This window comes from Mangifera indica, chromosome 6, assembly GCF_011075055.1.
Source record: "Mangifera indica cultivar Alphonso chromosome 6, CATAS_Mindica_2.1, whole genome shotgun sequence".
NCBI classification, from domain to species: Eukaryota; Viridiplantae; Streptophyta; class Magnoliopsida; order Sapindales; family Anacardiaceae; genus Mangifera; species Mangifera indica.
This window is the reverse complement of record NC_058142.1, coordinates 10,630,258-10,702,346: the sequence shown is the minus strand read 5'-3', so window position 1 is coordinate 10,702,346 and position 72,089 is coordinate 10,630,258. Positions and strand designations below refer to the sequence as shown.

The 72,089-nt window shown below is 30.1% G+C and overlaps 3 protein-coding genes across 3 annotated transcripts; all 3 read right to left on the bottom strand.

The window, feature by feature from the left end:
* Positions 1-16,807: 16,807 nt before the first annotated feature.
* LOC123219791 (probable inactive receptor kinase At5g58300) lies at positions 16,808-21,587 on the bottom strand. Its single transcript, XM_044641777.1, has 3 exons — positions 21,237-21,587; positions 18,982-20,356; positions 16,808-17,719 (listed from the first exon to the last, which is right to left on the bottom strand). Exons 2-3 carry the CDS (start codon positions 20,348-20,350, stop codon positions 17,118-17,120), a joined length of 1,971 nt encoding a protein of 656 aa, XP_044497712.1. The 5' UTR covers positions 20,351-20,356; positions 21,237-21,587; the 3' UTR covers positions 16,808-17,117.
* A 6,612-nt stretch (positions 21,588-28,199) lies between these two features.
* On the bottom strand, positions 28,200-31,390 carry LOC123217976 (26S proteasome regulatory subunit 6B homolog). Its single transcript, XM_044639093.1, has 6 exons — positions 30,803-31,390; positions 29,593-29,823; positions 29,200-29,358; positions 28,944-29,096; positions 28,705-28,788; positions 28,200-28,481 (listed from the first exon to the last, which is right to left on the bottom strand). Exons 1-6 carry the CDS (start codon positions 31,298-31,300, stop codon positions 28,347-28,349), a joined length of 1,260 nt encoding a protein of 419 aa, XP_044495028.1. The 5' UTR covers positions 31,301-31,390; the 3' UTR covers positions 28,200-28,346.
* A 12,760-nt stretch (positions 31,391-44,150) lies between these two features.
* On the bottom strand, positions 44,151-58,579 carry LOC123219555 (root phototropism protein 2-like). Its single transcript, XM_044641564.1, has 4 exons — positions 58,429-58,579; positions 58,279-58,348; positions 57,828-58,205; positions 44,151-45,474 (listed from the first exon to the last, which is right to left on the bottom strand). The coding sequence occupies exons 1-4, from the start codon at positions 58,488-58,490 to the stop codon at positions 44,272-44,274; spliced, it is 1,713 nt and encodes a 570-aa protein (XP_044497499.1). The 5' UTR covers positions 58,491-58,579; the 3' UTR covers positions 44,151-44,271.
* Between the last annotated feature and the right edge of the window lie 13,510 nt (positions 58,580-72,089).

Sequence of the window (72,089 nt, the reverse complement as noted above, 5' to 3'; positions counted from 1 at the left end):
TGATGTAAGTAATAAAAAATAAATTACCAGAGTAATATTTAATTCCCTCTAACCAAACGCCCTTAATAATGATAACTAATGACATTTTAGTAAAATAATATTTTTGTATTCTTATATTACATCCAACCAAACACAATGTAACACCCTTTCTAAAACTATTGCCTTCTAAAGGATAGTATTACTAACATTGATCATAAGAGCAAGTAATAAAAGTTATTGAGATAAATTTTGGTAAAAACAATTACTGAAATACCCTTTACTAAAATCAAGTATAAAAGTGTGCAAAAGATGTCACTACTGTTCAAAACCAAAATACTTATAACCCAAAAAAAAAAAAATTAATTACATGGTTCACTGAAACTTGCAAGTACATAAATAAGCAAAATGATGTAAAAGCCTTCCACTTGTTCATACTTATCGCAACCTTGTGTTGTAGACATCACTTGGCTCTATCTTTTGCAAAATAGGAAAATGCAAGTGATAAACACTCGGTAACTAAGAACACAACATAAAACTTTATGAAATTTGTAATTTACCCTTAGACTTACTGGTCATCAAAAGTAAGCTATTTACTCTACTAGGATGACATGAACCCAAAGTTGATCAGTTGTACCTCAGGATCTACTGAGTCTTTAAAACCTACTTCACTAATTTGATTCTTATGTCTCGTATCTAATGATCCCTCGGGATCCTATGTTCACTTGACACACAATGGGTGAAAACTCACTTAACTTTAAATAGAAGTCATTATACCCTATGCATAACTATTCATAACTAATGAAAGGTCATTCGTGATGTCTTTTTCAATGTTGATGAATAATGAGTAACAAGTATGCATGCCCATCCAACCTTGGTCAATAAAAATTACAAGCTATGAATTGGTGTTTGCTATCATGTGAATAGTCATTCATGATGTTCCAAATTTTTATTCCAAGCATGAGGTAACCATTCATGATTGGTGAATGGTCGTTTATAGAATTTGGAATGTCAAAAAACTACTATTTTTTTCATTTACTCTCTTTGTCTAACTATCTATTTGCGGGTGATAAGTTATACAAAATGCTAAGCTTGTACCCAATGTTTTTTTTTTTTTTAAAGACTCTTCTAAAAGGCCAACATGAACCTTGTGTCTTTATTTGAAACTATGGTCTGTACTTTATGAAACCTGGCTATCTTCTATACATAGATACGACTTAACTGATATGTAAAAGTGGTATCCTTCACTAACAAGAAATAGGCTTTCTTAGTCAATCGATCCACTATGGCCCATAAAGTCTTGTACCCTTTGGAGCTTCACAATGAAATCTATGTAATTTGTTCCTATTTTACTCTAGCACACTTAATGTCTATAATAATCCTAATGGTTTCTAGTGCTCGACTTTAATTTGCTAGCATATGAGACATTTGACTATATACTCTCCCACATCTTTTTTCATTCTTAACCACCATAAACTTTTCTTCAAATATTGATACATTTTTACACCCCCAAGATAGGCTATGTAAAAAGAACCATGGGCCTTAACCAATATCCTCTGTCTCAACTCTGAGTCTTGGATACGTATATCCTCTCTTGAAATATTAACACCTCTTCCATAATTTGGAAATTCATCTTAAGTCCATCTTTAAACTTTTGTATCATCTAACTACACCACTTATCAAAAGCTTACTTCCAATAAGGTTAATTTGATCTCTAACTTAACTAATTCCCTAGTGACTCATTATATTTTCCCCTTATCAACCTCTATTTGGACCCACATTTGAGCTGAAATCTATGATAGATGTAACTTTCTACTTAAGGTGTCAACCACCACATTTGCTTTCATAAGATGGTATCTAATGTCACAATTATAGTCTTTTACCAGCTCTAACCATTTATATTGTCTCATATTCAACTCTTTATAGTGAAGAAGTATTTCAAACTTTTTTTATCTATCAAAATATTGCACCGAACTTCATACAAGTAATATCTCTATATCTTGAATGTAAAAACTACTGATGCTAGCTCCAAATCATGATTGGGATACCTTGTCTCAAAATCTTTTAGTTGTCTCATGGTGTAAGTTATCACTCGGCCTTGTTACATCAACATTGCTCTAATCTCACTATGAGAGGGATAAGTATAGCTATCAAACTTCACTCAATCCTCAAGTAAAGTCAAAACTGGTATTAATGTCAATATTTGCTTCAACTCTTGAAAGTTTTCCTCATAGGTATCAATCTACTAAAACAATGTCTCTTTCTTAGTAAGAGTCATGAGAAGCTTAGCTAACTTAGCAAACCCTTCAACAAATCTCCCATAATATACAACTAAACCCAATAAACTCCGAACCTCTTTAATAGTTTTTAGTTTTTGCTAATCAACTAAGACTGTAATTTTACTTGGGTCCACTGGCACCCTTTTGCTAATACCACATGCCCTAAGAACGTCACTTTGTTTAACCAAAACTCATATTTGGAGAACTTCACTTACTACTTTTTCTCCCTCAGCCTTTGTAGCACAAACCTCGAGTGACCCTTATGTTCTTATTTACTTTTTGAATACATTTGGATGTTGTCGATGAAAACTACTATAAACGTATCAAGATGATCCTGGAATAGTCGATTCATTAAATCCATAAAAAAGGCTAGGGCATTTGCTAATCCAAAATGATAAACCCTTTTAAATGGCTAAAATAAACCTAGAAGGGGGTGAATATGTTCTTAAAAATAATTCAATAAACAAGATTCGAACATACATCAATTTAACAAAGTGGATAAAGACAAAGTGAACAAGGATAGTAAATACAAAGAAAACAAAAAACAAGTGTAATAAATACAAATCAAATAGACAGTTAATAAAAGGTAATCAAAAACCACCAAACAAGTCTTAAGGAGTAGAGCTTAGAAAGGCTAAGTTTAGAATGGTTTAAAGGTGCCTCATGCAAGTCTTCTATGTTCACTTCTCCAAGCAATTTGACTTAGAGTTTTGTTATCACTTAGAAAGATTTTTATATGTAGTTTGTTTGGGATTACTCCCAATACAGTAGTTCTTCGAGATTGTGCCTATAAGTTTTTTATTACAAGAGGATGTGAGTATTGAATACCTCTCTAAGGTTGAAAAATATAGGTTGAGTATACTTAGATTCTCAAAGAATAGAGTACAAGCTTAGTGAGAGTTTTATAGAGAGAACAAAGAATACATAATATGTCTTGTTTTTCTTTTTTACATGTAAGTATCTAACATTTTCCTCTTCAAATAGAGCTTAATTTATAAAGCTAGGTTACATGGTTAAGCAGGGTTTTGTTAAGATTGAGTTGCCATTGAAAAACAACTAAAAATTTTGACAAACATTATTTCGATCAAAGTTACAACAAATAATTTTAAATGTTTAATGGATAGCGTTAAATGCATTCAGCATGGGCAACATTTTCTTGGCATATGTGGCTTGCTTCATTTCCTTATTTTTTTATAAAAATTCTAAAAGCTTGAATGGATTGTATGCTGGCTTGTGCATGGTTAAAGTACAGTTTGATTTTACAGAAAATAAAAAGGTGTATGACTAGAAGAGAGAGTGCCACAACTAGATGACTTTGAAGCTTTTACAAATTGCACGATTAGAAAAATACTTCAACAAGACTAGACAAGCTTGTTGTGCCATGACTGGGATGTTTTTGCTACTTACTAAGCACAGATGGACTAGTTTGATACGTCACAGTTGGGACATTTTTGTTACTTGTTAAACACGATTATAAGGAAATGACGTGGAATACAGTTAGACTAGTTTATTATGTCACAGTTGAGACGTTTTTGCTGTTTGCTCAGCACAACTAGGATGAAATGGTGTGGAGTAAGGGTGGACCAATGGCATGGCATGGTTAGACAAGTTGCACATGGGAAAGACACGACTTTATTTTCTTTGCCACAAGATCACTCTGCAAATTTCATCATTTATCTATCAAGTAATGTTTAACATATTCCTCGAACATGTTAGTATTTTTAACTTATTTTTTATCATTATCAAAATACTAGAGATCCAACAATCTCTTCCTTTTTGATTGGTGACAAAAACTAAATTGAAAAATTAATCATCAAAGTGACAAATTTCCTTTTATATCAATGCTCCCTCTCACTTTATGACTTTAAAACTCTCCTTTTTTAACAATTGTGCAAAAAGATTTCATTACCAAGTTTGTTAAAACAAGAAAATTTATAGATTAAGAATTTTTGAAAAAATTTCAGTAGTCTCCTCTATATATTCTCTTTTTTCTTTTTTTGTTATTAATAAAAAATATAATAACACTTCCAATATACATACATACACACACACACACACACACACACACACACACACACACACACACACACATATATATATCAAATTCCCCAGCTTCATCTAAGAAATTTCAAACATTGAATACCAAATATACTAACAAGTAACATCCAAAGCATTATCAATCATCATCATCATCAAAAGGATATCAAAACATATATATAGCCAAAATGTGATATCAAAATCTAAGTAATATCCCAGTTTTGAAATAAGCTTAAGTAATAGATATATCAAATATAGGAATAATATCATGACATGCAAAATGCTCAAAATATGATATGAAATGACATGCATGATCATAGATGACGATTTATCCAATCACAAACTTCTTGTTGAAAGCTCTTGTGATCTTTTCTTAAGTGATGTTGATCCTCTCTCAAACGTTATTGTTCATGCAAGATTTCATCTTGCATTTCATGAAGTCTATCCAAATGGAGTTGTAAGGCTTGAAACCTTTCACTCATGAAGCTCATTATGTAAGCATATTGATCCTCAAATGGGTTCTTAACGTCTTCACTTTTCATTGTGTGTTGTTTTTCAATCCAAGAGCTCAATCCTGGAATATCATTCGATACAGGAGGAACATTCACTTCAAAAAAAGAGGAATCTATTCTTCTTCATCAATAATAATTCTTTGATGTTTTGGACAGTAAGCTCTGAATTTGTGACCTTATTGATCAATCATTTCACTTAATTTCATCTTTATTAAGGATTGAGCAGAGAGAAAGTCAGGATTTGAATTTGATCCGATGCTCTGGATCTTCTACTTTTAAGTTTAATCCAAATTTCTATACAATAAGTGATATAGTCATACCAAATTGAATAATGTGATCATCAGTCTTAACAAGTTACAATTTATGGATGAGTCAACTAACAGTATCAACTTGAATTTTATATTAGGCAACGAACATCAATTTTAAGTCTTGAATTGAAACTGATTGATTCTAATCAATTTGACATTCAGAATGTAGGTGATTATATTATAGAGTACCTTGTAGACCTAGTTATCCAACTTTCTTAACTTAGAAAGATGTGAATGATAAGTTTCTCTTCCTCCTAATTCAATCCAAGCAGTAAAGTGATTGAAATTTTCTGGATCATTCAATATCTTGTCACAATCATATTCTAACCACTGAGTGAGCATTTTTGAAGTAATTGTATGATCCTTACCATGCAGTCTGAATTTCATTGTAAAATTCACAATATTATTTTTGGCATCCATTCCCAATTTTAAAGAATTGTAAAACTCATATACCGTATTCTTATAGACATCAAGTCGCATGAAAAACAAGTTTCTCTATTTCATCTTATTCACTATTTCCATGCTCATTTGCAATATCGATCTCCTCTAAGATAAGCAAAAACACACTCCTACCCATAAGAATATTTTTGTGTCTAATTTTATTCAAGTACTTCTTTTGTTCATCATATTCAACAACAATATTATAGTATGATCGAGAAGTACTTGTATCCTTTGTTGACCTAAGTTGCTTAGTTCTTAGAGCCATGAAATTAAAGCATAACAATAATTTGAAGTCTCGTCGACACAAACCCATGAAAAATGTGAGGAAACAATGCAAGAGCTTAAAGAACTTGTTAGCAAGAATCTTTGGTGAGGATATGTAAGATGGTGCGAATATGATTGAAATGTTGTCCTTTTGAGATTTTTGAGCAAAAATAGAGGAATTTTGGGAGAATAGTTCCCAACAAAAACACAAGTTAAGATCTAAGGGATTTAGTTTGAAAAAGAAAGAGGAACATGCTACAGGGGACACAAAAAGCTTACACACACACAAAAAAATAAATAAATAATGGAATCATATAAACACCTTGAATGCTGGGTGTGAGACTATAAACTAACAAATATGCTAAAAATTATTTTTACTAGATGTGCACTAGTCAATTTGGATGCATTTTTCGTCAATTTGGATGCATTTTTCAAAAATTTGACTGAGTCGATTTATGTCACCCCTGGACCTTGAATAGCACAACCGTGCAAGCCTCACTAAAAAAAATTGCAAATGCTTTCTAGATCAAAGTTTTTCCAGAAATTTACACAATAATCCTTTGCAGCTGATAAAGTTTTTATGAAGACTAAATTTGGTAGAGAAATGTTTAGGTTTGCATTAATCAAAATATCTCAAAAACATGAATCTTAGATATTTTGATCGAATCAAGGACATTTAATATAATTTAAGATTCGATTTGAATTCATATAAAGCATTTATGTTATGTAAATGTAAATGCATTTTCAAATAATCACAAACCTTCATATTTCATCTAAGTGGCATATAACAAGCTCAAATATCACATAATCAATCAAGGAATCAATGAGAGCATTCGACACTTACTTGATTTGTGTTGATCATACCAAACTCTTTTCAAATAAAGAAAAAGCAATTCATATCAAGAGGCTTAGTAAATATGTCAGTAAGTTGATGGTTAGTATCAAAAAACTCAATCTACATATAAACCTTATTAACATGATCATGCAAAAACTAATGTTTAATGTTTATATGCTTTGTCCTAAAATGTAAGATAAGATTTATGAAAAATTGAATGACACTTGTATTGTCATAACAGATTAAGATGCTTTTCTTTTCAAAAGTAACATCCATAAGTTATTGTCTCATCCATAAGATTTGTAAACAACAACTAGCCGCAATTGCCATCGAATTTTGCTTTTTTCAAAACCATAAGACAAGCATTTACCTAAAAATTGACAAGTGTCATTTATGTTGTTCTTATCTATTCAATATCCTCTGAAGTTAGTATCCAAAAATGCTCATACTTTGAATAAGGATCTCTTAAGGTACCATAAACCAATTTTAGGGTTCCCTTAAATTATCTCAAGATTCGCATTACAACATATAGATGTAATTCCTTAGGATTCACTTAAGGAATCCTGCCCCCCCTTCTCGATCGTCATCGATCGAGTCATCCTTTCAATAGAAATTGACATCCTTCATAGGGGGAAAATGTTACATCGAAGATATGAAGTTGTTGTAAGCAACTAGGGCATGTCTGAACCCAATGTAAAAGCCTAACACTGGTTCTGAGCTCTATCCCACAGGGTTCATCCAGGAAAGGTAAAAGATTGAAATCTTGACAACCTTCTGTTTAGTTTTTTTAATTATATGATTTATGTTTTTGTTCAAATGATATGTAATCGATATATTTTAATTAATATTTTAATTGAGTAATTGTGTTCATATGTGATGTAATAAATTTACTGTGAATAATTTCTTAATTTCATATTTGTTAGAATGAACACTATTCTTGTAATTATTAAAATTAACTTTTTTTTTATTTGACTTATGTATGATTTACTTGTGTATAAAGCTTAACTTATAAAAATCAATAAATTATGTTATTGAACTTGAACTATATTTGAAAGATGACTTGTAGCATCATACATTAACTTATAAAATTCATGCAATTTATTTATTTAATATTATTTCTAAACTAATAATATGATCAAGTCCATACAATTAATTAAAAGTATTATTCCAAAATGATATCTTAATTTTTTATTTTATATAATTTATCAATCCACTTGAAAATTCAAATGGAATAATGCTGTATCAATAATTTTCATATGTCATAATTATATTAATATTGAAAATATTTTAGTATTTCACTAATATCATAATTTAAAGTTAATAACATCACATAAGAAAATGAAATCAAATGTATATTTATATATAATGATAGATAATGTATATCATACACATAAGCATATACAATAAATATATACATAACAACTTTTGTATTGGTAAAATAAACAATGATCAAAATAAATATACATTTGTGATTTACTTGATACAGTGAAAATATAACTGCGAGGCTAAATGTCGACTCATAGAAGTGAACGACTTTTGAGGAAAATCCACACTCTATGGCAATGCCAAACACTCTATGAAGTGTAACATGTAAATGCCACAATCACCAGAGCCTTCGCTTTGTTAGGGGACACCCTCTGCTCAATGTAATATCAGGTGATCGCCTCGTGGTGTATACCTAGAAGTTGTCCAGAAATTTGTCGCATCTAATAACGCCAGTATGAATGTTGTGTATGGTCGTATCCATCGTGCGAGACACTCTAAACTTCCTAAGTATGATACCTCAGAGTCATATATCATAATTGACCAATCAAGAAAATATATAACTCTGACTATCCAATATGCACAGTCGAAGTTTATAAGGATGAAAACCTATAAATATTGAGAAATTAGAATGGATACACGTATAGTATATAATTTAATTCAAAGTAAATTAAAATAGAAATACTATTATACTGTACCTTATCGACCTTCCCCTATAGTTTGTAAAACAAACTGAGGGTATAATATGCCTCAACCATCTTCGTGAAAAGTTCAAGAAAATTGATACTCCTTTGTTGGTGTGGTAAGCCAGCTATCGAATGTTATTCCGATATGCCCCACAAAGAAGGTGTGGGTCATCGTCCAACTCTGTGGAACGATGGCTTATTGATCATCTTGGTGTCGATGTAATATGGCCAAAAGAGAATCCACATGTTGAAATAGATATAAAAAACTTGAATTGTGTTAGTTATTAATGAATATATAAAACTTTTCACCAAATTATATAATAAATGCAACTTATATTATCGGGCAACCACTCGCGTAGCTCTATAACAATCCTTTGGAAACTGTCTTTGAACTTTGCTCCGATGAAATATGCAGCATACTCGTCGGATGCCACAGTTTCGGTGTACCAGGTGAGGAAAGATTCCTCATGCTTTGTAGCAGGGGATGAAAGATCCAGAGTTGTCATTTCACCCTCGATTTGATTGGATTTGTATACAAGGTGTAAATAAGCAGACCTTCTGGATGACCCAATCATGTGTAGTACGAACCATCTGAAAAAACATATAACTGTTAATTCAATATTTAATCTTAAGTAACAATTAAAATTTAATCGATTAATGTTACTTTCTCAACATATACAGAAGGTGGTTTGGTAGGGGAATCCTCTATCATAGTCAAGTCAACCGTGTGTACCCCTCAATGGACTACAAAATTAATTTTATATTGTCAATGATCAGCATATATGAATATATACTAATTATAATGGATTTATCTCATCTTAGTTTTCATCGAAAACATCTTCCCGTAAGTCCTCCCCCTGTGAACTAATATCCATTGCCCTTTTGTTGGAGTTCGGGATATCAATAAGTAATCACAACCGCTTATCCTGAAAAGGAGACAAAACATTTTAAATAAACATAATAATTTGAAAAACAACTTGGTCAATGACATTTCATCAAAAAATACACTACCTCTATGGTTAGAAAAGGTATATGGGGAGAACTCTCATAAAAAATGCGTCACGGCCAATATAGTATATGAATGAAAAGAACAAATTAGTTAATGATATTTCATATAAAATATAATAACTATAATAAATTTCATATACAGGTGTAGGATCTGAAGCAACCGAAGGACCAACCGAAACACCTTCATAACCAGGACCCTATACGAATATATATAAGGAATTAATCAATGACAATTAATTAAAAAATATAGTAACAATGACAAATGACAAACCTCAGATTGGAGAGGTGATGAAACAAAAGGGCCAACTGAAACCCTCTTATAACGACTACCTTAGGGAAATAGTAATAATAACTTGATTAATGATATTTCATATAAAATATAATAAAAATATGATAACAACATTTTATATTAAATATTATCAAAAATTAAGTACAGACCTCATGTGGGTGACAGGATGGAATCGACTTGTCAATAAGGGAGGTCATCCTAACACCGGCATGTGTACCCTGCACGAAGTTAATATATATACTAGAGTAACAATGAAATACAATTTATATAAGGAATAAATAAGATGTAGCTTTATAACTTGATCAATTGGAGCTGGGTGTGTATGTGTAACAATTTCCTCTAAATAAGTTAGACGATCTTCTAATCGAGTCATCTGAGAGGACACCTCGTCGTGTAAACAGGAAATCTAAGAGTACCCTAGTATGCCAAAGCAACATCTATTGTGGATAGAATGAGTGATGCGGGAGAGGGACATTCTTGTGTGAGAAGAAAGGTAGCAAAGTCCTAAACCCCAAGAAAGTGTACAGTCTCGATGGCTGGGGTATAAACAACAGGGGGACCAAAAACCCCAGAAAGTTGCTCAATAATAGAGGGCTAAATAGGCTCCTCATATGTCCCATGACTACCAACTAATATATTTACAAGTGATATCGCTAGAGAAACTATATCTCCTATCAGGAGGGGCACCAAAAACGATGAGAAAGAATACAAATTTGACATACCCGTATATAAAAGAATGTCTGCATACCATGGTTTAGCCTCTTCAGTCAATGACAGACAAAATGGAAAACTGACATCATCCTATTCATTTAGATATATAATTCAACATATTTGTTATAATCAATGTATCAGTTAACTCATTAATTAACAATTACATACTTGATTACTAGTGAAAATAGTGTCTATATGACTCCAAGTAGGAACATCGCGTGTATGTCACTGGAAAATCCATGGAGATGCATGGATATCAACCATATCCACCCAATCATATAGGATGTCAATCGTCTCATATATTCAATACTGCAATATAACCATTAATGGTTAAATTCCATCAATTTGTGTTTTTGCCAATTAATACAAATAATCAAAAAATATAAACTTACCTAAAAAGGAAAAAGAAATTCGTAAATGTCATATTTACACATCTCAGACATATGGTTGGAACAAACTCTATCACTTGCCTAGGACATCGATTTGTACCTCATTTGTCACAGTAAAATACCCTAGGGATCAAAATTAAACTCATCCAAATGATCAATCAACTGAAGGTACTCTACAGATACCTTCTTTCGTTAATTAATCCCTAGCAACAACATATGAAGGCAATATAACAAGGCCATCTTGGCAGCATTGATATCACCATCACCCTATGACCTAGTCAAGAAAACATGTTCGATATCTTGATACTGGATTTTTTGACTGCCCTGAAAGTACATATCTATAAAACAATGTCCGAATGAGTAGAAAATATATGATGAAAATGCACTGAGTTGGTTGAATGGTAGCCCAGTCATCAAGCAAACTCGAATAGGCTAAATCTTATGTCTACCCCCCTAAACCAGAACTCATCTCTGTCTAAACCCCGATGTAACTGTCGTAGTAGAAATAAATGTAGCAACACTCCAAAGAACTTGATATTTGGTAGTCTAAAGAGATGCCCGAAACACATCCTCTCAAACAATCGAAGCTGCTCTAGGGTTAGTGTTGACCTAATCTTTGACATGGCAATGCACTGGACATGATATATTACCTCTGCTTGGAAGTGCCCTCACTCATTGGGGATTTGTAACTCACCTTCCACACGTTTCTTTTATGAGAAGTAACTTGAAAAAATTTTGAAAGTTTGTAAGAATTTCATTAAAAATAGATATATAAACAGAGGTAGAAATGACAAATAAAAAAACAGAGATAAAATGCAAAAACTACATGTCGGGATACTATAGAAAGATGAAAACTTAATGAACAAAAAAAAAAAAAACAGAACTGAAATTTGAAATCTACATGTTGAAATATGTTAGAATATCAATAATTAAAAAATCACTCAGAAATCTGAAAGGTATAAGTCGATATATCCTAAAATGACAAAAATTGAAAAAACGAAATTGTAATTTGAATTCTATATGCTAAAATACCATAAAATATCAATAATAAAAAAATCATTTGAAAATCTAAAAAGTACAAGTTGATATATCCTAAAATAATAAAAATAAAAAAAATGAAACTAAAATTTGAATTCTATATATTTAAATACCTTAGAATGTCGACAATTGAAAAATCATTCAAAAATCTAAAAAGTACAAGGCGATATATCCTAAAATGACAAAAATAAAAAAAATAAAACAAAAATTCAAATTCTATCCTTTGAAATAACCTAGAATATCAATAATCGAAAAATCATTCGAAAATCTAAAAAGTACGAGTTAATAATTGAAAAATTACTTAGAAATCTGAAAAATATGAGTCGATATATCCTAAAATGACAAAAATCGAAAAAACGGAATTAAAATTTGAATTTTATACATTGAAATACCCTAGAATATCAACAATTGAAAAATTACTCGAAAATATGAAAAATACGAGTTAATATATCCTAAAATGAAATTTAAAAATGAACGTTAAATTAGCTTAATATGACAAAATACAAAAAATTTATTAGAAATTTCATAATTACATCTAAAATGTCCTACAAAAGCACAAAAATCAAGAAACGATCTCAAATTTGAAAACTATATATTGAAAAGCCCTAAAATAGGAAAAACGAATATGAAATTCGAAAGCTACACATCGAAAAACCTTAGGTGTGAAAATTATCAATTTACCCCCTCATAAATTTTTTACTATCAAATATATCTAATATTTTTTCTTTGCCTCTTATCAATTTTCTAATCTCTTACGGACCCTATAGATTTAAAAAAATCAATTTCCCCCAACCATTCGGATTCCCCACATCTCATGGATCTCCCCGCGATTTAGTGTAAAATTTCCCATAGACCCTTGTGGATTTCCACCTCTTCTCCATGGCCCTAATTTTTTGAAAAAGTTAAATTTCCCCTTATCCCACGGTCGAGCATTCCTGTCGTAGGAGATTTAATTCAATTCGTGGGATCCATCGTTCCCATGGACCCGATCTCTGACCAATCTAACCTATTTTTCGACCAAAAAGTATCATTTCAGCCTCCAATTTCAACACAAATCAAATATACACGTCCTATAACACAAAACCCCTCATGAATTTCAACAAAACAACCAATAATCAAAACATTTTATGCATTATTCAAAATTAAAATCCTAAAAATTCAAACTTTAAAATCTACTTCAAATCTCAATAATCCTAACAATAAATTGATTCAAACAAAAGTAAGGATGATGTACTAACCTTCTTTGCTATTTTTAGTCATCGAAAAACATGAAAAGTCGATGGATTTGATGAAAATTTCTGTGCTCGTTGAAGACCTATGGGAGACTCATGGGAGACCTCTTTTTTCTTTGAATTTTAACAGTAAATCCGCGGGAAATGTGGGGTGGGATATATAAAACTCTTGGTTTATATATAAAGGTAGTTTGATCATTTCACAAAAGGGTGTTTTCACTTAATCCTTAGAGTTTTGAATAATTTCGCTTAACCCTCTTTGGTTTTAGACATTTAATTTAATTTCCCCTTCTTAAAACCCATTTTCAAAACACGTGTTACTTTATCGTAAACTATTATTTTCATCATAAAATGTGTACAATAGATTCTTAAATTAGTGAGTGATTTATGCATATTTTTTTAATTTTTTCCTTTTTTATTAAATGTCATCATACATACATACATACATACATATATATATATATATATATATATATATATATATATATATATATATATATATATTGATTGTCAAATGTAAGTAAGTTATTTATAGTTGATTTTTTTTTTTTTTTGTCTTTTTAAATTACCCAAATTATATTCAAAATAAGAACTAAAATTGTGCGATGATAAGTATAAATAGATTCTAAGGTTATGGTTGTTTGTAATTGATTTAAAATTTTAAACTGTATTTTTATTGTGTGTATGATGCACTTTTTCCATAATTGTTACCTACACTGAAAGTGCTTCACAGGCTACCACACATGACTCACCTAGATAGTGGCTCAAATGATTGGAACTCTATCGCAAAATGTGGCATTAATGGGGAAAGCCATTATCAACATTCAATTTTGGCCAAAAAAACAAATAATGTTGCATGCGGAAATTCAACTCACCAAACTAAAATTTGGCCTTTAAAATATTAGATAATGGATGATCAAACTCTGATTTCAAAGTTTAATTGATCAATTTAAAACCCTAATTTTAAAAGAACCCTAACTTGGAAATTTTAATCTCTAAATTTAAGATTTTGTAACCTAATACATCTAGCTGTAATACTACATGTAAAATTAATTTTGTATAGACAAATAAAATCATTCAATCCTAAAAAGTAGGATTTGCACACATGCTATGAAATATTGAATTGGAAGCTTGTAAGGTTATAGGAGTCCTGATTCGTCATGCTTTGTGAATTCATAGAGTTCTTGAAATTTATCTGCATTAAAGTAACTAATCTTTTACTTTTGAAACATCTATGAATGATGGTTTTCAATAATCAAAATTGCTTTGTTAGGATTTCATCGAGGAACTTAGTCATTATATCTTAGGTTATTAGACCTCATCAAATGTGCAATAAATAATGATTCATCTACCCAGATCAAAATCTACAAAGTATATCAGATTTATTTTTATTGATTACTTTAAACTTATTCATAAATTATCGTTATAATATCCAATTATTTGATAAAACTAAAACTATAATTAATATTACCCAACATTATTAAAAGAGATATTGAAATTTTTACCACCAAAACAATCTGTCTAAACAAAATTATCACTCATTTTATTTACTAAACATTTATATTACAAAATCAATATGATACCAAAATTACTCGTTTTTAACCTTAAAAAGAAAAAATGCAAACATCTTTTAACTACAAATTAATTAGTTATTTTACTAAAATTTTACATAAAACTCATCTTAATTCATATTTATAATGTATTTATATCCACTATAATCTTATCAAATTTTGTTATATAATTGAAAGCTTAAAAATTTTAAAGTACATAAAATTTTATAATTTTGTTGAAAATATAAGATTTTATTAATAAATATTATTTTTTATAAGTTAAATTAGTCAGGAAAAATTTATTAAAATGAACTGCAAAAGGCCAAAAAGTAGGCGGCAAGGCTTAGCTAAGCCAGACTAAGAAGCAATAAATGCTGAGAGAGAAAAAGTAACAATAAATGAGAAGAATTAAATGCAAAGAGAGAGGAAAGAAGTAACAAATTAAGCAAGAAGCAATAAATGCTCAATAAATAGTGCAACTCCAGAGTGCCTCGCCTAGGCAGATATCGCCTGCCATTTCTTCTCTTGCAATCACGTCTTTTGCACCAATTTTATCATAAACATATTATTAATATGCATTCAATTTAATTTAATAAATTTTTCTGATTGAATTATTAATATTTTAACTAATTTAATTTTTAAAAAATAATATTTATTAATAAAATCATAAAATTTACGTATTTAAAATTTTGAAGTTTTCAGTTATATAACAAAAATAAATAAGATTATAGAAGGTTTAGGTCAACACTTATTTGAATTAAAAATGAGTTTTATGTAAAATTTTGATAAAACAATTAGTTAATTACAGTTAAAAACCAGTTAAATCTTCTTTCGACCTTGTAACTTTCCCTGTCGCCTGCGAAAACCCTTCAACATTAGCCTGTCCTAATATTATATGCAGCGAGGGCATCTGAAATTCTAATGATCCATATATATATATGTAGAGGACAATTGATCATTACTGTTGGTAAACTTGAGGGCGAAACTGAAATCATAATTCAATGCTGTTTGGCCTATTGAGATAGGATGATTTGATATGTTGAATTCAGGCGCAAAGCGGAGCGGAGAATGGAAGCAGAAGCTAAACCTAAGATGAGAATAAGATTTGAGAAAGCTAAGCATGTCCATGAACAACATTAGGAGGATTCTTCTATGGATTTTATATTTGTTAAGTTATAACAAAATGGTTTCAGAGAAGGCAACACCAACATGCTAGCTTCTTCAGTCAATCTGTCAATGCCAAAAACTTGGAATAATTGTTATTGGTTTCTGCCATTCCCTTCGACCCGACAAAGCGAATGGACGTGGAAATGCTATTTTTTAATATACGGTTGTCTATTTATTCACCCTGAGGTTCACCCAAACTTGGTTATCATTTTTCTTTCTAAATTTCTTGACAATTTTTTAAACAATATTATGTATATATATTTTTGTATAAATAATTGAATATACATATAATATATTATCATGTAATTAAATATTATTTTATATTTAATTTAAAATTACTTAATTATATAATTATATATCATTTATATACTCAATTATATATTCAAAATTATATATATATGATTTTATCGAAATTTTTAGAGAAAGACGAAATCCTATGCAGTTCTATATTTAAACAAACTAATGACTTTGAATAAGCTCTTTTCGCCGCTAGATTAAGATATCCAAACTAGTCCCAAGCATAAAAGAGCTCAACTTTGGAGAAAAATTGTAATTTCCAAATTGCATAATATTATGCATACATAATATGATATATAAATGATGTATTATTATATGATTAAATATTACTTTATAGTTAACTTAAAATCATCAAATCACATAATGATATATTTTTTATGTTATCAATTATGTACTTAAAAATATGAGTACAAAGTTCTATTGTTCGGAAATCTGTGGAGGGGAAGTAATTTGGCTAAAACTTGAGGGTGAAAAATTAATTTTCTTACATATAAATGCCTTGGATAAAATATAGGAAAAGTTGTCTGGACAGATTAACCAACATGAATTGAAGCTCATCAAATGATACACAGTTGAAATAAAAATAATTACAAGATATCTTGAAATGAAAAACCCATCAAATGAGTTGAAAAGAATAGAACTACATCGTTCCCTAAGAAAATTAGCATAATTGAACAGATTCACACCGTACGAAGCCACCACAAACGCATCCAAGTTACAAATAATGCTTGAAAAAAAATCACTATCATCTCCCCATGGAAAATACTGAATCTTACTTGAAATAATTAGGCATAAACTTTGTAAACAATTATGGAGTCTGCACATTTGCACCCTTTTATTTGTTCTCTTCAGATGAGGGCCGGTTTTCTGAGTCAGATGGCCGGATTTCTTCAATCATTCTAACAACTTCATCCATATGAGGCCTCATGTCTGGCACTTTTGCCACACAGGCCATGGCAATTTGCAACATCTGCACCATTTCTTCTTCGATGTTTTGGAATCTCATCAACTCCACGTCAAAAACCTCAGCTGTCCATTCTTCCCGCACAACAGACTGAACCCACCTAGGAAGATCAACCATATCCTCACGCCCTGGAGACTGGAGTGGTGCTTTTCCAGTCAGCATCTCAAGAAGAAGAACACCATAACTGTACACATCTGATTTATGACTGTGCTTACGAGTTTCAATCACTTCTGGAGCACGATAGCCTGCACTCCGAGATGGAGTTGCAGGAACATTCATAAGAGGGGTCAGGCCAAAATCAGAGATGCATCCATCAAGATCTTGGTTGAGAAGGACATTTGAGGATTTAATATTTCCATGAGTGAATTTTGGGCCACCCACGGAATGAACATGCACAATTCCCCTAGCGGTCCCAAGGGATATTTTTATTCTAGTGTCCCAGTCGAGTGGAGTTCTTTCAGCTCCCCGGTTTCCTGCCAACAAGAAAATATATGCACTCCTTTCAGCCGAAGAAGCTGGACTAGACCAAGGCAAAAGTAGAAAATAACAGACCAATGTAAAGAAGCTAGCACATCCCATGTACGTATGGGGGATTCTGCATATATGATATTAATCGTTACAACGGTTCAAGTTGTAAAGAATATAAAAGCTTTTTCTATTTATCTTAGATTATCTGGAAGTTAGAATTAGCCAGGCTCAAGTCCTAAAGGATATCCAAGCTTTTCTATTTGAACTTGGATTATCTTGAAGTTCAAATCATCCAGGTTGCATGTTCATACTTTATTATGGAAGCAATTTCACAGTCAATTACTCTCCTAGGATAAAATAATTTATGAACCATTAACATTAAAACCCATCCATACCATATAAAGGATTTTATCAACAAACTCCTGTTTCTTCCAAGTAATCGACCAGTTCACATATAATGGTAAGCATCCTATTTCAGTCCACAACCATTAAATTCATCATGTATCCTTCTAAACTTAACTGTTATTTATCATCAGATTATACTATGTAAACATGACAGCAACATGATATATTTAAATTACAATTTGTTAACCAATTTAGAGACTACATATCTATAGATACGATGAATCATTTCTAAATTGAGTCAGAGATCTACCAAAACATAAAAACATAAATATGCATCAGTTCAATTATCAAGCTACCATCTCAAGCATACTCCATATTCACTGTTAAAGAATCTCTAGGCCACAGATAATTTTTGCCACAGTCGAATTGCAACATAATGTCATATGTATTAGGTTTGTTGTCGTTTATTTTCCCAAAACAACTCATTTTAATATTATGATTTTCAGTGGTAACACATTTATTTATAAGCAAAGTAATATTTATATTAATTTTATCATAAATCCTTATTCTTATATAAGGATTGTCATTAATTACTTCCCAACTAATCATGAAATTCTAGTACTGGATTCCAAATTGATTAAATTGTAAGATTTAAAAGGACTACTTCGTATGGTTCACAGATGGAGGGTTTTTTAATAGTCCAACAAATAGTCAAGTATAAGGATTATGAACTCTTAGCACCATACGATGAAGGCAAGAGTAACTAATTTCATATGCTTATGTCATTTGCAGTTCAAGATATCCCTCTGTTGGTTTTCAAGGCAATTATAAATGGTTAAAACAAAGTCAAGCTTCGAAGTCACTCCTTCTGTAATTATTCTTTGACTTAATTAATTGGAACAGAGAAGCACAAAAAGCATACCATGCAAAAGTGTTGATAGGTTGCCCATTGAATAATAATCGTAAACCAAGAGCTTTTCATCCTTTGAATAGTAATAAGCACGAAGTGGCACGACATTTGGGTGTTGCCCAACCCTTCCAAGAATTTCCATTTGCTGTTCAAAGTCCCTCTTGCTCACCACCACTTCCTTTAACCTTTTAACCACTACTGTTGTTGATTCCTCCAGGACAGCTTTATATGCTGTGCCATAACTACCCTTACCCAGCACTTCAGCTGAAGCCCTTAATAAATCGTCAAGGTCAAAATTATATGAGCAACCTTCAAAGAAAACCAGCTTGTTTTTCTGAGGTTCCTGCACCCCACTTCCAAACTCCTCCTTGGGCTTCTCACCCCTGCCAGTACTAGAAGCCTTCCCTTTAGAAACACCATTTCTTCCATTATCTTTTTTCTTCAAAAAGCAGAATAAAAAAATTAGAGTTAGAAGGCATAGCAGTAAGGCTCCTACAGCAATGGCAATGATAGCACCCAATGCTAGTTTCTGTTTGGAGCTTTTTTTTCGAGGTAACACAGGGGGTGGAGAATAAGTAGGTGATGGAGAAGGTGGAATAATGGAGCATGATTGTAATGGTGGTCCACATAAAAAAGAGTTTCCTATAAAAGAGGAATTGGGGAACTTCTGAAGGGACAGTGGGATTGAACCATTAAGATGATTATAGCTTAAATTCAAGTGTCTGAGCTTAGTGTCATTTAAATTGGGAATGGATCCAGAAAGATTGTTGTTCTGGAGATTCAATCCAGTGAGTTGCGTCAAATTATTTATGCTCTGTGGAATGTTTCCCTCGAAGGAGTTGAATGACAGGTCCAATACAGTTAGATGTGGGGAAAAGGATGAAGGAATGTCACCAGAGAAGTTATTATGCTGGAGATATAGGTGTCGCAGAGAAGGAAGGGAGACAATATCAGAAGGTAGACTACCAGTTAGTACATTAGATCGAAGGCTTAAAGTCCTAAGGGCATCTAGTTTACCAAGAGTGTTGTTTGGAATAGGGCCTATAAGTCCAACTCCTGGAAGCCGTAGTGCAATTACACGAGTATGATCCATCGTGCAAGTGATGCCTACCCAAGACTGGCAGATGGGATTAGTGGAGGTCCAATTGAGTTTCCTTAGATGCGGAACTTTGACTGAAAATTCAAGAAGGGCTTGTTGATCTGAGTTCAGGTCTGTAACAGCCAAAGCAAATAGATTGACTATGATAAAGAAGAAAAGAAACAATGAAGTGAACTCGAACTTCATGTGGAGTTGTTTGACACAGGATATCTGAAACTGAATGCGGTAACAAAAAGGAACAATATGGAGGCCTAAAATTCTTGGTACACCACAGAGCAGCATTGACACCTAGAAACAAACATCAACAACCACTATTAATAAATATAAAGAGTAAATAAATAACCAACGGGAATCTTTACAAGCAAAGAAAACAAGATCCATCTATGCACAAGCCAAAAATATAACTAAAAAGAGTCACAAATGCAAAAGCCAATCCACCAAATCGTTTTGTTCATTTTCCAAATGATGGAGATGGTGCTAATTTTCATGAACCATAGAAATTATAAAGGAGATTTCTTCCTTCAATTTGTTTCTCATCTATAAAGTATTAAAATTACAAACCATAAAAAATAGATTTTTTTAGTTAAAGATATATGCAAATAATTGAAGCATTGTCTACTTCTGCTGCTAAAATGGGGAAATTTTTTCCATTAAAATACACAATACTTACACCCATAGTGCTTGTTCTAAGCTATGAAATTTAATAGCTATGTCAACTATTGAGAAAATGAAACATCTACAATTAGATAACTTAAGGAATTGAGAATTTAATCAACTATTTCATTAAAAGGTTAACTCAAATTAAGGATTAAAAAAGTACGCTAAAAATACATAAAGTAAGCATTATAAAAAGGCAGCAATAAAGCAAAGGAATAATAATAAGCGTATGAAATTTATAGACTCCATTACAAATACACCTAGCTTTACCAATTTCACAATAAGCACAAAACGTTCAACACAAAAAGAGTTTTAAATTCTCATAAACAACAAAACCCACAAAAAAATTACAAGGAACCAAAACCACAAAAAAAAAATTACAAACGTATAATCAATTTTTTTTTTTAAATAAACCACCATTAAAAGATCAATCAAAAAACCCAGAAACAATTGTGAGAATTACCCAGATCTAACAAGTAGAAAAGATGAAAAATGTTGATTGAAAGCGTACCTGTCATCAAATAATGAGTTGACAGGTCAACTCAGCTTAAACATTGGAGCTGAAACTAAAAAGTTTCTCTAATAGCATTTGCTTAGGAATGTACGAAATGAAGTTTCAGATCCAGCATTTGAGGTTGAACTAAAGGGAGTGAAGTAGGCAGTAATTTATGATGAATTAAATACACGTGGGGATGTCGTAAGACATGTTAGAAGCAGTTGTTTTGAGCTGGCCGGAAGTTAAAGAAGAGAGAATGAATAAAAAAGAAATAAAGGCGAAGGTGTTTAACTGGGAATGAAGAGAGAAGGAGAAAGAGAGTGAAAGAGAGAAGTGAAAGTGACGCTGTTTCACTACACATTTTAATTAATCGAAAGAAGCCCAAATTGAATTATAAATATTTATTCCATTCAACGTGTAGGGTGGCATCGGGTGCTGGAATCCGATCCCCACAATTGAAAGGTCAGGAATATACAAAAATTTAAATAAATTTAAAAAATATAAAAATCTAATACTTAAAAAGTAAATTAATATTTTTAAATAAATATATTAATATAAAAGGATAAAAACAAAGTAAAGACTATGATAAAGTCGAGATTTGGCAAAGTTGCAATGGGACACATATATTTACTTCTCTATCCTGTTTCTAGTTATAAATTTTTTTTTTATCTTTGTCGCATTCCCCGTTAGGGTTGGAGCTGTGAAAGCTGAATCAAAATCGTCTATCTTTATTTCCATGTTTCTACTTTGTAATATTTCCAAGGCCAAATTGTTCCACCCAAGGTTTATGTACAACCTTTAAATTTGAAAAATCATTTTTTCACCCTTATGTTAAATTTGTTTTAAAAAAACTCATAAACCTTTTTATAAAATTATTAGAAAAAAATATTTAAGCTAAATAAAACTTTATCCTCAAAATTCTGTGAAATAACTTTTATACCCTAATTTATATTTATTTTTTTATAAATTTATTAAAAAGATTAAAAAAAATCCTCAAACTAAATAATATTTTATCTCTAAAATGTTATCAAATAATTAATTATATCCTTAATTTATAATAAATTCAATTAAAAGTAAAAAAAAAAAAATTAAAAGTACAAGCATAGATGAAAGTATCAATGATGTGAACTATAATTTCTGAAAACTTTAAAGATATTAATGAATTTTAGGGGATTTTCGAAATTAAAAAATGTAGAAAGTTGTGAAAATAGAAGACTAGGCGATTGAATCGTACAACGTGAATAGTTCCTTAAACCTTTATTAAATAGTGATCTAAGAATAAAGTGCGAAAGTCTCCCGTTAAAAGCATCTCTCACTTTAGATATTGGTGCATACAGTTGACTTTATGCCAATGAACCTCACTGTCAACCCTTTGACCTCGTTATGTTCAGATGAACTGTAAAGAGACGAATAAATTAGTTGGGAATGGATTTTAATTTAGTTTATTATTCGAGTCTTATAAAACTCACAAGTGTACAAATTTTAATATAAATTAATTAAAATAGTATTATTTTGATTAATACGTATTAAAATGATATCATTTTAATATTGAATCGAATTCAAAATTCAATTTGAACAGAATTTGAGTTTAACTTTTTTTAAATTATTATTATTTTTATTTAGTTTAAAAAACCTTTCAAATTAGACCGTGCACACTCATAAGTTGAGCTCAACTTCAATCCTATGTACGGTTAATATGAACAGCTAAATGGTTTAGCCAATGAACCTCCTCCTTGTCAAAGAGAAGAGGACCCAATTGCTTTAAATATGTGTGTGTATGAACAACATGGGTGGTGTGGAGAGGAGGAGGACCATTACAATATGAATTCAATTAATGTATGAGCAAAGCATTTGGTATATTAAATGAGGGAATTCAAGTCTTGCTGGGTAAATTGGCAACCCAACTCATTAACGAGGTGATGATATTTCCTTGAGAGGTTGTAATTGTGAATGTGAATGCCCAACTACTCACTCTATTTATTTTTTATAACTCTAACCACTCCTACCAAATTTATATTATTCTGGCAACCATGCAACATGGATCCATCTCATTTTTGCTCATGATAATATATTCCATCGCCCAAGGTCTAGTTTTAAGATACTTATATCCATTGTATATAAATTTTTTCTTTTATTCTTAAAATCTAACTTTGTCATGTATAAATTATATTTTCCAATAAAAAATCTAATATTATAAAGATGAAATAGTAATTTCAATATAAAAAAAATTTAAAAATAATTCAATTCTTTTACAAGTCTCATCTTAACGTGTTGAAAATGATTGCTTAACCTTTTTATATGTTTGAAAACATATAATTCAATTCTTACAATTCAAGTTTGAAACACTTACAAAGAAAAATTTAAATTTTGAAAACTCTAATTGTTGTAATCACCTACATTACAATTTGGTCATTTTACAAGTTTCAAATCCTATAATTAAGTTTCCAAAATTCAAGTTTGAAAATTATAATTGTCATAATTGTCATCAATCTAATCTCAAACCTACCAAATTTGTCACCTATTTAAGCGTAAACCCTCTAGAACTACCACTCACCTAAACCTAAACCTAAACCTACCTAAACCATTCTTAAGGAAGAAAAGAGTGACGTGAAAGAGAAAAAAAAAAGTATTAATGAAAATTTTGATATGCCAAAGACTATTTTTAAATTTTGTTAACTTGTGTTTTTTAGTTTTTTCCTTTTGAACTTCAATTTCTAGGGTTGTCGATTTTTTTTTTAATTCTTTAACGTGAAATTAATAAAAAGACAAATTTGCCCTTCTCAAGAGATTTGAGAGTTGTTTACATAAAAAATAAATAAATAAAGATTGAAATGACCGGTTTTTGAAACTTTGTTGTTACAATTAACCAAGAAATATATGTATTGCTTGATCATGGATTATATTAGACATATCAATAATAATTTCAGTAAGATTATGGGTAATAATTATAAAGGGCATACATATAATTAAAGAAATAATGAAAAATTAAATTTATCAAATAAAATGGGAAATGCCCAAAGAAAAACATTTAATATTTTTTGTTAATGAATATAAGAACTTAGGCACTTTGTTCTTATAAACCTTAATGTCGAAAATGATAATTAAGCTATAACTTAGATTGGTTGATTTTTAACACTAGAAAATTTCCCAAATGCAACATTTTCTATTGCTTTGAATCAACCCAAAACTCTACATGTGATATATCAACGAATGACAAGTTTTAACTCTTTTGACTCTATATAATTTGAAGAATTGAATCTCTATATCTTGCTACTTTTGTGTATAAAGCTTGCTTTCATAAAATATTTTATTTTTAAATTGGTGGGTACAAATGAAGTTCTTACTCAATCAATCAAATTATGTAATGCTACAAAATTTCATCACCCATTCATTCTAGAAGGCCACAACTCTTTTTTTTTTTTTTTTTTCTTTTCTAGAGTTTTGAATTTCTTTTTCTAATTTGGATGGCTTAGGTCCCTTTTTATAACATTTAATAGTAATACTCATAATTTTGAATTTTATATTTAAAAGATAATAGAACCTAAGCCATGAATTATTATAGAAAATAATTTTGTCAATCTCTCAAATAATGTTCTTTGTAGAATGTGTTTGTTTTTTCAAAACCCTGAAATAATGCTGTTTGGCTATATGTGAGAGGGTGTACTTAAGCTGTAGATGTCAAATTATTAAAATACTGAGAAGGAATAATTGGGTTGTTACAAGAAATTATAAATTTATTAGAAAAATTTTAAAAAAAGAACAACAAAAGTCTAACAAAACCGACAAACAAATATTTTATTGATAATGAAACCAACATTTTCTCCCACTTTCTGGTCAAACAAACAACCTTTGTTTTTATTGCAAAAACAAGTAATAAATAATTCACTATAAATTATGAAATTGAAGATTACGAAATCTTCTAATTGATATTTCTTGGTTTTAAGTAGCTAAACTAAGTGTTTGTTTGTGAATATTTTGGATGAATAAAAATATACTTTACAAGGGTTGGGTTGTTTCAGTGAGAAAAAGTTTGAAAAGAACCTTTGAATTAAGTGTTTGGTAAAGGAGAAAATCTTGTATTACATTGAATATATGTATGTTTACTGTTATAAACAACCCAATCGATATTATCCGCTTTGGGCTTCAGACCCGCACAGTTTTGTTTCTCTTATGAAAACGCGTCAATTGAGTTAAGAGTTTCTGACCTCTGTTTGTATACAAGCTCAGTAGACTGTACGGGAGCGATGTGGGACTTCACGTCACAACACACCCCCCCATCGCGAATCGTACTGATAACGTGTTATAAACATCTCAATCGATATTGTCCGTTTTAGGCTTCAAGCCCACACGGTTTTGTTTCTCTTATGAAAACGCGTCAATTGAGTTAAGAGCTTCTGACCCCTGTTTATATACAAACTCAGTAGACTGCACGGAAGCGATATGAGACTTCAGGTCACAACATTTACAAGGGTTTTTCCTTCTTTTTAGAAACAAATTTACTTTCAAGAGAAGAAATTTGATAGAACATTTATCCAACCAATACATAATTGTCTTTGTAGAGAAATGCAAAGGCTATTTTGGTCTAAAACTATTACATTTATATGTATGAACAAGAGAGCGAAGTAGTTATTTCAATCTTTTTCACATATTCCACCAAATTTTACCAACTTTGGCAATAGGGATAGCAGTGGGCTATGTTAGACTAGCTCCAAGGTTATTGTGCTTAAGGGTCAAACTGAATGGGGGCCCTAGCAAGTTGTCTATTAGGGGATAGCAGTGGGCTATGTTAGACCAGCTCCAAGGTTATCATGCTTAGGGTCAAATTGAATGGGGGGCCTAGCAAGTTGTCTATTAGGATTAAATGGTTCACGATGTGACTTATGATCTTTTAGATTGTGCCTTTACAGACCAACTTCTAAGTGTTTATTGACTAACCCATCAAATTATTTTTTTATAATTTATAATTTTAATTGATTGTAATTAATTTTTTAAATATTTTTAATAGGTCATGTCTGGTTGCCTTGCATGTCTTACTCGAAACTCAAACACGACCTCTTATAGTAGTAAGACCATATAAAAAGGGGTTTTGATCATGCTGTTGGTCAATCTAGCCCTTTGATATGTGTATTGTTACTATTGTTAAAACGAATAAGTGTATTATATATTAATTATATCTTAATACAAAGTACTTTAATATAACAAAATAACACATTATCTTTAATAACAAAACACATTGTTATACAAGAGTGGTTGTATGTTATAGATGGTAATGGTTCCAAAAATAAAATTTATAAGTGTTAGTGTTGAATTAAAAGAATATGTAAAGGATAAAAAAGAACTAACAAAATCTAAAGGGTGTCAATGAAAATATTTAGGATTATATTTAGTTTACATTTATTAAACTAAAAAGTTTTTAATGTCAACCTTGACCTTTCCTTAGTCTATCACTAGTTATAGAAGTTGATTTGCAAGGGCGAATTTAACGATTCGAATTGATAGAGCAACAACGTATTAATCAAATATTGAATGTGAAAAATATGTTACTCCTAATCAATATTTGAATTTTTCCCATCGTGTACAATGGCACACACTTCATTTTGCTTAATCATAATTAGCAATATATTTAATTATGTAAACAATAATGTCGTTTTTAGAAGGTGATGCTTGAAATAGTATCAACACAAAAGATACTTAAAATTTAAAAAAAAAAAAAAAACCCTTTACAAATAGAATGGGAAATAAAATATTGAATATGTAATTAGTAAAAATTATTTTATTAATAATGCCGTTTTATTTTTATAGGCCTAAATAATAAATTAAACAAAATTAAACATTCAGTTTGATTTAGTTTATGAGTTTGCCAACTTGGTATTTTTTATTTGATTTAAAAATTACCGTAAATTGGTATCCGAGGATGTTTTAGGATTCCCCCGAATAAATCTTTTTTGGATCATCGGATTCCACTTTGTAAATTTTATACCTAAACATGGGAGAATTTATTGAAATGAATTATCATTTTAAATTGTTCTCAGAATTTGAGAAAACATTTAATATCCACTTCCTTTTTTGACCTAAGGCTGGACAGGATCCCAGTTAACTCAGATTCAAAGGCCAATTTAATTTTATTCAAGTTTGTTTTCTTTGAATATCAACTAAATTCAAATTAAAAGATTCAATTCATTTTAAAATTTTAAATCTGTATAAAACTCAAACTATAAAAAATTCAACTCCATTTAACTCACAAACTAAATAAATGACTTAATTTGATTCAAATTTAACTTGTAACTCAATTCAAATTATATTAAATAATTGTTAAACAATGTTATTTTATCAATAAGTTACGAATTCAAATAATGAATTTGAATCATATATTTAAACCATAAATTATAACCAAACTTGAATAGCATTTGAACCAAACCATTTTCATTCAAATCAAACTTGAAACGCTCTTAATATTGACTCAATAAATTCAAACTGAACTCAAGTCAAACAATTTTTTATTCGAGCCAGGGGGTGTTTGGGTTTAGTTCGATTCAATTCGTATTCACCATTGTGTCTACCTCGTTAAATCACCAAAGAGCAATCATTAAAGAACAATATTATATGTACATATTTTTTATACATAATTTGAATATATAAATAATATATCAGTATGTAATTGAATATTACTTTATTTTTAATTTAAAATCATTCAATCATATAATGACGTATACTCTGTATATCAAAAATATGTACTATAATTATTGAAAAATAAAAATGATGATATGACAATGTCAATTCAAATTAAATGACACATCAGTTAGAAGGTGAATTTCGGATAGTGAAACAATGCTCTACAACGCTATACAGCTCAAAACATTGGACAAACATAACGCCAAATCATTAATTCAGACTATATGTATATATATATATATATATATATATATATATATATATATATATATTCATCAAATTGAAAGAATTAGATAAAAAAAAAAAGAAAGAAATCAATGAGCCTCATCATAGCATTGGCCATCAGAGAGATAGACAAGTTTGGGCCATACGATAATATTTGATAAATTTAATCAAAGTCTACTGAGAAGACCAAAACAATTTAACAAAAACAAGCACACCATTGTTGGTTCTTCATTTGTAAAATTCGAAGTCAGTGTCAGGTTTCTTCACATTGGTTCTATAACCCTTCTCAAAGTCCTTAGGGAGTATGACATACCTGTTCTTGCGTACTGCATGCATTCCAGCTTCCTGACAGATAGCTGCAATCTGTAGCACCCAAAATCCCAAAAAAAAAAAAAAAAAAGATTAATTATGAATGTAATTGATATAGTGGTCAACTAGTTCCTATCCCCACCCACTCTTCATCAACTAGTACATCCCTAACCAGCCAAGTTAAGATTCCCTGCTATGCAGGATCACACTGCAATTGTAACATAGTTACTTTCCATAGCATAATGAGCTTCTATGAAGAAAATTGAAACCAACTGACCTCTGCAGCACTGATTTTGTCAGGTCGAGAAATGTAATCCTCCAAGTCCACCTCATCACTTAGGTTCATCTTTGCAGTGCAAACCTGGGAGACACCCAGCCATCATAAAGTAGATTAGACATGTAATGTTATAACAGAAAACACCAGCAAGGAAAATTAATCCTCACAATAGAATAAAGAGCAACAAAAATAATCACTAATAATAAAACTTTGCAAATGGGAATGTGCACACCACCAACCTGAAAAACAAGCCTTTTTTGTCGTCTATCAGGCAAAGGGAACTCAATTTTTCTATCAAGCCTCCCAGGACGTAAGAGTGCAGGGTCCAAAGTGTCAGCACGATTGGTGGCCATAATAACCTTGACATTAACTGTCTGGTCAAACCCATCCATCTAGAATAGCAAGTAATTATGAAAATAAAAGTCAATAAAAGTCAATTAAAAGTCAACCTCCATTAAGGAAATCACTGAATTTCACTATGTAATTCAGTGATACCTGATTCAGTAACTCCATCAGGATGCGCTGAACCTCTCTGTCAGCACCAGTTTGAGCATCAAATCTAGCAGTGGCAATTGCATCTACCTCATCTATAAAGATAATTGCAGGGGCATTCTCTTTGGCAAGACGAAAAACATCACGGACCATCCGTGGACCCTGAAGTATGACAAATGAAAATGATATTATAACGAGGAAAAAAGGCAACCATCACCAAACCAGACCAGTTAAAATCTATTCCAAACTCCACAAAAGAGATTACAACCATTGACCAACAACACCAGTGTTGAAGTTATCCAGCCAACAAGCAAGTAGATAGTGCTGTCAAGGCATAGAGATAAAAATCATTCTAACTAATAAAAGAAAATCGGCTGGGCATCCTTGAATTCATACCTCACCCAAATACTTCTGAACAAATTCAGAGCCAACAACTCTAATGAATGCTGCAGTTGTATGATTAGCAACTGCCTTGGCAAGCATAGTCTTTCCAGTTCCAGGAGGACCATAAAGCAAAACTCCACGAGGAGGGTCTATCCCAATTTGCTTGTACAATTCATGGTGAGTGAGTGGTAACTCCACAGCCTCACGAATTTCCTGCTTTTGAATGTCACATCCTCCAATATCCTAACAACACAAAATTTTGGTAGAAACATGAGCTAAGAACTATATATGCAAAAGAAATAGAGAAAAAATAAAACGAGTGAGACTTGGACTCCCTCACAACCTTCCAGAAAGTTTTTGAGATTTTTGCTTTCAGTTCTTTATAGGTGTGAAATGTCCTAGGCCTACTATCCAAGTACAGCTCAAGTCCAATCCCACCTGTCAATTTTTGTTTATCATTTTATACTTTATACAAGCCACTCATTCATAACACTTATTCTCTTGATGTAGCATCAACATCACATGACAAAAAATTATGTTGATGGTTTCACATATTACAAATAGTATAAAAGTGATCTCTACTTTACCTCTATTTTCTTAAACTTCCATTATTACCATTGTTTTTTGGCTAATTTGCCTTCCATTATCAAAGAAAATTATCGACCAGTCTGTTGATGGAAAAAGGGGTACTCTAATTTTGGTAGGTACTTATATAATAGCTTCAAATCTCAATATACTATTTTCTGAGTTCAAATCTATGGAAAAAAAAAAAAAAAACTTATTAAGCAGTGGTTTTTAGTACTTTATCTTGGGTTTTCAAAAACATTTTAACTCATTCTGACCAATATCATTTTCATAAATAATTTTTCATCCCAAACTATAATAAAATTCTATATCAAACAAACCCTAAGCACCATGAACCCAAACAGCAAATAATTACAATTACAGAAAAACAAGTTGATCTCATCGACCTCCCCCAGTCTTCAGTTTAATTTTGCAATCAATGATGTAGTTTGCGAATTATCAATAGTCACACTTACAGGAAAACAAAAGAGAAAAAGGAAACAAGAGAGTTAATTTCATTCACCTACCCTAATCTTTAGTTTAAATAGATATCAGTGCTGTAGTATAGGAATTATCATCTGCAATCCTAGGGTTTTCTCTCCCCATTGCTAACTGAACCTATGCTCTTAACCATAAGGGGGAGAAAGCAGAAACTTACGTTATAGGTAACATCGGGCTTCTCCGACTGGCTAAGAAGCGAAATACTGGAATCGGCTTCGGGAGGGAGAACATCGACGAGAGCATTAGAATGTCTGTGCAAAGCTACAGAAGCCGAAGGTTTCAAAAGTTCCCGATTAATCGTGCTAAGAATTCTAACATAATAATTGGAGCCGGTTGTGGAGCCCACGATACCGTTGTTCTGGTCAACCATCTCCATGAATTGCCCGATAACCAACGGCACAGATTGGATCCGCTTGACCTCCTCTTGGGCGCGGAGAAGTTCACGTTTGAGATTCTTCTGTTCGTCTTTAACGTACTCTTCTTGGATGTCGATGAACTCAAGCTGGCGCTGGAGAGATTTGAGGCGACTGTAGAGGTCATCTTCGTCGGAGAATTGGTGATCGTTGGAGCCAACGTAGAGGTCGGATCTTGTGGAAGGGAGTGACTGCGGAGGGTCAGAGGTGGGTTTAGGGTCCAGAACCATCCCGGCAGCCATTATTGGAGATTGAGGGAAAAGGAGGATTTGGGGGTGAGAACCAAGAAATTAATGGAAGGCGTTTTGTATCGCAGACGACGATGCTTGAACAAGGGAGTTTTTTGATACGGCGTCATTGCATCCCCGGAAGACAAACAGATTTCCAAGCCCAAGCCCAATTCCGCACCTTTCGTGGGTCATCCCAAACCCAAATAAACAACAAAAATTTAAAGAGCCCTAAGAAAACTCCCTTACCCCCCATTTTTAATAAAAATTATTTAAGAGAGGTGATTTTCAGCCCTATTTAATTGATCATCGCCCTCATATTATTTTTTATAATAACAAGTTTAACCTTAAAAGATAACTAAAAGAAACTTTAAGTTTCAAATACGCCTACACTTAATTATCAACAAAATTACGTGTATAATCAATGAGCATAAAATTGAGTATAAATAATGACATATCACTATTTTATTAGACAATTTATAGATAAAATAATATTCAATTACATGATAACATACATTGTTTGTACTCATTATTTATGCATATAGTACTACTCAATTATACATTATCTTAAACCTTTAATTGTTGGACCCAAAGTGTGTTCTACAATATCTAGAGACTAAAGTGTAATAATCTTGATGTGTTTGGGACTGTGGGGAATTGGGTTAGACTAGATTTATCAAATTAGATGAAGTTAGGCCTAATCTGATTTTTCCCGAGCATGTATGACTGTATATGTCGTAATGTATGCCTATACAGGATATATGTATGACCGTGCATGTCACAATGTACTTCTATATGTAGTTGTTGGATAAGGATAATTTTTCATCCTTATCCACACCTAAAAATTCGTTTCAATCACAAATTATATGTGAAAGGGAATCATGAATGTATGCTTGTTTATCCAAAATGCATTGGCATACATGGTGCCTATATATATAGACATGTTTTCGTGATTCTGTTGATTCACAAAACCCTAGCGATATGCATATATGCACACCCGTGCAACCAAACACTATCCACATGCATCACGTCCTAGCAAACCATTGTGCACTGTTCTAAAGTCCCTTATATTCGTGCTTCATATGGATACTGGAGTGCAGGCCTACACTTGGTTTGAGAGTGACATCAACGCCTTTCCAGTAATTGTAAAAAACAAAGGAGTCGCCAACGTAGATATATTTCTTGTAAACACCCTAGGAGTGTTTTGACATGGATGTGTATTTAATCAATATAAGAAGGAGATCCAAAATAAGGATTTGTGGAAAGTTCGATTATTTTTAAAATTTTTAATTGCTAATTCCATTGCTTGAAGGTCACAAATTCTTACAATTGCATATAGAGAGTTATCGTAATATATAATCCAAAGGTGCATATTTGATGACGAAAAGAAAGTCATCAAAGTTCTAGGAACAAAAGTGTTCCTTGGATGACTAAGTTACAAGACTTGAAGTATGAGTTCCATGTCATCAAGGTTACGAGTCCAAAGGTAAACTTCAGATGACAATGTTTATGAGGAATAAGAATGTAAGTATTGAAAAAGATAAGTTATAAAAGTGTAGGACTAAATTCTCCTACTTACTAAATGATTTATCATTCACTTCCCTTTCTTTATTGTTTTGCAGGTAATAGATAAGAATGAGGTACAATATGAGATCAACCGGCTTCAATGTAACATGAAGGCATATGATTTAGTTTATTTGATGTTAACGAGGAAGAGCCTAAAGGGGATATCAATCCTCACCCCCGATACAGGGATGAAATTTAATCCTTATCCCTTACCTGTGAAAAAAATTTCCCTCCTCATCCCCTACCTACAAGAAAAAATTTCCTCTTGTGCTCATACTCATGAGAAAAAATCCTTTCCTTGTACCTGTAACAATAGGAAAAAAAATCCACTTACCCATATTTGCAAAGAAAAATCCACTCCCTGTACTCGTACCCATACCTGCGAAATTTAGGTGTTTTTAGTATCTATTTATAACCTGCTAACAAACAAGCTAAACATGAAAGTTTCCTTCAATTAGTTAAAAAATAGCTAGAGCTTGGAGAACTGAAGAGAAAGAGATAAAGAGGTGGGTGTAGCTACAATATTGAAAATTGGAAAGAAAGAGATGATTTAGATTTAGGGTTAAAAAAAATGAGGGTGGCAATTTTATAATAACTTAAAATTATTAAGTGTATTTTTTTAGTTAATATATATTAGATTTATGACAATTTTGCAATAACTTAAAACTATTTAGTATATATTAGATTTAAAGGAAGAGGCAGGGATCGAGTGGAACAGGTGGGGTGGGGATGGGCAGACACATACATATCCCATCCCCAATTATGAAGATATTTTTCCATCTCTATCTCTATCTCTGTCCCCATAGCTATCCAAAAATCTCTTCTCTAATAGAGTTGGGGCAGGTCGGGGACCCTAAATTTAGGTCAAAATTGCCATCCTTAATGGTTATGTTCTTTTGACTACATACATTATGATTTTTAAATTTGGGTTTTATGTCATTATCTTTTGACCTTTTCGCTTGTGTATGTGTGAATGTTTAATATTAAGGACATGTCAATCATTTTATTAAAGATTTTAATTTCCACAATTAAGATAAGTGTTTTCATACTATTTTAGTCAAGTGTAATTATTAGAGTAGTGCTTTAAAGTCAATCAGCCTGTATATTTATAGCTATTTAATTTACTTATTTATTAATAAAAGATATCTTATTGTTCATGCATATTAATGTTGAACATAATATATTTGTAAAAATTATGTCTTGAGAATAGTAGAATCGTGACAAGGAAATTAAACGAATGATCATAAGAACCCTATGACACATTAGATAACTATTCTAGAAATGTTCGTAATCTTGATATTACTATAACCAAAAGCACAAGTAATAGTGATGAGATTATTATAGTATAAAGTGACCCTACCAAAAAGTGACAACAATTCTTATATGTCAAAATTGTTAGCTAATAGTTTGATATAACACATGAGTACACGTTGTAGATATATTCATCGAGCAGACTTATAAAAAAGATTTCCAAATAGATGGTTTCTCATGTTTCAGTGAAAATAAATCATTAACTTAAGAATACAAATAGTCCTTAGACTTGAGGTCATTAGATCGTCTCATATAAGGATTGGTATGATTTGACATTATCTAATATGTCATAGTAACTAGGGTAACCATAAAAGTGTCAATTGACCATATCAAGATCTGTATAGAGAGCATGGTGGATCAATAGAGGATTCGTCACTTATTGAGCATTAGAGGTGATATCTCGTGTGAGCTTGCTAAAAGATATTATAACCACTTGAATTTGTGGTCATAATGGGATTGGGTCATAATTCGGTCAAAGTCATTCAGTTATTAATGTGTATAAGTTCATATCAAGGAGTCACTAAAATAAGCACATATCTATGTCTTAATCTTAAGAGATATCGATTAATAAAGGGATTAAATTGCATGCAACCATGTATTTGACAAAGTCGAGAGTAGTTTGTTGACAATCTGTCAATTGAGTGGTCATCATGCCTTGGACTCTGAGGCATTAAATTCAATTCGAATCTAGACACTACTAATTCAATAAAAAACTTATAGGTCACACATATAAAAGAATTGACTTGGACTCTGAGGCATTAAATTATTTGGTGACAATCTTACTATATATAAGGTGGTTCAAATTCTGAACAAACTAGGCTTGTCCAACATGATTGAATTAGATTAGTTTGACTTTTACTTAACCAGGAATGACCGATTATGTGACATGAATGACCATTCATATTAAGTGAAAAGGAATGACTACGCATGCGATTATGCATGACCATTCATAACGTTTTCTATTTATACGAATGCAATTTCAAAATTCAGTAGCATCTTTTGTAGCCCTTAGTCATCACGCAACTCCCAATACACACATACTCTATTCATAAAGCCCTAGCAACCTCTAGTGAATAGTCTAGTTCTCCAAGTTTGTGTTTCGTATGAATACCAAGAAGTTGCCTATTGAGAGTTTGGTAGTGATCTCAATGCCACGTAAATATTTGGAAGAGCTATCTAATGTAGTTATGATATTCTCAAACACTTATGTATCCTAGAATAACATATTCATGTAATTGTTCATTGAAACATAATACTTTCGCATTTCTCAAACATCTTATAATATTTTGTTGCCTTATCGATATCTAACGACCTAAAAACCCAATAGTAGTAGTTTCCCTCTTATAGGTAGTACTTCTGAAGATTGGGTGTTATACGACATAATTTAGATAAATCTTCATAGAAATCCTCAATGATAGTAGGCCCAAAGCTTTCTTGAATTCCTTTCTTTAGTATGGTCCAAGTCATAGGACATTTTTCTTCTTCCTTAAATTATTGGTATCAAAATTAACATTGTTTTTCACCTCACTCTTAGTGAATTAGAACAATAAAGAAATTGCCTAGCCTTACAAATGCGACTTATTGGATTTTTTTTTCTCTATTGTAACATGGAAAGTCCAATTTTGAATGTTTAAATGCGACGAAGAAAGATCCTAGTATATGGATGCCATTTGCTTTTGAAAGGTAAAACTTTTCCATAATTCCCATCTTACAAGAGGTAGTCCATTATTTTGTTGAGATTTCAGTTGCTATTTGTAATTTGATTGATTTGACATATTAGTGTTATGATAATTTGTTTTGGCTCCCACTAGTTCATCATTTTGTCGAGATTTGAGTTACTACTTGTAATCTAATCAATTCGAGTTATTGGTGTTATGATCATTTGTTTAAGCTCCTGCCACTTATTGTTGGATGGTGTTTTTTCTTTAGGTTCCAATATCATCGCCTTTCATATCAATTGATGCGAATTTGTTTCTTATCAAGATAATGTGTCATTATAGAGGAACTACTTGGATGATCTCTATCAGTAATGCCTTAAGGGAAAAAAACTTAGATGTCAAATCTTGTTTTTGAACTTGATTCTTCTTTTTATCTATCTTGTGGTTGGTGGAGGTCACACTTAGAGAAGACAAAGAAAGAGAGGAAGAATTAATTTTATTGAATTGAATTAATAATGCAAGAAAATTCACTAATGACTTTAACTGAAAAACTAAACCTTTATTTATATTAGAGTTGAGCTCCTAATCCCATACTTAAGGCTTTAAAATCTCCAATGACCGGACTTGATTTGTGAATTTATTTCTAAATCAAATGCAATAAATTAAGGATTTTCATTGATTGGTTATCTATCCCTAAATCATTGCAAGATATCCACATGGTTAGCTATCCCTAAATCAAATGCAATACATTAAGAATTTTTATGTCAAAATCCTCAAAATAGAGGTAACCAATGGAAACATTGTAGATAAAATAAAATACAATGTGAATCATCTTCGAATAATGCTATGCAAAGCCACTTTTTAGTATACAAATATATACAGACATGATGTGTCATCATGTGATTGAGTACTACTTTATCCTTAATTTAAAATCACTCAATCACTTAATAACATATGTTAAATATGTATCCATTTGTGTACGTAAAGTGAGTATATATAGTTTTATTAATCATCTTCTCTTGCAACATTAAACCGATAAACTCAAGTTCTAAGTGTTAACAAAAAAAAAAGAATTCTCAATTCTTTAACAAAAAATTCAGTCCTTACATAAAATTTAAATTTTTTCTCTTGCATAAAAAAAGTTCAACTATTTGAAATCTCTTCCAAAGATTTCTTAATGTTGTGGAAATATCATCACTAGCATAAAAAATAAAAATAATAACTATCAGATTTCATTTGTTGTTTTGGATTTTTTTTTGGACTTTATTTGCCCTTTGGGGTTGATTTTGTTTTTGATCTCATTGTTGCTTAAGATGAAATATTGTTGATTTCCTTTGAAGACTTTTGAAACAATCAAGTGTGAGTGATGTTTAAACTTGTGCTCAAATTCATAAGAATCATTGGAATAGATTCAGGCTAAGCATAATTAGTTTAACAAAACTATGTACATAAATAACAAGCATAAACTTGTGCACAAATGATAACGTGTCACCATGTGATTAGGTGATTTTGAATTAAAGATTGATAAAATAACACTCAATTATATAATAACATATTATTATTTGTATATAAATTTATACTTATTATTTATGCATATAATGTTACCCTAATTAGTTTGTGTCTCATTTAAGTTAATAATTTGTGTTATAATTGACTAAACCATTAAATTTTAATTGACTTTAATTAAAATTGTTTCACCAAGAGTTTCAATAGGACTTGGATAACACCACTTTAGCTAAAAACTGAAAAACTTGCAAAACCAATTGTCAAGTATTTTTAATTTACATTCTATGATTAATATTAGGTTTTCGATTTTTGAAAGCAAATACAGTGGCTTCAACTACATGTAGAAAGCCAAGGCGTAATGTAGTCTAACATTCATGTAAATCTGTGACTTAAAACTAGAATGACAGTCTTGTAATTAGGAGAATAAGTTAGGGCATAGTTTTGTCTTTAGTTATTAACCAGGTGTTGTTTAGCCTTTACTCGGCCAGGTTGTTACCTAATAGGTAAAAAAACCATGTGTTGGTTTTTAATGAGTTTTTAACGTATAATGATAGGGGTATCATGAAAGCATTGAGCTAACAAGGAGATTTACTACATATTTCGATTGGGCCAATCACGAGGAGCAAAGCTAAGAAGGTGCAACAGGCCTCAAAAGGGCTTAGAGACTAAAACCAGCTCACTCAAGGACGACTGAATATTGGAAGGAGCCAATAAAGAGGTCAACTTGATTCAGGCCCAAGTCTACCGAGAAATCTAATTTAAGGCACATAGATAGACTTCGAACGGTTATAACTTTTGATCTGAGAAGAGTTACGAGGCTTGTGATATATCAACATGAAGCTCGCTTCAAGCTCTATAATGACAACCTACTTCGTTAGTTGCACCTAATTTTCTAAGCCAAATAAAGGCATTTTCAGTATGTATTATACTGTTTTCATTTTACTAAATTTAGGATTTTTCGTTTTAATGATTTTGCTCTTGTTTGTGACTGAGCTAGACTTTATTGAACCCAATTGACATACTTCCTATTAATTTAATTAGTGTTTGGGTAGTTAATTAGGTAATTAGTTTGGGAAGTTTGGAAGTCCATTAGTTCATCGGTAGTTTTTAGGGTTAAGTTGACATTGCACTATAAAACTTAATTTTTTTACGATGAATGGATCTTTGGCCGAATTTTGCATAGTTCTCTTACTATTGAATTATCACTCTTTAAACTTATCAAGATTCGTCTTATGACATTCACTATTAACGATTCCAAGATTCATTCGTTCTATATCGATTTGAGTCAAGGGTTATATAAGTGACGAGATTGATTCAATCTTGGGAAAATATCTTCGTGGACATTGGGTCTTTCATCAAATCGTCAAGGTTTGTGTCACATAAGGTTTTTGGTCTTGAGTTCTCTCGGGCTTTATATATTTTCTGAGTGAGGGTTTTGAATCCTAAGAGAAATCCATTTGTTTCTCTTTTAGTTTCACCTTCCCGTCATCGAGTCAACATCATGCTTACTATGGTTCTCAGTTTTAGGTGTTATTGTGGTTTGTTTGGTTGAGTCGAAACAAGTCAGGTTCTATAAGTGTACTCTTTCAATTTATAATAGATTTTACTAGAGGGTTCCTCTGCCTTGGATATAGGATTCTAATCTTGGGACTCAAACCAAGTATATTGTTATATTGATTCTTTGTGCATTGTGATATTAGACTGTTCTTATGTGCTTCTTAGGCCATCAATAATTTGAAACTTGATTAATATTCGAACTTGATAAATACATACAGTTAACAAGTGATATCAAAGCATTCTAGAGTCAGATATTGCTAATCTTATTTAAAATAATTTGTTTAAAGTGTTTTTGATTAAAGATTGGGTTATCTTGCTTTTTATTGTATTCTGTTACTGTCGCTTGAGTGATTTGATAAACAATTCTCTTACTATTTGCTTTCTGTGTACCTACTGTGACTGTGTTATTCATCTATTTGATATATTGTCACTGTGGCTAAAAGAAATACTAGTTAGCTTGCTCTGTTCTTTTTCTATTTATTGCAACTTGTAAAGAATTGGATTAAAAACACTTGAATAATAAAAATGGCTCAAACAAAAATAGATGTTGAAAGGTTTGATAAGAAAGGTGATTTTAATATGTGGAGAAAGAAAATGCATGTTGTTTTAGTTCACTAAAAGTGTGAAAAAACACTTAGTGGTGATTCTGCTCTCCCTGAAAATATAGATCCTAATGTGAAATCTAAAATTTTAGAAACTACCTATAGTCTTCTTATCTTGCATTGATTTGATAATGTCGTAAGACAAGTTGATAATAAAAATACAACTACAAAGATTTGGTTGAAATTGGAGTTATTGTATATAACTAAGTCCTTGACTAATAAAATCTACCTAAAAGAACAATTGTTTGTTTCAAAATAGATTTTGCTAAATCTTTTGATGAAAATCTTAATGAGTTCAATAAAATCATCATTAGTTTGGCTAATATAGAAGAGAAGATATCTGATGAAAACCAAGCAATAATCATTTTGAACTCTTCATCCAATTCTTTTAAAGATGTTAAAGTTACAATAAAATATAGTAGGGAGTCTCTACCTTTAGATGATGTATTGGGTGCCTTAAAATCAAAAGATTTAGAAATTAAATTTGAAAGAAAGACAATCAATGAAGGGTTTTAGGTTAGAGGTAGGACTAAAAAGAGGAATATTCAGAAAAATAGGAAAACCTCTAGATCTAAATCTAAGAGTAAGAAAACTTGTCAGCAGCATCACAAAGAGGGTCATTTTAAGAAGAATTTCCTAAAGAAAAAGAAAATGTATAATAATAGTAATAATAACTCTAAAATCCAAGACATAGCAAATTTCCTAGAAGGGTATGAGAGTGCTAAGGTTCTTATGCTAATTGAGAGAATGTTAAGTGAGAAATGGGTTATGGATTCAAGTTTGCACTTTTCACATGACATCTAGAAAAGATTAGCTAACTGATATTAAATACTTGAATAAAGGTAAAGTATTAATGGGAAATTATGAGTCTTGTGATGTTATTGCTATTGGTAGTATCAAATTTAAAATGCATGATGGTTCTATTAAAATTCTTGAAAATGTGAGATTGGTGCCTAAACCAAAGAGGAATTTAATCTCTTTAGGTTTGTTAGATTCAAATGGATATACTTTTAAATCTGAAAATGATGTTCTTAAAGTAATATTTTGAAAGGAAATTGAAACAGAGTTGTATGTTTTGAAGTGTTCTGTTGTGCCAGATTATATGAATTTTACTTATAAATATGATGAAACTGTTTTGTGGCATAAAAGACTTGAACACATAAGTGTTATTGGATTGCATGAGCTTTGTAAATAGAAATTGATTAATCCTGACAAGATTGATAAATTTTTATTTACATGAAAATTATGTCCTGGGTAAGTCACATAGACTTAGATTTGTCTTTGTTACTCAAAGAACTAAGACTATTTTAGATTATATGCATTCTAATTTGTGGGGATTTACACAGATCCCCAATTCTCTATCTAATTCTCATTATTTTGTAACATTTATTAATGATTACTCTAGGAGAGTATAGGTGTATTTTTTAAAACATAAAGATCAAACCTTTGATTGTTTTAAAGAATCGAAAACACTTGTTGAAAATCAAACTAATAAAAAAAAAAAAGTTTTAAGAACTAATAATGGTTTGGAATTCTGTAATAAATTCTTTTCAAATTTTTGTAAAAAGGCAGAAATTCTTAGGGATAGGGCATATATTAAAACACCTCAATAGAATGGGTTAGCTGAAAGAATGAACAAAACCATTATGAATAAAGTTAGGTGCATAATGGTAGATTTAGGTTTAAGCAAAAGATTTTGAGCAGACGCAGTTGTCATTACATGTTATTTAATTAATAGATCACTTTCATCTGCATTGAATTTTAAAACACCTATGGAACTTTAGAATAAAAATCCACCATCGTTAAGTCATTTGAGACCTTTCAGATGTCTTATATATGTTCATGTTATCAGGGGAAATTAAATCCTAGGGCTTTAAAGGCTATTTTTTTGGGTTATCCTATAGACACAAAAAGATATAAATTGTGATTGATTGATAATAAGAAATGTGTTATAAATAGAGATATAGTCTTTAATTAATTAAAGTTTTATAAAGACTTGTTTACTAATAATCAATCAGGGTATATTCAAATTGAGGTAGAGACACTGCAATCTAGTTTTCAAAGTTAGACTAAAGAGTCAAATGGTAGACTTGAATTGGGTTTGTATTCAATTCATACTCCAAAGTACAAAATCTTAGGCTCGAATCAACAACCACAACTACAAAGTCAAGAAGAAAGTCTTTAATCTAATAATGGTCGTAATTTGTCTAATTATCAGCTTGCTAGAGATAAGGTTAGAAGGGAAATTAGATTACCTTTTAAGTATACAAATGCAGATCTTATTTCATATGCATTTTTGATAGGTGATTTAATAAAATGGATGAACCTATTAATTTCAAGCAAACATGTAGAAGTCAATACAAAAATGATTGGATGAAAGCCATGGAGAATTAGATGGCTTCTCTACATAAAAATCATACATGGTCACTTGTTGATAGACCTAAAAGTCAAAAGGTAATTGGATGAAAATAGGTTTTCAAAAGAAAACCTTGTATACTTGGCATTGAGTAAGCAAGGTCTAAAACAAGAGTTGTTGCATAAGGTTTCTCACAAAGAGAAGACATTAATTATAATGAGATATTCTCTCCTATTATAAAGCATACTTTGATTAGACTAATGTTGTCTATTGTTGTTCTTTTTGATTTAGAATTAGAACAAATGGATGTTACTATTGCCTTTCTGCATGGAAAATTAGAAGAACAAATATTCATGGAACAACTTGAGGAGTTTGTGAAATCTGGTAATAAGAATGAGGTTTGTTTACTTCATAAATCTTTGTATGGTTTTAAACAGTCTTCTAGACAATGGTACAAACGACTTGATATCTTTGCTCTATTAATTAGATTTTCTAGATGCAGTTATCATCATTATGTTTATTTTAAAAAAATTGAAAATGACAGTTTTGTATACTTACTGATTTATGTGGATGGCATGTTAATAGCTTCTAAGAATATGGGTGCTTTATTTGATTTGAAATATATGATGAATTCAAAATTTGAGATGAAGAAATTGGGTCGTACAAAGAGAATACTAAGTATGGATATAAGCAGGAATAGATTGAAACAATGTTTGACTTATCTCTATCTACTTATATTAGAAAGTACTTAAGTTATATCATATGATCAATGCAAAATGTGTGAATGTTCCTATGGGTCCTTATTTTAAATTGAAATATGTTAGATTATTATCTTCTGATGAATCTAATTTCATGAAGAATATAACATATTCTAATATGGTAGGGAGCCTAATGTATGCAATGATAGGTATTAGACTAGACATAACATATGCAATTATTCTTGTTAGTAGGTTTATGAGTAATCCGTGTAAAGAACATTGAAATGCAATAAAATAGTTATTTAAATATTTAAAGGGTATATCTGATTATAACTTGTCTTATACTGTTGATGCTACGAATATGTTTTTTGTTGAAAGATTTTGTGATTTAGATTTTGCAGCTGACTTTAATAAAAGGAGATCCCTCAGTGGTTATGTGTTCACCTTTGGTAGGAATATTGTGAGCTGGAAGTGTAATTTATAACACATTGTAACACTTCGACAACTGCGGCTGAATACATAGCATTGAATGAAGTTATTAAGGAAGCATTGTAGCTAAAGGGAATTACTTCTAAGTTAGGACTAAATGTTGGTGTTACAGAGATCTTCAGTGATTCACAGAATGCTATCAATCTGTCTAGAAATTATGCATTTCATCAGAGGACTAAACACATCGATGTAAGGCTACATTTCATCAGAAATGTGTTGGTTGTTGATCAAGTTAGTGTGAAGAAAATCTTAACTGATGTCAATCTAACTGACATCTTAACTAAACCTATGCTAATGAGTAAGTTTAGAGATGCTTTAGGCTTACTCAAAATTTGTCCAGTTTAAGTGTGTTGTGATGTTTGCAAGGGAGTCCTTAGTTATTTTAGTTTGGCAATCTTGCAATTAGAAGAATAAGTTGGGGCAGAGTTTTGTCTTTAGTTATTAATAAGGGGTTGTTTGGTCTTTACTCGACTAGGTTGTTACCTAATGGGTAGTTTTTAACGCATGAGGTTTTTGGTCTTGAGTTCTCTTGGGCTTTTTGTATTCTCTGAGTTAGGGTTTTGAATCTTAAGAGAAATCCACTTGTTTCTCTTTTGGTTTGGCCTTCCTGTCGTCGAGTCAGCGTTATGCTTGTAGTGATTCTCGGTTTTGGAGGTGATTGTGGTCTATTTGGTTGAATCAAAGAGTCAGGTTTTGTAAGTGTACTTTTCGATTTATAATGGATTTTATTAAAGGATTCCTCTACCTTGGATGTAGGGTTCTAATCTGGGGACTCGAATCGAATATATTGCTGTGTTAATTCTCTGTACATCATGATGTTATACTATTCTTGTACAATTCTTGGGCGGTTAATAATTTGAAACTTGATTATTATTCAAACTTGGTAAATTCAAACAGTTAACCATTCGCTTTATATCTATATCAAATTCATTTTGAATTTGCAACCCTAGTATGTATTTTTTTTATGGGTTAAGTTGGCCAGTATTCAGTAATAGCTAAAAATATTCTGGTGATTTAACAAAACTATAAAATGCCTTCACATTAATAGGGGTTTGTTTAAATTGTTTTAGGAATTTTCATTATTTTTATAAGGAACTAAAGGGGATAAATCACAATACAACATAAATAAACCACCCAAATAACCAAATATAATCAGAAAACAACATAAATCTTCCCCCAACAAGCCTGAAGGGGACTTAAAATACATAGTAATATATCACACAGAATGATATATAAAAACAAATTAAGAAATGGAAAACCTTCTCTTCCTAGGCTTGGTAATATCCACACCACTATTATCCTCAATATTTGAAGTGTCTTTAGATCCGTGTTTGAAGGGATTCAACTTACCAAGAGTCTTGGACATCGAAGAGAAAAATGTATTCTTTCTTTGGCCAGCTTTGCTATTGCTAGAACTTGTCCCTTGACTCTTCTGCATATCTGTTATGTAAAGCTTCATCTGCAACAGCTCTGATCTCAAAGCTTCATTTTCTTTAATCAGTGAAACATCTGCCTGCAATTGGTTTCTTGCTGTAGCAGCATCCGGCTTGCTTCGCTCATCCGCCCCACTTCTTAGCTTCAGCTGATCATAATATAAAGCATGCAAAACAATCTGCACCGGCAATCTTTTATTCTGTGATGCATGTACTCGAGCTTCATATGAAAGTTTTAAAGGATCCATTGATCCGCACACTTTCTCTCGCTCTATCTCGTCAAGATTCGGATGCGCCTTCAGATAGATGTCAATGGCACGATAGAGATTATCTTCAACCTTTCGTGAACCTTTGGGAACAAGATTAGCAATCCCATTGAATTTCGACATACTGAGTTCAGAAGATGTTGCAATTTCCCCAAGATATACATCCACAGTCTTAGCAACTCTATGCATCGCCGCTGAACAAGCATCTTTGAATTTTCCACCGCTGAAAACCGCCATACTCTTCTCCTTCTCCACAAACGAACTTATGATCCGCCTTACGCTTTCTAAATCAAACAGCCCTTCACCATCATATGTGAAAGAAAGAACAAGAAGATCGTCCACATTCACATGTTCAAGTATTGATGAGATCCTTTTTTCGAGCTCGTTCTTGCAGGAGTTTGAAGCTTTAAGGAAGATTGCCGAGCGGAGAAGGCAGCAGAGGAAGTTAATGGGGAAAGCGGCTTTTTCAGAGGGCATAAGGGAGACAATGGATTGAAGAAGATCACGTTGTTGGATTCTGAGTTGAGAATCAACTGAATCTAACAGTTTGGCAGAGTGATCTCTGACGAGATCTCGAAGTGATCTTTCAGCGTATGTGATTATGGCGCTGCAGAGAGCTACGGATTTGGCGCCTCGTTTCTTCATGGCGGTCAAGATTCTACCAAACATTTCAATGTCTAAGATTGGTAGCTCCTCAGTCCACCGGTTTCCTGGTGCTCTATATGGGAAGTTGGCCTCGTAACAAGCCTGAAAGAATGCATAGTACACAGGGTTAATCACACTAGAATTTACTTACAAAATCCCAATGTATACTGCCACGAACGAAATAAATAAAGACACTATAAATTTAAATTTTATATTTTTCATTGAAGAGGTTAAACTTTCTGATTTTATTTTTAATATGATTAACTTTTTTGATTTTACTGTTAAAAGATTAAACTATCACTGTTTTCTATGGAAGATACCAAATCAAGCATTCTACTTAAAAAAAAAAAATTAGAATTGTATAAATTATTGTCATCTTCACTTATCTCTATGTTTGTACTCAAATTTCATATGTCCATTTTACCTCCATTTGATAGCTTCAACAAATTTTATGAAGGGATATTTATGTGAGGATTTTTTCTTTTGTCTTTAGCGATTGTTTTGAAATTAAATATATGTACGCAAGATTTCTTTTTTGTTGTTGGGTTTTTTTTTTTTTTTAATTTTTTTGATTCTTTTGGAATTGAAAGTTTCTACTCACCCAAATGATGATTCCTCTTAAGTAATAGTTTGTTATTCTTTATCACACAAAAACGTATGAAATACAGAGCAAACTATAAGAATGTTTGTGGATTCGAACAAAATGAGATATAACTTTTCTTAATGTTTAGCAAGTTTATGAATTTAAAACATATAAGAAATCTTGAACTTTCTCCCCTAATTTTTATACCCTCTATGGATAACTTAATTAAAGAAAAAAAAGTTGTCCAAAACTAGTGTTAAGGTTAGTTTGAGCAACTTTTTTTAGTTTAAAAAATCGTCAAGAAGGGACTATACGTCACTTTTTATTCAATAGGGTTATATGATGTTTTTTGTCAAGAGGGGCTATTATAAATTTATAAAACTTTTTTGGACTAAACGATTGTCCAAATATAAAGGTATACAAATTTTTTTAATCAAATAAAGGGTATATGAAATTTTTTGTCTTGGGGGGACTATTGTAATTTCCAACAAATTATTAAAAAATGGTCTGAAACTAGTAGAAGACTATTACAAACATGATAAAAAAATATGAGCAAAAGAGTTTATAGAAAGAAACATGAGGAGAAGAGGAATTAATAAAAGAAATGTGAGCAGAAGAATGGTGAGTTAAATTGGGAAACATGTTTGTAAAGTTTTTAAGTGAATCTCTTACCGATGGTAAAAAAGAAGGGATATTTATAGGCAATCAAGTGATAAAAGATCACCCAAAGTGATAAATGTAATTTATGAGAGTCATAATTAGCAACTCAATAATAAATCCTCAAATCCCATACCCCCTCCAAGAATTAAATATGTTCTCATGGTGGGAAGCCATCGTATACATAACATTCTCTCTTAGATTTTTACTATGTATAAATAATTATATTAACATTGTTAAAAGAAAAAACTTAGAAAAATAAAAACTAAAATAAAGAAACGTAATTATTTAATATCTTGTAAAATAGAGTCAGACAAACTTAAATTATCTCATTAAAAATCTTATTAGGAAAACTTAGTCAAGGAAAAAAAATATAATGCACATTTTATCCAATGTGTTATTGCTCTCCTTGATGAATGTTTTCTCTCTTTGTAATAGGATTAACTTAGTTGCTTGTTAAACTGTCGCATACCAATGTTATATTGTCGTATACTGATGTTATACATAAACTTTTCAAATGTTAATGTTGGTAGTGTCTTGGTAAATAAGTTTGTAATATTATCATTTGATTGTATTTGTTTGACATCAATCTTTCGGTTTTACTAGAGTTTATAAGTGTAAAAGAACTTCAATGAAATATGTTTGATTTTGACTCATTTAATGTATCCACCTCTAGCTTATGCAATATACACTGCATTGTCTTTATATAATATAAAAAAAGTGTTTATTGTAGAAGAAAAACTACATATATTTTAGATGTGATGGATAACAAATAGCAATTATATGCATTTTCGGTTGGCTTTGTGGAGAACCAAAATCTCCCAATGATTTGAAGATGTTACACCTAAAGTAAGTTTGGTGGAGTGTCATGATATTGTTTTGTCATCATAAGTAAAAATATATCCCGTTTGTGAGCGACCCTTATAAGGATAAAAAAGATAACCGACATCTGTATATCTAACAAAACTAGGATTTTTAAGGAATTTGACAAAATATAATAATTTCAAATCTCTAGTTTCACATAAGTAATGAAGCATATACTTGATTCCATTCTAGTGATAACAGGTTGATGCAAAGCTAAATTAGGCCAATAAATTCACTACGAATGATATATCTGTTTTAGTGTATTGGACTAAATATAATAAGACACCAATGATATTAAGATGTGGTACTTTCAGATCGAGTATCTTTTCATCCTCTTCTTTAGGATGAAATGGATCCTTTTTCAAGTTAAGAAATCGAAAGCCCATTAGGGTACTCAAAAGATAAACTTTATCCATATTAAAGTATTTTAGTAATTTTTAATATATATTGATTAATAGATAAATATTCTATTTGAATTATGCTTGATCTATAAGTCGAGACAATATTTTGTCTTTCCTAAATCCTTTATCTTAAATTCTTTTTTCAAGTAATCAACAATTTTTTAGAAGTCCCAATTAAATTCATATCAACATAAACTGTTATAATAGTAATCCCAATTCTTACCTTTTTATGAAGACACATGGTCATATAGAGTTATTCACATAACTCTTATTTTTCAAATATTTACTGAGATGATTATTACCATATTCTTTAGGATTGTTTTAACCCGTATAATGATTTTTGTAAATTGATTGAGTACTTGCCTCCTAGATCAACCTTTTTCGTTTTATGCAATTTAAATCCTTTAGAAAGTTTCATATAGTTTTTAGTATCCAAGTTTTCATACAAGCAATAACTACATATATTAAATGCATATCTAGTCCATCAGAGACTGTTATATTGATTAAATATCTTAATGTGATTATATCCATCACTAGTGTATATGTTTTATCAAAGTTTATACATAACTTTTATTATATGCATATCTAGTCTATTATAGATTGTTAAACTGATCAAATATCTTAATGTGATTAGATCCATCAATGTGTGTATGTTTTATCAAAGTTTATACCTGACTTTTGGAAAAAGCCTTAAACCACAAGCTTTGCTTTGTATTTAGTAATTTCATTTTCTCACAAATACCCAATTATATCCAATAAGTTGAACGTTTTTAGGTGTTTAGACTACAAGTCCAAATACTTGATATTTTACTAAAGAGGCTAATTCTGTTTGAATTGTTTTTTCCTATTTAGATTAATCATGTCTTTGTTTGCATTTGTCCACAGTATGTGGTTCAAAATCATCATAATTCATAATTTCAGTAGGTATTGAGAATAAGAATATATCATCAATGTTAACCGTTTCATAATTTCACATCACTTATATATAAGCATAATTTATAAATGTTTCTATATTCTCATTTTCTTCTTTTTGAGGAGTTCATTCCACTTCAAAATCTTTGGTCTCTTTAGGGATCATAATCTCTTCTAGAGAAATATTAGCAAATTTGAATTTTTCAATCATTTTAGAATTATCATGGTTGACATCTATTTGTTTTTTTGTCTTTCTTTTTTGAAGAACAATGTCTTTCAATCCTATGAGTCTAACATGCTTCAATGCGTAATAGAATGATCAGTCATACCTTGAATAGATTGTTCAACAATTACATTAATTATTACTGGTGTATTGACAGTTGGTACATGTGATCTTGTCACTTTCTTATATCTACAAATGCATCAAACATTTGATTAGGAATATTTGTAAATACATTGTCCTCTACAATATAATTTCACTTTTAGATGTGCAAGAATCTAAATGAGACATGGTAAGTAAGTGCTAAGTGAGTTCATGCCTAACTTTATGAGACATTTTCTTTTCTCTTAAAGTTGAGAATATTGTCTAATCAAAGTGATAGTCTACAAAACATGTAGTAAAAAGATCACTTATTAATAGTTTTAGATATCCAATAATAGATGGTGAATTGTATCTAACATAAATTTTCAAATGACATAAGGGTCTTATTTTTTGTATTGAGAAGACATAATAAAGACGTATATAACATAATCAAATACTCTCAAATAAGATATATTAGATTGATGACCAAGAACCAATTAAATAAGAGAATATTGATGATAAGAAGAAAGTCACAAGTGAATTAATCCTGCAATATGTAATATAGCATTTTCTCCCATAAAAGTTGGTAATTGAATTCTTAGTAATAAAATATGTATAATTACTTGGAGTCATTTGATAAGAGATTCAACTAATCCATTTTGAGTGTGCATATAAGAGATTGGATGCTCAACATCAATCCCTATAGACATGTAATAATCATAAAATGTTTTGAATATAAATTTACCGATATTATCTAACTATATTGACTTGATTTGGTCATCTGAGAATTGAGCCCTCAACTTGATAATTTGAATTAATAGTTTAACAAAGTCAATATTTCAAGTTGACAATAAACAAACATAAGACTATCGAGCAGATTCATTAAGTAAGACCATAAAATAATAAAATGACACATTTGATGGATGAATGAGTCCACATATACCCTTTGAATCCTTCGTAGGAATGATGGAGATTCAACTTTAACTTTGGAGGGAAATGGGCTGACTACTAATTTGCTTTATGAATAGGTGGTGTAAAATTTTTCATTGGACAAAAAAATCTTGTGATTATTTAATGCATATTCTTGTAAATTTTCAATAATTTTACGCACAATTACAAATCTTGGGTGACCTAGATGATTATGTCAAAGTATAAAAACTTTTGAATCAAATAACTTTTAGTTCAATACCGCATAAGTTTTAATTATCTTTAAGATTGTATAATACAATCTAGATAATAAAACGAATAATTTTTCTAATACACATCTTCTTTCGGAGGCATTACCAATTATACAAAGAAATTTTATACCATTTTCATTCATAGTTTCAATATAATAATAGTTATTTTTTATGTCTTTAAAACTAAGTAGATTTCTTCTATATCTGTTTGAATATAATATATCATTGATATTTAATTTATTCTCATCTTTTAAAAGAATTATAGCTTTTATGAAACCTTTAATCAAGTTTCTTGACCCTGAAATAGTATTTACTTTAGCTTCAATTGGCGATAAATTAATAAAAATTTCTTTTCTTTAAGAATTGTATATGTTGTCACATTATCTATCAAACACAGGTTTGCATCATCATCTTCTTGTGTTAATGATTTAATTTTGAAATTCATATCATTTCATTTAAAATTTATATTAGTCATTACAAAATATTCAAAAAGGAGTACATAGTACTAATTACACAAAACAATATACATGATTTCTTAATCTAGAAGTCTGAAATATTGAAATTTGTTAGATTAACAAAATCCGAATTATCAAAAAACTTTGATTCGAGCTTATTTTCATTATTTTTTATGAATGCCTAATATAGCTCTACCAAATGTCTAGGCATATGATAGGGATGCGACCAATGGCCTTAGAATGACATCTATAACGTTTGCTTTCATAATTTTAAAGTTTACTTTGCATCATTTTTTCTTTGTCCTATTTTGCTTCATCTCTGGTCTATTTATGGTGATGAAATTTTTTATTATGACTATCTTTGGATCGAAACTTATTCCGTCCTAGACCTCATCTCTTCCCATTATAACGATTACTAGTAGTTGCATTCACTTCAAGGAACTGCATAGTGTCAATGGGGCGTGTTTGATAGTTTCTCAATAATAATTCATTATTTTGTTAAACCATCAGCAAACAAAATATTAATTCAAAATATATTTTTTAAGTTTCTTTCCCAATATTGCTATTGCAGAAGCATATTTGAGGAATGAAATGTAAAGAAATATTTTCTTCATTTTTTTCTCTACATAATCTCATTTGAAAAATTATTCTAAATAAAACAGAGTTATATTTACTTACAGATATAAAATCTTATAAGTGTAAATGAGTCTATTCATATTGGGTCATTGATAATGTTATTGATCTTTCATGTTAAAGTCTTTTAGAATTTTTCACAATTCTAGTGGATATACTATGTCCATATATTCGGCTTGTAATCATTCATGGTTATGATGTCGAAGAAAAATAGTGGTCTCAGATCTATCTTAGTGAGACGTTTCATTTTCTTCTTTAATTATTTCTCTAAGGTTTATGGATTCTAAATGGAGAACCATGCCAATAGTCCATTCAGTATATTTTTCTGCATCCAATCGTAAAACAACTTATTGAATTTTTATGAGATTTGACATTTTCACCAATCGTAGATGATAAAAGAAACAAAATTAGTAATATGATGAAGTAAAATTGTGTTAGAACTTCAAGTTTATATTTGTCTATATTCATAAAACTTCAAGTTTTATAATTAATATTTAGAACATTAAATTCTTCATTCTGATTATATTTAAGACTTCAGGGTTATATTTTTCATGCTTTTACAAACTTTATATTACAAATGAGATACAATTATAATTTGTATTTACAAATAACATAAATTATAAATGGAGAAACTAAACAAAATAATAATAATAATTGAATCATACATGATTTGTATTTTACAAAAAGGATAATATTATAATTGAATTATTCATATTTGCATTATAAAATGGAATGTATCAGTAGTATTATCCCAATTTAATACTACTGATATTGCAATTGTATCATCATCTCGTTTTTATAATGCAAATATGAATATTTCAATTATAATATTGTTCTGTCTGCAAAATACAAATTATAGATGTTTCAATTATTATTACTATGTTGTTTAGTTTCTCCATTTATAATTTATGTTATTTGTAAATACAAATTATAATTGTATCTTGTCTACAACCCAAACTGTGCAAAAGTATGAAAAACATGAGCACAAAGTTTTAAAAGTTTTGTGAATATAGACAAATGTAAACTTGAAGTTCTGACACAATTTTACTTCATCATATCACTAATTTTTGTTACTTTCATCAACCTGCAATCATTGAAAATATCAAATTTCATAAAACTTCAATATGTTACTCTACGATTAGATAGAGAAAATTATAGTGAATGGGCTCTTGACACGGTTCTCTATTTAGAATCTATGAATCTTAGAGAAGCAATCAAAGAAAGAAATGAAACATCCCAACAAGATAGATCCAAGATCACTATTTCCCTTCAACATCATATCCATGAAGGATTATGAACTGAGTATATGGAAATAAAGGATTCACTAAAATTATGGACATGTCTGAAAGAAATATTTGAATATCAAAGGTCAATAACATTACTAATAGTCTAATATAGTGCTCACATTTACATTTATAAGATTTTACATTTGTAAGTGAATATAACTCTGTTTTGTTTAGAATAGTTTTCCGAATGAGATTATATGAGGAAAAATAAATAAAAAAAATATGTTAGAAAAAACTTTCTCCACATTTCATCTCTTAAATATGCTTCTGCAACAACAATAGGGGGAAAGAAACTTCAAAAAATATTTTGAATTAATATCTTTTTTGATGTGCTTGAATAAAATAAAGAATTGTTATTGTGAAACCACAAACATGCCCTACTAGCACTACGTTATTCCCTATAGTGAATGCAACTACTAGTAATGGTTTTAGTGAGCGTAGATGAAGTCTTAGACGAAATAAGTTTTGACTTAAAGGTAGTCATAATAGAAAATCTTATCATCATAAATGGACCAAAGATGAAACAAAATAGAATAAAGGAAAAATGATGTAGAACAAACTACAAAATTATGAAAACAAATGTTATAAATGTGGTTCTAAAAGCCATTGATAACGTACCTATCATACGCCTATATAATCAGTGGATCTATAACCAAAAAAAAAAATAATAATAATGAAAATAAGATCAAATCAAATTATTTTGATAATCCAGATCTTGTTGACTTGACAAATTTTGATATTTTAGACTTCTTTCTAGATTAAAATATCATATATATTATTTTATGTGATTAATACTACATACTCCTTCTTTTCAAGTATTTTGTAATGAATAATGTAAATTTTACATGAAAGGACATGAATTTCGAAATTGAAGAATTGACACCAAAGGATGTGATGCAAACCTATGTTTGGTAGATAGTTTAACAACACACACAATTCTTTAAAAAAAAAAAGAAATTCTTCTTAACTTTATAACCTAATAAAACTAAAGTAAATATTATTTTAGGGTTAACAAACCTTATTGTAGGCTTCGAAAGAGCCACAATTGTTTTGAAAAACATGATCAATTTAAACATCAGTTATGTATGATATTTAAATAGATCTAGATAAAATATACTTAGTTTTAAAGATATAAAAAATAATGGTTATCATATTAAAACCATCAATGAAAATAATACAAAATTTCTTTGTATAATTGGTAATTCCTTCAGAAGAAGGCATGTACTAGAAAAATTGTCTGTTTTATCACCTGAATTGTATTATATAATTATAAATATAATTAAAACTTACACAATATCAAACTAGAAATTCTTTTATCCAAAAAATTTTTATTCTTTGATATGATTGTCTAGGTTATACAAGATCTACAATGATACGTAACATTATTGAAAATTCACACAAATATACACTAAATAATCATAGGATTGTCTTATCCAATGAAAAATTTTGCACTGCCTATTCACAAGGCAAATTAGTTGTTAGACCATTTGCCTCCAAAGTTGGAGGCAAATCACCATCATTCTTATAATGATTCAAAGGGATATATATGGACCTATTCTTCCACCAAGTGGGTCATTTCGTATTTTATGGTCATAATTGATTAATTTGTCTGATGATCACATGTTTGTTTATTATCAACTTAAAATGTTGCATTTGTTAAACTATTAACTCAAATTATCAAATTGAGGGCTCATTTCCCAAATGACCTAATCAAGTCAATAATATTAGATAATACTAGTAAATTTATATCTAAAACATATGATGATTATTGTATGTCTATAGTGATTGATGTTAAACATCTAATCCTGCATGTCTACACTTAAAATGGATTAGTTAAGTCCCTTATCAAATGACTTCAGGTAATTGCATATACTTTATTACTAAAAACTCAATTACTAACTTCTATGTGGGGACATGTTCTATTACATACTGCAACGTTAATTCACTTGTATTTTTTATCATCAATTTAATATATCTCATTTGAAGATATTTGGTTGCATTGTATATGCCCTTATTACGTCTCCTCAACACACAAAAATAGGACCTTAACGTCGTTTGAAAATTTATTTTGGATACAAAAATATCATCCATTATTAAGTATCTAGAACCATTAACAAGTGATATTTTTATTGAATGTTTTACTTATCACCACTTTAATGAGACAACATTTCTAACTTAAGGAAAAAGAAAATGTCTTCTAAAGTTAGACATGAACTCACTTGACATTTACCTATCATGTTTTATTTAGATCATTGCACGTCCCAAAGTGGAACTGAAGTACAAAGGATAATGCGTTTACAAATTATGGAAAACTAAATGTTTGATCATTTCATAGATATGATATAAGTGACAAGATTATATGTATCAACTGTCAATACACTAATAAGAATTAATATGATTATTGAATAGTCTATTCAAACTGTGACTAATTAATTTACTATACGTTATAAGCATGGTAGACTCGTTAGAGTGAAGGACGTTGTTCCTCAAAAAAGAAAGGTAAAGAATCAAATATATATCAATTATGATGATGCTAAAACAATTAAAAAATCCATACTCGCTAAGATTTCTCCAAAAGAGGTTACAATTCTTGAAGAGACTCAAACCCTTGAAATGAAATAAACTCCTAAAACATAGGTAAATGAGAAACACAAAAATATCTAAAAATTATGCTTATACATAAGTGATGTGGAACTATGAAACAGTTAACATTGATGATGTATTTTTATTGAGATAGCTACCGAAATTATGAATGATAATGATTTTGAATCATGGACTATGAATGAATGCAAATAAGACATGATTGACCTAAATAGAAAGAGACCTAATTAACCTTTCTAGTAAAACGTCAAGTATTTAGATCTATAATCCAACCACCTAAAGACGTTCAACCTATTAGATATAAATAAATATTTATGAGAAAAACAAATGAGAAAAATGAGATATAAAACAAAGCTTGTGGCTCAAGACTTTTCACAGAGGTTGGGTATAGACTTCAATGAAATATACACACCAGTGATTAATATAATTATATTTAGAAATTTGATCAGTCTAATAGTCTCTAAAAGAATAGATATGCATATGATGGATATAGTCATTACTTATTTATATAAAAACTTAGATACTGAAATTTATATGAAACTCCCTAAAGGATTTAAATTGTCTGAAACAAAAAAAATCAATCCAAGACAGATATAATCAATAAAGTTACAAAAATCATTATACAAATTAAAACAATTCAAAAGAATGTGATACAATTGTCTCAGTAAATATTTGAAAAAAGAATGTTATGTGAATGACATTATATATCCATGTGTCTTCATAAAAAGGTCAAAATAAGGATTTGTTATTGTAGTAATTTATGTTGATGACATGAATTTAATTAGAAACTTTTGAAAAACTCTCAAAAATGGTTGAATACCTAAAATAATTTGAGATAAAGGATTTAGGGAAGAAAAAATATTGTCTCGACCAGCCAATCAAACAAAATTCAAATGAAATACTTATCCATTAATTAACGTATATTGAAAAATTACCAAAATATTTTAATATGAATAAGACTTATCCTTTGAGTACCCCAATGATCGTTTGGTTTCTTGACCCAAAAATGATCCATTTTGTCCTAAAAAAGATAATGAAAATATACTTTGTTCGAAAGTATTATATCTTAATGTCATTGTTCTCTTATTATATCTAGGCCAATGCACTAGACCAAATATATCATCCGCAGTGAATTTATTGGTCCGATTTAGCTCTACACCAACCCGTCGTCACTAGAATGAAATCAAATATATACTTTATTACCTATGTGAAACTAAAGATTTAAGATTATTCTATTTTATCAAACCTTTTAAAAACTCTAGTTTGGTTGAATATGTAGATTTCGATTATCTTTTTAACCCTTATAAGACCCACTTGCAGATGAGATATGTTTCCACTTATAATGACACAACAATATCATGACGTTCTAACAAATAAACTTTGGTTGCAACATCATCAAATTATTCAAATATTCTAGTTCTTCACGAAGCTAGTTGAGAATACTTATGGTTACGGTTTTTCATTTATCACATCCAAAATACATGTAGTCTTCCTTCTACAACAAACATTTTTTCTATATTATATGAAGACAATACAACATGTATTACCCATGTTAGAGGTCAATACTTTAAAGAAGATAAAACCAAATATATTTCACCGAAGTACTTTTAAACCAAATACCATTAAATGACATTCTTGAAGTCTTATTTACAAACAAATTATCGACATCAACATTTGAAAATTAGTGTATAACATTGGTATACGACGACTCAACAAACAATCAAATTAATCTTACTATTAAAAGAGTGAATATTCATCAAAAGGAGCAATAACACATTCGATAAAATGTGCATTGTATTTTTTTTCTTAACTAGGTTTTGTCTCGCTAAAGTTTCTTAGTAAGTTTTTTAATGAGAGAATTTAAGCACTTACAACTCTACTTTTCATGATATTAAATAATTATATTCCTCTATTTTGGTTTTTATCTCAGTAGGATTTTTTTTAATAAGATCAATATAATTATTTGTATGTAATAAAAATCTAAAATGAAATGTTATGTACACAGTGACTTTCCAGCATGAGAACACATTTAATACTTAGAGGACACATAAGGTTTGAGCATTGCTACTTATGACTCTCAAAAATTACATTTATCACTTTTGGTGATTTTTATCACTTGGCCGCCTATAGATGCCTCTCATTTTTTTACAATCTATAGGAGATTCAATTTAAAACTTTGTATAGATCATTTTGTCCGAATACATAAATGTTCTTGTAGTTTGATTAATATTCATATTTTTGTGTGATAAAAAACAGTAAATTATAAACTTAAGACAATCATCATTTGACAGAGAAGAAATTATTAAATTCCAAAAAAATCAATCTTCACTTATATTAAATTTTTAAAAATCACAGAAAAACAAAAACCAACAATCATTAATAACTAAATGCTCACGGAAAAATCCTCGAAATTCAGATTTTAAATTTTGGAGCATAAATATAGAGATGGTGAATATTAAAAGAGTTTATATATTATTTTGTTTGAGGGTATATTTGATTTTTAAAAAAATTAGATTGCTTTAGATAAATATATATGAAAAAAAAAGGGGGAACAAATCTAGTAGAGAAACCAGTTATGTTGTACCTTAGCAGCAGCGACATCAATGCATCGTTGAACAATTTGAAGGTCTTCAGCAAAGGGAAGAAGATCTTCACACGATTTAAGCACAACCATCGCTCCCGACACACTTGACAAAGCCACTTGATTTAGGAAGTCTTCAGTGCGACCAGCCAGATTATTGTCGCAATATTTGTCTGTCATTTCTAGATACTCCGCCGCACAACGGAGAGCCGCAACGTTATGCACAGTGATTTCAAAGTTCTCTCCATAACAAAACTTTGCCACTTTCTCGAACATCTCCACGCCTCCTGGTATCTCCGATAAATTTATTCTTCTTAAATCTGCTTCTTTCGATTCCAATATAAGTTTTCTTATGTAATTGCTCTTCGCAACCAGAATGGACTGTAATACAATATATTAGCATTAACATTTACAAAGAAATTATAATTCTTAAAAGCTGAGTCGGAATATTTACCTTGTGAAGAGAGAAATTTGTTTCACCAACTACAACCAGAACATCAGTTGGAATTTCCTGAGAAAAATCCCTGTAACAAAAGATTGAAAATCTCAGTAGCTGAAGAAACCAAAAGGGAAAATGGATGCTGTAAATCAGTAGTTAAATTACCATTGGCCAATTCTTTCCTTGGCAATGGAAAGCCTATTGTTTAAGGGGGTAGGCATAGCCATCGTTGGTTAGTGTCTTAAGAGAAGAAGATGATCAAATAGGATTCCGATCCCCCTTGTGCAGCAACCCAGCTGTAATTATAGTTACTTTTAAAAAGATAATTTTGATTGACTATTATACCCCTCTATCACTTTCCAACAAAATATGACTTGACTTCTTGTCTGACTAACTCTTTCCAAAGCAAGATTTGTTGGTATTAAAATAATAATAGGAGGATAGGGATTAATTATATATATAATTTTATATATAAATAATATAATATTATTATATTATTAAATATTATTTTATTTTAATTTAAAATTATTTAATTATATAATAATATATTAATATTTATACATAAAATTATATATATTATTTATGTACAAAATTTTACTCTAAAAATAACAAGTTTATGTTTTTAATTTAAAACGTGATTTTTTTTTATATTTTTATCGTAGAATTTGTATCATATGACATATATAAAACTTTGTATCAATTTATAATTTTCTTCGTTTTCGAGTTTATGTTTGATACTCAGATAACTATAACATTTATCAACTATGTATTTACAAGGAATCTGTTTTTACGATTTATTCTCAAATAATCACAATGGATTTTTAACGTAAATCATAAGCTTTTATAATAAGAACCATAACTTGTAATAATTGATTTTGTTAATATGTGAATTTATACTAATGCAATGGTGTAACTACTTGGTTATGTGTGAATATAATGAGATCGCTATGACAAACACAAAACAATAAAAAAATATAGTGCAAAGGAAAGTTTATAAGTGGATCAATCTCCTAAGCAATGCCAACACAACTAATAATAGCACATTTTTGTTTGTAATATGCTTATTGGAAATAACTACAAATAATATATTTTTTCTAAACGAATATAAGAGGAATTCTAGAGAGAATTAAAAAAATGTTGATTTTGTTTGGAGAATGGCAAAAAAAAAAAAATAGTCATAAAAGATTGACAAAAAGATTAAAGATCCCTTTGACTAGCCTCTTTCTTGGTTTTTTTAGTCAAATTTGAACCCAACTCTCTATTCTTTGTATGGAAAACTAAACTCAACGCTTTGATATAGCATAAACATCTATACTCTCTTTTTAAAGAAAAGAAACGCCTATATTTTTAATCAAGTTCTTTCATTTCTAGCCATATGATAGCAATGAAGTTTTTGCTTTCACCATATTCCCAATTTAATCACTTCTTCATACATTAAGTTGAAGTTTGCAACCCCTTAATAAAGTAATATTAACTAAGTACACTACTTCTGGTCATTTGTAAATGCAATATGGTTAATGGTAATTTTCTTAATTCTCTTTTAAAATTTGTTTTAAACCTTTTTTTTTTTCTTTTGAAGAACCTTGTATCTTTTTTGGTGGGGTTGTTACTTGTTAGAAAAACCAAGTAGGTTTGCTTGAAATCAATAGATGTCTTATTCGAAATGGTAAAGATGGATTAGCTGGAGGAGGATTTGGAGATAGGTGTGACAAAAAAGGCTTTGGTGGTAAGGATGGATTGAATGGAGGAGGATTTAGAGGTAGAGTAGCAAATGAGGCTTTGGTTTTAAAGATGGATCATATAGAGAAGGATTTGGAGGTAGTGGTGATAGAAAAGGCTTTGGTGGTAGAGATGGATCATATGGATGAAGATTTAGAGGTAAGGATGACAGAGGAGGATCTAGAGGTAGAATGGGATCAACGAGAGAAGGATTTGGTGGTAGGGATAAATTTTAGAAGTGTGAACCTAAGTGGTGATCAAGGCTAGTGAAAGAGTTGAAATTTAAGAAATGGAAAGGGAAACGAGTATTATAGTCACTCTTCATAGAAATATTAGCGTTGTGTATTCATTTACATTGATTTGTATGTTCTTTTTATTCATATTCATGTATGTGTATATGTAGTCTTTATCGAGCAAAGACTATACATTTGATAGAATTAATGTAACACCCATAGTTATATACATAGGTAAAATCGTCTTTTCCATGAAAGTTTGACATTGGATTGACGTGGCTTAGAAATAGGCTGAGATTAAATAAGAAATATTTAATTTCTATCCATAAATTGTCGTACAAGAGAGCATGTATGACTCTGCATCGCCTTCTGCGTTAGCCGAGTGGATAAGAACCACACAGGCAATTTTAAACATGATACACAATCGTGTACCCAAAAGATGCACACCCATGCATGACATTATAGAAATTCCCTTTAAACTCAGGTGTAATCATGCGTTATAGGATCCTTATCCAATAATTCTTGATTAAGCACATCTTGAGAGATAAAGAAAGTCAAAGACTAATTTGTGAAGTGTGGCCGATGACAAGGAGTGATTCTGATTAAAGGGAGAGAACCGAGAAGTGAGAAAGAGATTCTCAACACTAAATCATTTAGCTCTTTGGTGACCTAGTAAGTAATCTTCTATTGATGTGTTTACGTGTAGTTTTGGTTAGTGATGATGATTTGTATGGATGAATGTAAGCCCTTGTGTGTTGATTATTGTTTTACCTTTATATGTGAATGATCTTGTATTGCAATTATGGCTTGAAATCCCAAGTACTCAAATACCCAACCCATCTCAATGTTCTAGTTGATTATAGAGTATGATTTTAGCCTCCATTCATTTATGATTTGTGTAGGTACTGAGCTGTAGGCATATGCTAGCCTAAGAGTGACTTCAATGTTTCCTACCAACAATGAAAGACAAAAGAGCTGCCAACGCATAAATAAATCCTATGAACACTTTATGGGTGTTAATGGTTTGTTTGTGATTTAATCTATCTACGAGGGAGATCTAAAGTAGGGATTTATGGTTTTGTGTAAAAAATTTTTTGTTAATTCTGTTACCAAAGGCCACAAATCCTACCAATGTTTACTTTGTATTTGGCTTTCATTAACTATTGTAATAGTGATGTAGTCTTTTGTTACACTTTCATGTTTTTATAAAGGGTATTTTAGTCATTTTCATAATAAGTTTGTAAATGATTATTTATATTTATAGGTTGTTATATATTCTTCTAATTAATGTTAGTAATTCTTTACTTTGGAAGGTAATACTTCTAAAGGGGGCGTTACAATTAAGTACAACAAATAATGAATAACATCTCAGTATCACAATGTTTATCACATTATCAAGCAAATATTTTACATTTGATAACAAGTTATGAACCACATGAATTAAATAAGACAAAAGATATTAATTTCATATATATATATATATATATATATATATATATATATATATATATATATATATATATATATATATATAAAGTTTTGAGTATATAATCATGACGAACCACAACCAGTATGCATTGAGATACTCCAATTTCCTTTGGCATATATGAGTGAAGATGACGTATAAGGCACAAAGGTTGGATTCCAATAGTTAAGTTTAAAATTGACATGACCTATTAATTTGATACATTTAAAGAAAAAAATCAGGTCAAAGTTATGATTTTTGATAAGAAAAATAGTTCAGGTTAACTCTAAAAAAATCAGGTCAAGTTTGGATTGACACGAAGACAACTCGAATTGACCTGAACTAACTCAAATTTAGCTTCATTAGCTTGTGATGTTTAAAACATTCCAGTATCTACAATTGCTTCCAAATCATGTTTTAGTGTTGGTGGTCAGATCCTTAATCAATATAGAAGTTCACTAAAACCTAATATAGTTGAAGCGCTCGTTTGAACTAAAGATTGGTAATTTGGTCAAATTTATAACATTACCACTAAATTATTATTATTATTACTATAGTTTTAAATATAATTTACATATTTATTTTTCACCATTTCCTTTATATGTTGATCTAGAGGATAATGACTTGAATTTGAATGAGCTTATAGAAGATATTACTAATACTAATACAAGTAAAGAAGATATTAAATAAAGACAATGCTTTAACACTCCTATGTATTAGGATTTTTCTAGATAGAACTTAATTATAGTTCTTTCATTAGTTTAATTATGGTAGTTATTTTAAATCAATCCAGTGGCAACAAACCTTGGGTGGGAATAAGTCTTTTGGCCTTAAATAAATCACAAATAGGTTTTTAAAAGCTTATAAAAAAGAGTTGTTAAATTATAATGAATGTCTTTAGTAGAAAATAATAAAATTACACCAAAAATACTAAGGTCATAAATCGCCACCCAAGGTTTATAGCAATCGATCGATTACTCTAACTTTTTCCCTTCTAACAATGCCTCTCACTCTCTGATTATTTTCGAAGCTAGTCTCTAACGTCGATTCATCTCTGATGAAGATGAATCATCAACAAAGACGTTGTCTTCATCAATAGTCTATAATGAAGATGATTTATCTTTGTTAAAGATGAATCAACACTAGAGACGAGCATTGAAAGTAGCCAAAGAGGGAGAAACATCGTTGGGAGGGAGAAAGAGTCGAAGAAGCCAACCGATTATCGAAAAATTATCCCCAAAAAATTAAAACCTTAGGGGGAAAATGTAACTTTTCAAAGTTTAATACTAATGGAAAATTGTTAATTTTCTAAACTTAGAAAGGAAATGAGATAAAATTTTATTATTTTTAATATATTATAGTTAAATGATGATTTTACCTTTAGAACTAATTGATTTTGTTAATTTTAATAGCTCATGGATGGAAGTGTGGGTTATCGATACTTAGTGGATACCAGTTTGGGGATTTAACAAGCCTTGGGTAGGAATTAGTCTTTTGGACTTTATTTATTTATTTTTGTTGGAGTATTATAAGTACTATTGATTTGAATTTATCATGTTTAAAATGTCATATTTATATACTTGTTAATAATTTTAATATTTATGACAACCATATTAATCACATGAATTGGAAATTAAATTTCTTAAATAATTGACAAGTAGTTGTTTATCTAGTTGGTTATCAATTGTATTTTTTTAAAGTTAAAGTTGTAGACTTATCTGAGGCTTTTTTTATTATGATTTTTTTTTAACTCCTACAATTGCTCATACAAAGCGACAATAGACAAACTATTAGTATTAACTTAAATAGAATATATTGTTTTGACAAAATGTTGATTCGTGTGAAAATATCTTTTTGTGTTATTTTGTAATAAATCATTTTATTCGTTGACATTTAGCAAAATATGTTATTTTGTAACAAGTTATGTTGTTACACGTGTTTTGACATAACTTTACTTGTTACATAATTTGGATTGATTTGGGTTAAATCAAGTCAACTCAAAAATATATAGATTCGATTTAGAATTGAAAAATTTTAACATAATTTTATTCAATTTGGGTTAAGGTTTAAAGTCTACGATTTGAAACCTAAGATGACATGACATGAACATGATCCAATAACAGGAACTGTCAGATTTAGTTAAGTCTAGTATATTTGGATTGTTGGCATCGACTCATGAACTTCCTCTCCTTGTAATGGTTATCTGTTATGACTTAATGGTTTACTTGCATGTTGACGTTATATTTTAGAACAATATTATGCATACTTACTTTGAGTATATAAATAAGTATACATTACTTATATATGTCATCACATAATTATATGTTACCTTATCCTTAATTTAAAATCACTTAATTACATAATGATACACATAAATGTGTATCTATTTATATACTCAAAGTCGATATGTAGAGTTTCATTGTATATTTTAAGGGTATATATCACACGTGGATTATCAGGACGAACCTAATGTTGGAAATGATTTTCTTTGGTCAATAAATATGATCAATCATAAACATTGATTTAAGAATGTTCCCCAATGACTCTACACTAGTTGTTTATAGTATGGCAAAATTTGACCTTGTGGGCATGTCTATGCCTTATTTATATGTTGTAACACCCAAAAGTCTTCATCCTCCTCTTTTGTTGCTTGTGCACACCATTTAAATTTTGGATATACACATTTCAACCCATATATATCAGAGTAAATGACTTTCTATTGAATGTCTATCTCTAATGCATAAGTTCGAAATAATGGTTTTAATTTTGTTTTGGAATTGCAAAAGTCCATCACTTTTAAACTATTGTCTTTGTGTGTTTCCCGATTAGTAATACCTACGTTCTCAATATCCATGATAGGTTCAAGAACCCACTAAAATGGATTAGGATTATGAGCTGCTTGTATATGCTCTAGTATCTATAGAGCCATGACGTCTCATGCTACATTTGGTCTTGTAATTACAAACATTGCTTTGACTTCTTCCAACTTTCTAGTTCGGTATGCAATACATGTCATCATCAAACCCCAAAAATTCATCATCATCGTCATCATCCTTATAACTCTCAGTTTCATAATCCTCATCCACATCGTCATCCTTATAATCATCACTATGGTTCCCACCATACAATTGGAAACTTTGTGGTTGTGCCCAATTGTCAGTCAGATATCCTCTCTTTCTTTTTTTTGAACATCTATAACTTGTTAATTGTCTCTTTCTCCAATTGGACTTTCGATAACATAAAGTTTTGTTGATGCTCGTAAACTTTTTACTATGACCATCACATACTTAAGATCATAACTGTCTATAATCTCAATTAGACCCACCGATGCATCACCATGGATAAATACATGGATATTTGACTAACTTTGATCGATTCTAAGATGATAGCATATTTTCACCATAAATCCTTCAAAATCAATACTTGTATCAATACAGATTGTTCTTTTATTCCCACTAACATATTTCATCACATTGTCATAATGTGAAATCCATTGTCCTATATAATGAATCATAAATGTAGTGTTTTCTATCTTTAGCTTCAACTAAACTTGAAACATTAAGTAAATACTAATTCACAGGTCTAGAAGAGATGGTTAGCGGGATTGCAAACTAGTTTTTCGCACTATTTTTTATCTAAAATTTAACTGGATCTTCGTTAACTTATTCCCAATTTAAATATCAATACTCTAACTACATTATATTAACATCAAACAATATAATAATATGAAATCACAATATTAAACAATACTAATTTTTTTAAATGAAATCACAACATCAATTTAGCATACATTATTTAATTTTTACTTGCTAAACAATAAAAGACATAATATAAAATGTATGGATCAACACTGACTTAGATTTGAATGATTTTCCTGAAAGATTTTTCAAAGATATGTGATTTTTTGTGTACAAAACCTGACTTGTATTTATAAGGTTAAAGACAAGGTCAGTTTCGAAATTTAACAAATTTTACAAATTTTGTGGTATAAATGTTTTGTTTCTTAAAAGTGTATTATATTTGTATGGGTAGACCTATTTTGTGATAAAAATTTTAATATTCTTTAGTAAAATGACACCTAAAATATATAATACGAACAATCATATCATACAATTGAACCAAAATTATGTCATAATAGTATGATGTGGCCCAATCACAATTAAGAAGGTTTGATTTGACCTAAATCATATAGTGCTGGTAAAAGAACTTGTAAACAGTAAAATTGTGACATGAATGCAAAATTAAGAAGTCCTACTTGGTGAGAAATGGACCAAGATGATGAAACGACTTAAGGGTAAAAGAGAGAATTCATAAGATAATGAACAAATAAATTAGCCGAAGTGGGGTATGTCAGTGAATGTCTCCGCCACTCGATCAAGTGGCTAGGACTTCTCCACCACCTTTTCACCAAAGTTTTGGCTGCTTTGTTGCCGTCACTACTCTCCCTAAAAGTATAGACAGGATAACCCAATGGGACCATATCACCATCTTGTAATCAAATTATAACTTTCCACGTGTCCAACCCAATCACATTCTCCATTGTTTCCCGTCTCATTCTTGGTCCAATAATTTCATTCCCTAATGTATTTTTATTATTCTACAATTTTTAGTCAAAAGTCATTATTTACTTCGTAATATAAGATATTAATGCTTTTAAAATAATAGAATCTTTTTTGGTGTTAACGAATAGAGGTGTTCTAAAAAGCTATCTGACTAGAGAAACACAAGAGTTGGGCATTGGTGGGGAAGCCTATTGGTTTCTTTATAACAAGAACAAAATACATGAGTATGCCATCTAATTGTTAATTATTTGTGGGCTAGTTTGAGTGGCTGGCATACCTAACTAAAAGGATATGGGTTTGAAAATTGCTGAAGATATATAAAGATCTAATTATTGATTTTAATGGTTGTTGGGGTGATCATAAAATCTAAAATTTTTATTTATTTAGTGTAATCAATCTAGGCTTTAATAATTATAGCCTAGATTTTTTTTTTCATAAAAGCTAAAAAATGAAAAAAAAAACTAGCAAATTAAATATGTAAAAGCCATCCGTACAACTTTAATAATTTCAAGAATGTGGAAAAAACTATTATGTGTAATCTTCCATGCATACCACACGAGGATTGTGGAACATATTACAAAACTAAAATACAAATTGAAAACCAATATTACAACTCTTCAAATAACTGGTAACACTTATATTAGTTTACTATAGTTAATTTAGACTAGTTTAAATTTAAAACATCTTAAGATCAAACATTCAAATTCACCTAGAACCAATATTTTTTCTTAGAACTCCAAAAATCAACTTAGTAGAATTATGAATAGCTTGAGAAACATAGTCATTCAATAATGAATGACTTGTGGAACGGGCGTTCTATCTTTTATTATTTATTTTTCTCCGAAATTTGGCAGAATTATGGACGTCTGGAGGAAAAAAGTCTTTTAATAACTAACAACTTTTGTAATAGATATTTAAAAAAAAAAAACCCCCATTTTTATGAATGGTGAATGGTACTGAAATTAATTGTTTTTCATAATTAAAAATCAAGAACCAAAAAATAAAGATGCAATCTGGAACTATAACTGATGGACTGGTTAACTGAATTTTTTTGTTAGTTTCATTGGTTTTAGTTCGATTTATCAGTTTTCCTTATTTTTTTAAGCACTCCTACTAAAGAACCAACTAATATTTATACTGAAATACCTAATAATAAAGAAGTTGATGAGTTTGATACCATACAAACTTGTAGGGAAAATGAAATAAAACACCAAAAAAAAAATGATAATTGTATATGAGAGATAAGATCTTGATAAATTAGATTTGAATTCTTTTAATAAGACAACCCATTCACATCTAAGTATTGTGCAGTCAAATAAACATCTAGTCTAAAGAAAAAAGAGAAATTGATAATAACTTAAAACTAAAATCAAACCACATTTTACACAATATAAGGCATCATTTTCAGACCCAAAATGGTATATGGATAGGTTGAAAGAAGAGGGAAAAAAACAACTGTGATTGAGAACATGGGATGCTCTTTGTCATTTAGCAAATGGGTACCTAAGAAATTGCAATGGGATAGAGTTTCCATGTGGGAGCATAGAGAACTTACAACTTGCAACTTTGTGTCTGGAAGCTAGAAATCTGTGGACTAAATTGATTTAGGTAGCTTTCTTTTCTTTGATTATAAAGCATTATATATTCAAGAATGTCACGTTCCTTCCAATAGAGTAGGGTCACTCTTATTGGATATGTAACTTTCTCGGTCCACAAAGTTATGACTTCATTCAGAGTATTTTAGGGTTTGTGTTTTTACCGTTGAAAACATGCATAAAAGTCTAAATTGGATTATTTATATATCAGAAATTCTATAATACATCCATTTATTTTTCTAATAATGAATCAATTTCAATATGTTTTATCAATATGTGTATAACCCACTTTATTTATAAGTTTTTAAATTTAAAGTAATGTTTCTCCCGGATAAATCCTTGTAAATAAAATATGAGCCTTAATATTCAACATATAATTGAATAAAAAACCTTTTCTTCATTTCATTTGATTTTTTTTTTTTTTTAATTAGTAATGGGTTGGGTTTAGGAGCCGGCCGCTTCACTCAAATAGACCACCTCACTTGATATTCAAATCAGACCCATTGGACAAGAGATCAAAATTGGGATTAAACCAATTGTCAAATAGACTGTAAGAGTTAATAATGTTAATTTCTTTGAGTTATGACATAATTACGAAACTCTTTGACATTTATAAAATAGGCAATGTTATAAATTTATTTAAATAATTACAAAAGATAAACGAAAGAAAGATAAAAAGATTTGCAGATAGAGTACAGAGCAAATGAAAGGTGTGTACAACTTCTTTGTAAGGATAGAAATATATGTGTGTAGTATTACAAAGGAAGAGTGGAAGGGGTAATCATACAATTTCTTGTTGCCCCTCTCATCGATGAGATAAAGCCATTTAATGCATGTCGCCCAAGGTTAAGATTGTCTGTCCAAGTAAATTATTTTCCATTACGCATGTTCTTGCTAGGTGGGTAGGAAATCTATCTTCACATATGGGAAGCCACTTTATATCATACTAGGCACTAAAAACATGAAATGCTCTTAATTACTTTTATACCCTTATATTAAGATTAAAATTCCTTATATACCCTTTTACCCAATGCCTCTCCTTCAACTTCATCATTCTGCTCCTCAACTTTATCAATGTCCTCCTCAACTCCATTCTTCAAAACTTGACCTCTCTACACTTAATAATCATAATCTCTTATTATTGTCTTCCTTTACATTCGATTTCCCAATCAATTTCCCACTATCAAATTGAAATTCCTATATACAACGGGAAAAGCTAATCGATGTTGACAATGTCAATTTATGGAACTGTTGCATTTGTTTCGAGCAATTCCCTAACTTGTTTTCTCCTCCTTTTGTGGCTAACCAGGAGGATGGTTGTTGAAGATTCAAATTCTCCGCATGGCCTAAAGCTAACAATTGAAGACAACCCTTGCGCCAACGATGGCTTTTTCTCTAGGAAATATTGAAATAATAGGTGATTGATTATTTGAACCATTATTATACTAATCTAAAACTTGCATGAACAGCTCCAAGCTTGGTGGAAAGAGATAAAAAACATCAGACATGGGGATAAGAAGTATGCCTAATATTGATTGTTAGGGGTGTGTACGCTCTGGTTTGATGAGGTTTAAGAGATTTTTCAAACCAAACTGAAAAAAATGGTTTGAAAAATTTTCAAACCAAACCAAACTAAAAAATATGGTTTGATTTGATTTGGATTACTATCTAAACCATAATTATCAGTATTCTGCAATATACAATATGATAAGATACAGATAAAAAACGATACGTATCATAAGATGCATCGAATTAATATGATACAGTAAATGTATTATATGATACAATACATATCTTACGATACAATACATATTTCTTATACAAATTAATATTTTTTTTAAAGAAAATGAATGTACTAGGGGTGTATATGAAAATTTTAAAATATTAAAGGTGTTTGTGATATTTTTAAAACGATAACGTCTCAATTATAATATTATATTAGTAATTTATTATGTTAATTTTTAAAAGATGTATCATATAGTATGATACACGATATGGTAAATTGAATTTTTGATATATTTATATAATACACAATTTGATTATTATAGTTTGAATATTTTAATAATATATATATATATATATATATATATATATATATATATATATAATTTAATAAAATTAGTTAAATTATAGTTTTCTAAAATATAATATACACATGTAAAATAAATATAAAATATATATACAATAATAACAAAATAAATATGAAAAAACAAGTTGCACACTTATTTATTAGAAAATTTTGTCAAATATAGTTTTTATATATATATTTTTTAAATACGGTTTACGGTTTGGTTCGGTTTGAAAATTGCTCAAACCACAACCCAAACTGAAAAAATGATTTAAAAAATTTCAATCCAAACCGAACTATTTTATAAATCAAACCATAATTTTTAAGCGGTTTGGTTTGGTTTGAATCTAATTATGCATAACCCTATCGGTGGCCTACCCAAAAAGATTTAATTGAAGGGCCAAAAGACTTATTCTTACCCCAGGTTTAGTTCATTTCCAAACACACACTTGCAGAGTTTTAAATGTTCAAATACCTATCTATGAACTATTAAACTTAAACAAAATTGTTAATTATAAGAGGTAAAATCATCATTTTACCACTAAACCTTAAAACCTAAGAGTTTATATTATTTTTCCCTTTAGTATTGAAAACTAACAATTTCCCCCTAAAATTAAGTTTTGAAATAATAATGATTTTATCCCATATAACTAACAGTTTTGGTTAAGTTAAACAGTTTATAAATAGATATTTGAGTTTTTGAAATCGCATATATGTGTATTTGGAAATGGGCTAGGCCTTTGATGGAAATAAGTCTTTTGGCCTAATTGAAATTATCACAACCATAGCTTGGGTTGCCTCCCGTTGCTACACCACCAGAAACTTGGGGCAATATCCATATGCAACATATTTCCAACATGCCAACAATTGCAAAAATCAATATCACTACGAAGTACAACTCTAAAGAGGGTTGAAAAATCTAGAAGGAGAAAGTGGAAGTTGTGCTTTTGAGATGTTTTTCTTCACAGGTTCATGTAGCGATAGTGATGACGGCAGTGGATGTGCTCCACAATCACTCTCTTGATTAGAGTATTTAAGGCAGTGGAATAAGTAAAGAAACAAGAAAGGAGTAAGAAATAAAGAATATTAAAAGAAAATTAGAGTTAGAAAAAAATTTTGATAAAAGGTAGGATAGTGTCACCTGAAAGTTTGAGAAAGTTTTCATTTTCCAATAAGATAGTATCGTTAAAGTAAACACTAGGTGAAAATAGATATAACAAGGATTAAACTGACTTACGGTTTGATTTAGACCTCTTTTTCGACTTAATTCATAGAGATAAAATCCACTTTATAACGGATTATGTAAAATTTGTGGGCTTTCTAAGTCATGTTTGAACTTGAAAATCAAGTTGTGAGCTAACTCAATCCAGCATGATATTGTAAAAATTAAAAAAATAATAATAATATATTTTTAGGGAACAAAAAAAAAAAGTTAAAACCCCAAAGGTTATTAGAAAAAATTAAAAAGTAATATTATATTTTTAGAAAACTTAAAAATCATAAATAATTATTAATGTTTTTTGAGTTTCTTTTGAGATAATATTTATTAACATGAGACGCTAATAAGCAATATGTTAGGAACCTTAAAAATATTTTCTAAAAATAATTAAAAATATAAATTATATAATTAGAAAATTATATGACGGCGGTGGATGTGCTCCACGATCACTCTCTTGATTAAAGTATTTAAGTAAAGAAACAAAGAAGGAGAAGAAATAAAGAATATTAAAAGAAAATAAATAAATAAAGAAAATTAGAGTTAAAGTTAGAAAAAAATTTGATAGAAGGTAGGATAGTGTCCCTTTTAAAGTTTGAGAAAATTTTCATTTTTCAATGCGAAGGCATCATTAAAGGAAATAATGTGTGGAAATAGACATAATAGGGTTCAGATTGGCTTGCGGCTTGACTTAAACCTCCATGTCATTATAATGGGTTGTGTAAGGCTCAAAGACTTTCTAAGTCATGCTCAAATCTGAAAATCAAGCCCAAAAGTCAATTCCGCTCAGCTTGATACTATATAAATTTAAAAAAGATAAAAATTAATAATATATTTTTAGGAAACCAAAAGAAGTTAAAAACCTAAAATTTATTAGAAAAAATTAAAAAACAATATTATATTTTTAGAAACTTAAAAATCATTAATAATTATTAATGTGTTTTGAGTTTCTTTTGAGATAATATTTA

Bases quoted from the DNA above. Each gene is read 5' to 3' on its own strand.
- LOC123219791 (XM_044641777.1), bottom strand. From the start codon at position 20,350: ATGCTGCTCTGTGGTGTACCAAGAATTTTAGGCCTCCATATTGTTCCT. The intron at 17,720-18,981 runs GTATGCTTTTTG...TCTTGTTGGCAG, and splicing joins CCTATCAACACTTTTGCATG to GAAACCGGGGAGCTGAAAGA.
- LOC123217976 (XM_044639093.1), bottom strand. From the start codon at position 31,300: ATGGCTGCCGGGATGGTTCTGGACCCTAAACCCACCTCTGACCCTCCG. The intron at 29,824-30,802 runs GTAAGTTTCTGC...TTGTGTTGTTAG, and splicing joins AGCCCGATGTTACCTATAAC to GATATTGGAGGATGTGACAT. The intron at 29,097-29,199 runs GTATCACTGAAT...TTGCTATTCTAG, and splicing joins TGATGGAGTTACTGAATCAG to ATGGATGGGTTTGACCAGAC.
- LOC123219555 (XM_044641564.1), bottom strand. From the start codon at position 58,490: ATGGCTATGCCTACCCCCTTAAACAATAGGCTTTCCATTGCCAAGGAA. The intron at 58,206-58,278 runs GTAAATATTCCG...ATTGTATTACAG, and splicing joins CAAATTTCTCTCTTCACAAG to TCCATTCTGGTTGCGAAGAG. The intron at 45,475-57,827 runs GTACAACATAAC...GCATTCTTTCAG, and splicing joins TTGATGTCGCTGCTGCTAAG to GCTTGTTACGAGGCCAACTT.